General features: G+C 43.0%; 1 long non-coding RNA gene across 1 annotated transcript; it reads left to right on the forward strand.

The window, feature by feature from the left end:
* Positions 1 to 8,677: 8,677 nt before the first annotated feature.
* On the forward strand, positions 8,678 to 15,285 carry LOC142663620 (uncharacterized). Its single transcript, XR_012851118.1, has 2 exons — positions 8,678 to 8,914; positions 13,786 to 15,285. It is a non-coding gene; the product is annotated as an uncharacterized LOC142663620 (long non-coding RNA).
* Positions 15,286 to 72,089: the final 56,804 nt, after the last annotated feature.

Below are 72,089 nucleotides of genomic sequence, written 5' to 3' on the forward strand. Positions count from 1 at the left end.
CCAAACAAACGTTAACAAAGTGTCGGGATTGTGAATAGACATCACGTCCTGGCTGGAAGGAATTTCTAGTCACTGTCTAAAAACTTCAGTAACGTTAATGTGTCAGTATAAGACAGCACATAGTGAACAACGCAGTGTCACTATGCGCGGAGTAAATGAATGAAGAGAAGTGCATGACGCTGATTGGTCACTGATTGGTCAGCGTCATACACTCCTCTGTACAACGCCCACTTGGTCTAAAGTAAAAACACGCCCACTTGGGTATTAAGAAAGTAATTAGCATAAAGCTAAAATCGCTCCTAACGTGGTAAAAATAGATAGTTTTTCTAAATAAAAAGCACTGCTGTCATCTACATTACAGCGCCCATCTCCTTATGTAGGAGACGGGACACTTATAATGTGGTGACAGAGCCTCTTTAAAGGAAAACTAAACCTGCAGTTTGTCTGATCCCGATTGGCTGTGAAGTTAAATACAATCTGCTCTTCCCTGTTATCAGTCATTGCATGGTTGGGAGAATCTGACTGTAAAGTTCCTTGATTATATGACTGATAGAAGGTCCAGAAAAATCCCTGTCCCCTTGATCACTACTTGGTCTTCAATTTGTACAGACATAACCGGATCAGACGCTCTTCGTATAAGCTGCACTTTTTTAAGGCTGCCAAATTTAGTTTACTGTTCCTTTAAATATAGTCATTGTACAATACTCCTGTACTGTATCCCATCATTCACATTATTTTTAGATTCTACTATTATATCTTTATAATTCAGTATACCCCGATAGGAATCCGGTGCTGGTACTGGCATCTACTGTCAATCCTGTACGTGCAGAGAACACGACTATTGTGGACACACTGACATTTTTTAACTTGCAGGAAGTTTCCTTAGGAAACAATGGAATTTGGCGATTGGTTTCGGAAACAAATTTCAACATAGTTTCTAGATTCATTTCAATCTAGTTTTTTTTATAGGATGGAAGCAGGAACATTGGAGAACTTTTGGAAATGTTTGACCTTTTGTTTAAGTTTAAAGAGAATTTCTCCCTAAAATCAAAATACTTCCAAAAAATATCCTTGTCCTTGATTCATCGTCTTCTGTCAAGTTGTTCTGTTCAGTCATTTCTTAGTCATACTTCTTTCTGAGAAAGCTGGGCGACAACCAATATGGCCGACATTACAGATCCTAGTGACTGTCACTCAGCTTTCCTAGACCTCTAAACGTCAAATTTGCCAAATTATCCATTCATACTGGACCAGGGGACTAAAGCTGGCCATACACATTAAATAAATGTTGGCCGAACCCGTTGTTTTCGGAGGGATCGGCTGACAATCGAATGTATATGGGGGTTCCAAAACTACAGGCAGTATCCTGAAGTATCACTTTAAAGTGCACTTGTTTTTTTGTTCATTGCAAGAACTCTTTTTTCTAAGAAACTTTATAATGGATAGTATTAATAAATCCCAAAGCTAAAACTTTGTATATCTGTGTAGGAGAATATAATTCCATGTTCCAACTCGCACCAGCAGCCCTTTTTCTCTGTCTAAACGTTTACTGTGCACAAGACTTTAAAACAAGATTATGTGTTGTTTCCCTGTCTGTACTGACTCAGAGGGAACTAGAGAAGAAACCGGGCAGGAGAAGTACTGGTTCGCCAGAGTCTGTATCGTATTTGGGGGCCCCACATGGCATTTTAAATCTATATACATATACACAGTGATTTCGCAAAGTCTTCAGACCCTTTCACTTTTTTCACATTTTATTATGTTGAGGCCTTGTGCTAAAATAAAAAATAAAAACGTTTTCCCCATAATTCTGCACTCAATACTCAAAGGGGAGACATTTCCTCAACCTGTTGCAGGAAAATTTTATGGGCCAGTTTGTGGAAGACCCGACTAGAGATTAAGCTCTGTTGGATCTGGTCATTTCTAATAATGCAGATCTTGTTGGGAATGTCAATGTTCGTGAAAACCTCGGTAACAGTGATCATAATATAGTTACATTTTACCTATACTGTAAAAAACAAACGCAGGCTGGGAGGGCAAAAACATTTAATTTTAAGAAAGCCAATTTCCCCAGGATGAGGGCTGCAATTCAGGATATAGACTGGGAAGAACTAATGTCAAATAATGGAACAAATGATAAATGGGAGATTTTCAAATCTACTTTGAGTTATTATAGTGCAAAATTTATTCCTACAGGTAATAAGTATAAACGACTCAAATTAAACCCCACATGGCTTACACCTTCTGTGAAAGGGGCAATACATGACAAAAAAAGGGCATTTAAAAAATACAAATCTGAGGGTACATCTGCAGCCTTTGTAAAATATAAAGAGCTTAATAAAATCTGTAAAAATGTAATAAAATTAGCAAAAATACAAAATGAAAGGCAGGTGGCCAAGGATAGTAAAACAAATCCTAAAAAATTCTTCAAGCATATAAATGCAAAAAAGCCAAGGTCTGAACATGTAGGACCCCTAGATAATGGTAATGGGGAGTTGATCACAGGGGATCAAGAGAAGGCAGAGTTACTAAATGGGTTCTTTAGCTCTGTATATACAACTGAAGAAAGAGCAGCTGATGTAGCCGGTGCCAGTGCTGTTAATATATCAGTTGATATACTGAATTGGATGAATGTAGAGATGGTCCAAGCTAAATTAAATAAAATAAATGTGCACAAGGCTCCGGGACCAGATGGGTTACACCCTAGAATTCTTAAAGAGCTTAGTTCAGTTATTTCTGTCCCCCTTTTCATAATATTCAGAGAATCTCTAGCGACTGGTATAGTGCCAAGGGACTGGCGCAGCGCAAATGTGGTGCCTATTTTCAAAAAGGGCTCTAGGTCTTCCCCGGGTAATTATAGACCAGTAAGCTTAACATCCATCGTGGGGAAAATGTTTGAGGGGCTATTGAGGGACTATATACAGAATTATGTGACAATAAATAGTATTATAAGTGACAGCCAGCACGGTTTTACTAAGGACAGAAGTTGTCAAACTAACCTAATCTGTTTTTATGAAGAGGTGAGCAGAAGTCTAGACAGAGGGGCCGCTGTGGATTTAGTGTTTTTGGACTTTGCAAAGGCATTTGACACTGTCCCCCATAGACGCCTAATGGGTAAATTAAGGACTATAGGTTTAGAAAATATAGTTTGTAATTGGATTGAGAATTGGCTCAAGGACCGTATCCAGAGAGTTGTGGTCAATGATTCCTTCTCTGAATGGTCACCGGTTATAAGTGGTGTACCCCAGGGTTCAGTGCTGGGACCACTATTATTCAACTTATTTATTAATGATATAGAGGAAGGGATTAATAGCACTATTTCTATTTTTGCAGATGACACCAAGCTATGTAATATAGTTCAGACTATGGAAGATGTTCATGAATTACAGGCAGATTTAAACAAACTAAGTGTTTGGGCGTCCACTTGGCAAATGAAGTTTAATGTAGATAAATGTAAAGTTATGCATCTTGGTACCAACAACCTGCATGCATCATATGTCCTAGGGGGCGCTACACTGGCGGATTCACTTGTTGAGAAGGATCTGGGTGTACTTGTAAATCATAAACTCAATAACAGCATGCAGTGTCAATCAGCTGCTTCAAAGGCCAGCAAGATATTGTCGTGTATTAAAAGAGGCATGGACTCGCGGGACAGGGATGTAATAATGCCACTTTACAAAGCATTAGTGAGGCCTCATCTAGAATATGCAGTTCAGTTCTGGGCTCCAGTTCATAGAAAGGATGCCCTGGAGTTGGAAAAAATACAAAGAAGAGCAACGAAGCTAATAAGGGGCATGGAGAATTTAAGTTATGAGGAAAGATTGAAAGAATTAAACCTATTTAGCCTTGAAAAAAGAAGACTAAGGGGGGACATGATTAACTTATATAAATATATTAATGGCACATACAAAAAATATGGTGAAATCCTGTTCCTTGTAAAACCCCCTCAAAAAACAAGGGGGCACTCCCTCCGTCTGGAGAAAAAAAGGTTCAAGCTGCAGAGGCGACAAGGCTTCTTTACAGTGAGAACTGTGAATCTATGGAATAGTCACCGCAGGAGCCGTCACAGCAGGGACAGTAGATGGCTTTAAAAAAGGGTTAGATAATTTCCTAGAACAAAAAAATATTAGCTCCTATGTGTAGAAATGTTTCCTTCCCTTTTCCCTTCCCTTGGTTGAACTTGATGGACATGTGTCTTTTTTCAGCCGTACTAACTATGTAATACCCCATAATGACAAAGTGAAAACAGAATTTTAGAAATTTTTGCAAATTTATTAAAAATGAAAAACTCAAATTTCGCACGGACATAATTATTCAGACCCTTTGCTGTGACACTTGAAATTTAGCTCTGGGAGCCTCCCATTTCTCTAGATCATTTTTGAAATTTTTATGCACCTTGATTGGAGTAAACCTGTGGTTAATTCATTTCATTGGACATTATTTGGAAAGACACACCCCTGTCTATATAAGGTATCAGCTGACAATACATATCCGAGCAAAAATCAGCCTTGACGAGGAAAGAACTGCCTGTGGAGCTCAGAGACAGGATTGTGTGGAGGCACAGATCTGGAGAACGGTACAAAAAAAATTCTGCTGCACTGAAAGTTCCCAAGAGCACAGTGGCCTCCATAATTCTTAAATGGAAGGCGTTTGGAACAACAAGGACTCTTCCTAGAGCTGGCCGCCCCACCAAACTAAGTAATCGGGGAGAAGGGCCTTGTTAACAGAGGTGACCAAGAATCCAATGGACACTCTAGCTTAGCGCCAAAGATCCTGTGTGCAGAAGGGAGAAACTTCTAGAATGTCAACAATCACTGCAGCACTCCACCAATCTGGGCTTTATGGCTGAGGGGCCAGAAAGAAGCCTCTCCTCAGTAAAAGACACATGAAAGCCCATCTGGAGGGCTCCCAGACTGTGAGAAACAAGATTCTGTGGTCTGATGAAACCAAGATTTAACTTTTTGGCCTCAATTCTAAGAGTCATGTATGGAGGAAACCCGGAACTGCTCATCACCTGCCCAATACCATCCCTACAGTGAAGCATGGTGGTGGCAGCATCATGCTGTGGAGATGTTTTTCAGCAGCTGGGGACTGGTCGGGGTTGAGGGAAAGATGAATGGAGCAAAGTACAGAGATATTCTTAATGAAAACCTGATCCAGAGTTCTCTGGACCTCAGACTGGGCCGAAGGTTCACCTTCCAACAAGACAAATACCCTAAGCACACAGCCGAGACAACACTGTAGTGGCTTAGGGACGACTCTGTGAATGTCTTAGAGTGGCCCAGCCAAAGCTCTGACTTAAACTCAATTGAACTTATATGGAGAGACTTGAAAATGGCTGTCCACCGACTTCACCATCCCACCTGACAGAGCTTGAGAAAATCTGCAGAGAAAAATGGTAGGCAATCCCCAAATCCAGGTGTGCAAACCTTGTGGCATCATACCCAAGACGACTGGAGGCATTTTGTTTTTACTTTGTCCTTATGGGGTATTGAGTGCAAAATGATGGGGGAAAAACTTTAATTGCAGCAGTGTGGCTACTAAGGGGCAGGATTTGGGCCCAGAATTATATATTTAAAAGGAATGTTACAAGAGAAAGAGTTCTTTCTCCTTATTTATTAGGCAAGAAACCTTGAAAAATTTATGAGTTGCTGGAGTGGAAGAGAAAAGTAAAACTTCCACTCCATCTTTAGGACAGTCCAGGGTTTGGGCTGCCTTATGAGTCTCATTAGCGGCCAGCTGATAAGGCTTTTTTAAAGGGGTATTCCGGAACTAAAAAATTACATTTATTTAAATAAAACAATGAAAAAGATATAACTTTCCAATGTACTTACGTTTCATCAGATGGCTGTAGCGTCGTATATCCTCCTCCGTCGCCGTCCCCTTAGCAATGCAAAATCTGCACTTCCTGTGCAGACCCGTCCATTTGGTCTTCTGCCTTGCTTCCTGTTTCCGGCTTTCACACTGTACGGTTACGTCAAAAATGACGTAACCGTACCACGTGCTTCTTTATTGAATTAGAGCATGCGTGGTGAACACACTCCACCGCGCATGCTCTGTGAAATTATGTGGCTGCGTCTTCAGCGGCCGTGTATATTACACTGCGCATGCGCAAGGTTGAAGGTGTGTAGCGGTGTGTATACGAAGTTGCAGGAATAACGGCCGTTTCGGCCGTCTTCCCGACAGGTGCAGGAGCTGTGACAGCTGCTGTCTCGTACAGCAGCTGCCGCAGCTCCTACAGCGGGGACCGATCGCTGTGTCCCCGCTGTCTAACCCCTTAAAAGCCGCGTTCTATAGAGATCGCGGGTTTTTAGGGGTTAAGTTACCATCGCCGGCCTGCTATACGATAGCGGCCGGCGATGGTTACTATGGCAACCGGACACCAAACAAAGGCGTCCGGCTATGCCATCGACGGAAGCCTAGTGGGTCCTGACAAAGTCAGGACCCACTATGCTTGCTGTCAGTGAATAGCTGACAGTTCTAATACACTGCACTACGGATGTAGTGCAGTGTATTAGAATAGCGATCAGGGCCTCCTGCCCTCAAGTCCCCTAGTGGGACAAAGTAATAAAGTAAAAAAAAAAGTTAAAAAAGATGTGTAAAAATAAGAAATTAAAAGTTAAAAAAAATCCCCCTTTTTTTCCCTTATCAGTCCTTTTTTATTAATAAAAATATATAAATAAACGATACATAATTGGTATCGCCGCGTCCGTAACGGCCTGAACTACAAAATTATTTTGTTATTTATCCCGCGCGGTGAACGCCGTAAAAGAAAATAATAATATACCGTACCAAAATCACAATTGTTTGGTCACTTCACCTCCCAAAAAATGTATTAAAAATAGATCAAAAAGTTGCATTTACCGAAAAATGGTCCTGATCGAAACTACAGTTCGTTACGCAAAAAATAAGTCCTCGCACGGCTTTATTGATGGAAAAATTATAAAGTTCTGGCTCTTAGAATAAGGTAACAAAAAGTGAATGATTTTTTACAAAACGTATTTTATTGTGCAAACGCCATAAGACATAAAAAAACTATAAACATCTGGTGTCACCGTAAGGCCGAGTTTACACGAGCGTGTGCGTTTTGTGCAAGCAAAAAGCGCGGCGTTTTGCGTGCGCAAAAAGCACTTAACAGCTCCGTGTGTCAGCCCTTTATGATGCGCGGCTGCCTGGTTTTCGCGCAGCCGCCATCATTATGACACTCCGTTTGGATGTTTGTAAACAGAAAAGAACGTGGTGCTTTTCTGTTTTCATTCATCCTTTACAGTGCTGTTGCGTGAATCACGCGCGTCCCACGGAATTGCTTCCTTGCGACATGCGTGGTTTTCACACACCCATTGACTTCAATGGGTGCGTGATGCATGAACAGCGCACAAATATAGGATGTCGTGCGTTTCACGCAGCGGACATACGCTGCGTGAAAATCACGTACCTGTCTGCACGGCCCCATAGAGTAACATAGGTCCCTGCGACGCGCGTTGCAAAAACGTATAATACGCTCGTGTAAATGAGCCCTAATCGTATCGCCCCATAGAATAAAGTGAATATGTCATTTATAGCGCACGGTGAACGCTGTAACAAAAATAGAATTAAAAAACAATAGAATTGCTGTTTTTTAGTCACCGCGCCACTTAAAAATAGAATAAAAACTGATCAAAAAGCTGCATGCACCCCAAGAAAACTACAATGTATTCCTCAAGTGGTCTAGTTTCCAAAATGGGATCACCTTTTGGGGGTTTCCACTATTTTGGTACCACAAGACCTATTCAAACCGGACATGGTGCCTAATAAAAAGGCGGCCTCAAAATCCACTAGGTGCTCCTTTGCTTCTGAGGCCGGTGCTTCAGTCCATTACCGCCCGAGGGCCACATGTGGGATATTTCTACTGCAGAATCTGGACAATAAGTATTGAGTTGCGTTTCTCTGGTAAAACATTTTGTGCATAAACTTTCTAAATGCTGTTGTGAATACTTTGAGGGGTCTAGTTTCTAAAATGTCGTGTTTCATAGGGGTGTCTAATATATAGGCCCCTCAAAGCCACTTCAGAACTGAACTGGAAGCCCAAAAAAAATAATTAGGCAATACTTCGCTTCTATACGAACTAGTTAGCGATTCACAGTGTGATGAAGTAAGGGGAAGCAGCGCTTATACGAGCGGTGCACCCCCTTCAAACAGCCGATGACTTTTCAGTTCACAGGTAGCAGAGTTACATGATGGGGAATTTGTTTTCCTGTTGTGTAACTCTGCTACCTGTCAATGGAAAAATCAGCTGCCAGAGTGAAAAATGTTTCCACACAGAGGAGTACCGCAAAGAAACACCTGGGAATCAGACATGATGGACTAACATTTTTCCCTGTGGTGGATGACTTTTCAGTTGACAGGTAGCAGAGTTACATGAAGGGGAATTATTTTTCATCGATGGTTAGTTAGGAGCGCTGCTTCCCTTTAGTTTTTTCTTGCTCACTGTGAATCTCCGACACAGGATGCAGCGGCGATCCACAGGTATTGCTCCTTTTATCCCAATTCACATGTTAGAATTCAATTTTTTTTATTTTATATATATATATATATATATATAAAATACAGTATTTAAAACTAAGACTGTATAAACAGTTAATATACATTTAGAAAACTTATAATTATAAAGACCAAACTTTACGTATCATCATATAGGGTCAGTGTTGTTTAAAAACGCAGATATCCAGTGATTTCAGCTTGTGCTAGCAGTAATAGAATGAGAGCACCAAAATGAAGACTGAGATTGCAGAAGTTAGTAGAGCTGGGTGTAGTAGGCGGAGCAAGTGCACTGCTGCATGCACATTGCATGCTGGGACTAGAGCAGTGCATGCAGGGAGGAGAAACACAGGAAGAGAAGAGGAATGAACTTACTGAGCAAAACAAACCTCTCCAGGTAAACAATAGGGAGTAATGTTACTAAAACCATTTATTATCAAGAAAAAGCTAGACAGAGTGCACTAATATCTTAATAGAGGAACATTGCATTGATTTAAAAAAAAAAATAAAGTATTGGAAAACCCCTTTAAGGATGGTGTGATCTACTCACACAGGGCTCCCAGTCAGAGGAAGACAGGCATTGCCGGCCTGTGGGAGTCAGAAGTTTTGGTAAGAACACATGTTTGTTGTGAGGTGCTGGGCAGAAGGCCTTTCACTCTGATAGCTAGGGAAGCTGTATGTTTAGTTAGAGGCTGGATGGCCTCACAGCCCCCATGCTGTTTAAGCTTGGGGGCTGGTGACTATCGGATATGTTCCCTTAAAGAGGCTCTGTCACCAGATTTTGCAACCCTTATCTGCTATTGCAGCAGATCGGCGCTGCAATGTAGATTACAGTAACGTTTTTATTTTAAAAAAACGAGCATTTTTGGCCAAGTTATGACCATTTTTGTAGTTATGCAAATGAGGCTTGCAAAAGTCAAGTGGGTGTGTTTAAAAGTAAAAGTCCAACTGGGCGTGTATTATGTGCGTACATCGGGGCGTTTTTAATACTTTTACTAGCTGGGCGCTCTGATGAGAAGTATCATCCACTTCTCTTCAGAACGCCCAGCTTCTGGCAGTGCAGACACAGCGTGTTCTCCAGAGATCACGCTGTGACGTCACTCACAGGTCCTGCATCGTGTCAGACGAGCGAGGACACCGGCACCAGAGGCTACAGTTGATTCTGCAGCAGCATCAGCGTTTGCAGGTAAGTAGCTACATCGACTTACCTGCAAACGCCGATGCTGCTGCAGAATCAACTGTAGCCTCTGGTGCCGATGTGTCCTCGCTCGTCTGACACGATGCAGGACCTGTGAGTGACGTCACAGCGTGATCTCTCGAGAACACGCTGTGTCTGCACTGCCAGAAGCTGGGAGTTCTGAAGAGAAGTGGATGATACTTCTCATCAGAACGCCCAGCTAGTAAAAGTATTAAAAACGCCCCGATGTACGCACATAATACACGCCCACTTGGACTTTTACTTTTAAACACACCCACTTGGACTTTTGCAAGCCTCATTTGCATAACTACAAAAATGGTCATAACTTGGCCAAAAATGCTTGTTTTTTAAAAATAAAAACGTTACTGTAATCTACATTGCAGCGCCGATCTGCTGCAATAGCAGATAGGGGTTGCAAAATCTGGTGACAGAGCCTCTTTAAGGGATTTACCCAGCAGTCTGGTTTCCTAGGTAGGGTGGGTTTTAGCAGGGATGGGTGGCCCCTCCCTCCCATATAAAGTTTGTTACCCAGGGGAGTCACTTCCTCTTTGACTCCCCTCTGCCCCTTGGAAGGAACCCTTGAGATTTTGTCCTACATATTCTGGTAGAGTAATAATGGCTGACGCTGCTTTAATGGCTCTCCTGAAGGAGAAGATCGTGAGAGAAGGAGTCGGCTGGCTCTCTTCCCTGCTCGTTTCACCCCCTGAACAGCAGACTGATGTGGCTGGCCGGGCAGCGATTAGGCAGGCGCGGCCCGCACGGCGCTGCCGACCCCCTGAGTCCCTCTCCGGCTCTGCCTCGTCAGAGAAGCAGAGCGCCTTCTAGAAACCCCCGGACGCTGCCTAATACAGCTCCGGCGGCTGAGGGTGTCGTGACATGTGACTGCTCTGCATTAGCAGCAGAGCGGCGTGCAGGCCAGCAGGGGATCGCTAGGGCGATTTCCCCTGCTACTAGTCTGCACATTGCAGATAGTGGGGTGGCTCTGGAGGCTGCTGCAGAGCAGCCAGTCACCAAGCCCCCAGGTGGTTTGGCTCGGTGGTTTGGCCGTGGTGCGGCCATACCAGCACCTCCTCCCCAAACACCACATACTCCCACAGTGAACACAGCAACACTGCCCCCTAGTGTCGGTTCTGCTGGACAGCAAGCTCAACAGGGGAGGAATGCTAGTGATATAGCTCCCCAAGAGGAGCTTGGCTCTTAGGCCATTAACAGCTCGGATGAGCTTTTTTATTGCGTGCCAGGCACGCCTACGTATGGCGCTCAGGTTCCCATTGCTGGACAGCGTCACAAGGCCCGTATTTCATGCCAGAGAGATGGGTCCCACGGTGGGCGTAGCCTTTCCCCATCTGTGGCTGGGTCAATTGGACAATAGGCGTAGGAGGAGCAGTTGCTCTCCTGGGTGTTCTCGTAGCGGGGAACGCCGGAGTGGTTATAGATGCCGTTCAAGGAGCAGGCACAGTAGGAGACGTTCCCGCAGTTCCCGCAGGGGCTGGTCTGGTCACCATTCTTCGTCATCGTCTGTGAGCAGTAGGGACAGTCGTTTTACGAGGTGTTCACATAGGAGTCGGAGACATGGGCGGAGCAGGCGGTCCCACGACCGAGGGCAGGAGAGACATCCATCTGCGCCTGCTGCTGCGGTTACAGTTGTTCCTTTGCTGCCTACCGTGCCGAGTCCTGATGCACTACCCTCTACGCATATGACTGGTGAGTTGTCCTGCGTTCCAGCTTGGGGTAAGGCCGCCTTGAATGGCGGGGGTGAAATGTTGGATATTTTAAAATGTATGTTGGCTAAAATGGAGGGTCCTAGCCCCTCAGTGCATCCTCCAGGGGCGCCCATTGCACAGCCTGAGCCGGCCCCGGCAGGTTTACTATTTCGGGATTCTTATTTTTGTGGCGTCGCCCCCTTGGGGACGCATTTATCCTCGGAAACGAGGGAAAAAGTGGAAAAATGTGAATTTGTGGATATATGGTCATTATTATCCTCGGAAGAATTAACTGTGGATAAAGAGAGACGGTTTGAAAAAACGGAGGATAAAAAGCCTAAAGTGGCTAAAACATTTGGGAATTGCATGCAAGCTTTTGTTATTTTAGCGAGTGTGTTTGGTAAAAAGTACCCTGAAAAAGGTTTTGAGTTGTTTACGTATTTAGATACGATATATTCGACTTATAAATTGCATGGTGGTACGGCTTGGTGGAGATACGATGAGGAATTCAGACGTCGTCTGGCGCTGAGACGGAGGTCGGCTGGTCTTCTAAAGCTACGGATGTTTGGATTCAACTAATGTTGTCTCAAAAGCACGTTTCTCGAATGGGTGATTAGGTCGGAATCTGGTAATTCTGCGGTTTTGCATTATCTCGATGATTTTTTGTTCGTCAGTCCGGTTGATTCGCCGGTTTGTCGTTCTACGTTAGAATGTTTTCGTTATTTCATGTCCATGTTCGGGGTCCCGTTAGCGGAAGAAAAAACTAAAGGCCCCTCTACTCGTTTGTCATTCCTAGGTATCATGATTGATACTGAAAGAATGCTTCGTAGTTTACCACAGGAAAAATTATCCCGGCTGCAGGACTGCATAGGTTCGTGTATTAGGGTAAAGAAAGTGACATTGAGGGATTTACAATCCCTTTTGGGTCAATTGGCTTTTGCTTGTAGGATATTCCCCATGGGTAGAGTTTTTTTGCGTCGTCTATCACTGGCTACGGCGGGAGTTAAGCAACCTCATCACTTTATTCGGTTGCCGGCAGCCCTGAAGGATGATCTGCGTATGTGGTTAAAATTCCTGTCAGAATACGATGGGCTATCATGTTTTCCTGAGCGCGAGAGTTGCAATGCTGATTTTGAACTGTTCAAGGATGCAGCAGGGTCTTTGGGTTATGGAGCAATTTTTGGCAATAAATGGTCAGCCCACGAGTGGCGCCAGGATTGGTTTGCGGCAGGTCTCACCAAGAATTTGACACTGCTGGAGTTATTCTCGTTGCCTTAGAGATATGGGGAGGTGACATGCGCAATAAGAGGATATTGTTTTGGTCTGACAATGAGAGCACTGTAATAGCCATTAACAAACTTACTTCGAGTTCTCCACCAGTTCTGGCTCTGTTACGTCATTTTGTTTTCTTATGTTTGTCTTTCAATATGGTTGTCAAGGCAGGTCCCCTATTTCCTTTGGGATCTGCCGGTGAACATCTAATACCATTGGTGGAGTCCTTGGTTGCTCCCGCTACATGGAGCGGTCATGGTAAGGCGTGGCGAGAGTGGTTAGCCTGTGCGGAGGAGGAGGTGCTCCTCTCTCCACAGAATTGCCATGGCATTACAGTTGCTTACCTGTCTTGGTTGCGGGATAAAGGCGTTTCTGCCAGAGTAGCCTTTGCTTTGAAGTTGTTGGGTTTGCTGGACGCCACTAAGAGTCAGTTTTTTTCTTTGATTTTGCGGGGATGGAAAAATGACAAATCTACGGTTGATATGCGTAGGTCGGTTTCCTTTTCATTATTGCAGCGGCTAGTAGTTAGTGCGGCGGAAACCTGCACGCCCGTGTACGAGGGTTTGTTGTTTCAGTGTGCTTTTATGTTAGCATTCTTTTGGCACCCTGCATATAGGCGAATTGGTTTCCCCTTTGCGCATGCGGGTAGCGGGTCTCCTCAGCGAGAATGTAGTTTTGCTGCCTGATTCTGTCAGGGTCAGGGTTAGTCGTTCAAAAACTGACATATATGGGCAGGGCTCTTGGTTGTCCATTTTTAAGCTCCCTTCATCATTGTGCCCGGTGGACGTTATCACTAGATATGATGCAGTTCGTCCCTCCGGTCCTTGTTTCTTGGTCCATGGCGATAGCCCCCCCCCCCCTAACTAAATTTCAATTTATCAAGGTCTTTGAACGTTGTTTGAGTGTTTCTGGGGCTAATCCGTCTGAATACGGTACCCACTCGTTCCGCATTGGCGCCGTGACAGTAGCTGAGGCGGGGGGCATGTCTGATGCAGATGTAAAGAGATTGGGGCGTTGGAAGTCGGATGCGGTCCGCCGTTATGTTCGCCCTCATTTGTTGGTTTGATAATTATTTCTGTTTTTCTTTCGTTATAGGTTTCAAGAGGCTTTTGGTGTGGCTGCTGGGCCACTCCTACATTTATTGGCCTGCACAACGAGCTTCTTATCGGCTCGGGGGTACCAGTCTCGGCTTCAATCAAGTGGATGTAGCTTGGAAAGGTTTTAGGGGCCTTAAGTGGCTCCAGGTTCTCCTAAAGTGGTCATCTTGAGCAAAGTTACGTACAGCTCGGCAGTTGTGGTTGTGCATGCTGGAGGGAACGACCTATGTTCTGTTAGGGTGGCGGAACTTATTTCTGTCATGAGGGCTGATTTCGACCGTTTTGCCACATTTTTTCCGGAATTGGTCATAGTGTGGTCTGAGATAGTCCCCAGGGTGCTGTGGAATGGTGCTCGCAATCATTCAGCCATTGAAAGGGCGAGACATATGGTCAACATGCGGGTGTCTCGGCATGTTGGGTCCATGGGAGGGGTGGTCATACGTCATCGACAATTGGAAGGGGATAACAAGCGTTTGATGTTACAAGATGGTTTCCATCTGAATGACATAGGTCTGGACATCTTCCTGTCAGGTCTTCAGGATGCAATTGATAGGGCGCTTTTCCTTTTGGCTGGTGGGGGTAGGAGCTCGGAATAGGGGTACACCTCACTCCTGTGGCGGTGTGGAGGGGCCTTGTCCATTCAGGCTAGGGACTATGGGAGAACAGTCGCCTGACGTAGCAACTAAGATGTGCCCACCGCGGCAGCGGTCTCGGGCCACGCGAGTTGACGGTATATTCAACAAGATCAAGATCTTCCGGTGTTAGCTGCGGCCAAGGTTTTTTCCTCCATGCTTTAATAAAGCTGTGGCCTACCCCCACTTTTATACCCGTACTAAGTCTCTGGTGTCATACATTTGGGGAAGACAGACCATTCATTTATATCCGGTAGTCTCACAGCCCCCATGCTTTTTAAGCTTGGGGGCTGGTGACTATCGGGTATGTTCCCTTAAGGGATTTACCCAGCAGTCTGGTTTCCTAGGTAGGGTGGGTTTTAGCAGGGATGGGTGGCCCCGCCCTCCCATATAAAGTTTGTTACCCAGGGGAGTCACTTCCTCTTTGACTCCCCCCCGCCCCTTGGAAGGAACCCTCCCGCCCGCCCTAACATTTGGTTCTCCTCGTTTGTTTTTCTTTGAAAATTGATATTGCACTGTTCTTCTGCTTAAAGTCGGTTATGTTGTTTTATCTATCTGGACGTGCTGGCTGGTGTGCCATTGATTGTTATTTGTGTAAATTTTATATTGCTCATCCTTTCCCTTTATTTCCTTGTTCCTAGTCACAGCTGGCGGTGTGGAGGGGCCTTGTCCGTTCAGGCTGGGGACTATGGGAGAACAGTCACCTGTTGTACCAACTAAGACATGCCCACCGCGGCAGCGGTGGCGGGGCACACGAGGTGACGGAATATTCAACAAGATTAAGATCTTCCGGTGTTAGCTGCGGACAAGGTTTTTTCCTCCATGCTTTAATAAAGCTGTGGCCTACCCCCACTTTTATACCCATACTAAGTCTCCGGTGTCATTAATTTGGGGAAGACAGACCGTTCATTTATTTCCCGGTAGTCTAGGGTTTATTTTGAACTCTTTTGTATAACGGCTTTTCATGTATGAAGACAAAGCTGGTTGCGGCCAGTTTCATACCGAATCCACTGTGATGGAGTGAAAATTCCTAAGTGTGCCAACCATCTTACCCTGGAGATAGTGATCCTGTCAGCTAACATACCCCAAGTTGTCAAAAAAAAAAATAAATAAATAAAAAAAAAAAAAAATATATATATATATATATATATATATATATATATATACAGTGAAGGAAATAAGTATTTGATCCCTTGCTAATTTTGTGTTTGCCCACTGTCAAAGACATGAACAGTCTAGAATTTTTAGGCTAGGTTAATTTTACCAGAAAGATATGGATTATATAAAAAAAAAAAAACAGAAAATCACATTGTCAAAATGATATATATTTATTTGCATTGTGCACAGAGAAATAAGTATTTGATCCCCGACCAACCATTAAGAGTTCAGCCTCCTCCAGACCAGTTACACGCTCCAAATCAACTTGGTGCCTTCATTATAGACAGCTCTTACATGGTCACCTGTATAAAAGACTCCTGTCCACAGACTCAATTAATCAGTCTGACTCTAACCTCTACAACATGGGCAAGACCAAAGAGCTTTCTAAGGATGTCAGGGACAAGATCATAGACCTGCACAAGGCTGGAATGGGCTACAAAACCATAAGTAAGACGCTGGGTGAGAAGGAGACAACTGCTGGTGCAATAGTAAGAAAATGGAAGACATACAAAATGACTGTCAATCGACATCGATCTGGGGCTCCATGCAAAATCTCACCTCGTGGGGTACCCTTGATCCTGAGGAAGGTGAGAGCTCAACCGAAAACTACACGGGGGGGGAACTTGTTAATGATCTCAAGGCAGCTAGGACCACAGTCACCAAGAAAACCATTGGTAACACATTACGCCGTAATGGATTAAAATCCTGCAGTGCCCGCAAGGTCCCCCTGCTCAAGAAGGCACATGTACAGGCCCGTCTGAAGTTTGCAAATGAACATCTGGATGATTCTGAGAGTGATTGGGAGAAGGTGCTGTGGTCAGATGAGACTAAAATTGAGCTCTTTGGCATTAACTCAACTCGCCGTGTTTGGAGGAAGAGAAATGCTGCCTATGACCCAAAGAACACCGTCCCCACTGTCAAGCATGGAGGTGGAAACATTATGTTTTGGGGGTGTTTCTCTGCTAAGGACTACTTCACCGCATCAATGGGAGAATGGATGGAGCCATGTACCGTCAAATCCTGAGTGACAACCTCCTTCCCTCCACCAGGACATTAAAAATGGCTCGTGGCTGGGTCTTCCAGCACGGCAATGACCCGAAACATACAGCCAAGGCAACAAAGGAGTGGCTCAAAATGAAGCACATTAAGGTCATGGAGTGGCCTAGCCAGTCTCCAGACCTTAATCCCATCGAAAACTTATGGAGGGAGCTGAAGATCCGAGTTGCCAAGCGACAGCCTCGAAATCTTAATGATTTACAGATGATCTGCAAAGAGGAGTGGGCCAAAATTCCATCTAACATGTGTGCAAACCTCATCATCAACTACAAAAAACGTCTGACTGCTGTGCTTGCCAACAAGGGTTTTGCCACCAAGTATTAAGTCTTGTTTGCCAAAGGGATCAAATACTTATTTCTCTGTGCACAATGCAAATAAATATATATAATTTTGACTATGTGATTTTCTTTTTTTTAATATACAATCTATCTCTCACTGGTAAAATTAACCTAGCCTAAAAATTCTAGACTGTTCATGTCTTTGACAGTGGGCAAACTTACAAAATCAGCAAGGGATCAAATACTTATTTCCTTCACTGTACATACACACACACTGAATAATTAGAGTATTCACCCAGGGTAAAGAACGTGGACCTCCTTCTGTTTGTTACCCTATAATGTAGTAGATGTTACCTGCAGTCCTATGTAACACCACAGATAATACACAGTGATAACTGAGTACAGATAATGTAGTAGATGCACACACAGAAATATATACACATACAGATGCATATATAGGCACTTAGACACACAAATACACACACACATACTGGAACTTATACACACACAAACACAGAGACACACAGACAAATAGAGGCACAAACAACAGACAGACTGAGCACTCACATCTCCTTCCTCACAGGCTTCTTGCAGGTCGGGTTGTGGGCGGAGCTATCTGTGCCTCCGACAACACGTCCTTGCCAAATATATATATATATAGTGGATATAAAAAGTCTGCACACCCCTGTTAAAATGTCAGGTTTTTGTCAGGTTACAAAATCGGTCCAAGATGAATCATTTCAGAACTTTTTCCACCTTTAATGTCTTATGCAACCACATTAGTAGTTTTTGTTATTTTTATTTCTCCGCTCTAAATTATTTTTGTTTTCCAATGGTATTGTATGGACTATGGGTCACAAATGTGGAAAAAGTTCTGAATTGATTCATCTTGTACTGAATGTTTGACATGACAAAAACCTGCCATTTTAACAGGGGTGTGTAGACTTTTTATATCCACTGTGTGTGTGTATGTATGTATGCATGTATGTATGTATGTGTGTATATATATATATATATACACACACGTATCTCTATCACTCGCATCGTATCTTTCTATTTTCTGCTGTTTTACCCCCAGGTGGGACGGTGGTCAGTGCAGCAGTGGCATGGGTTATTGTTATGTGCCCATATGACCACTGTATATTATGTTGTTATTACTGCATGGACATGTAAATGGCTCTGGGTTAAGATGATGTAGTTATTCCCAGGATTTTGGATCCTGTGGACATTGCATCTGTGTCAAGGGGAGTGGGGACGGTCTGGCTAGAGGAGAGTGCATAGATATTGGAGAAATTCGAGCTTGGGACATCAGGGGAATGTAGAGACAATGTTTGTTAGGCTGGGTTCACACGAGCATGTTACGTCCGTAACGGACGGAACGTATTTCGGCCGCAAGTCCCGGACCGAACACACTGCAGGGAGCCGGGCTCCTAGCATCATACTTATGTACGACGCTAGGAGTCCCTGCCTCGCTGTAGGACAACTGTCCCGTACTGTAATCATGTTTTCAGTACGGGACAGTAGTTCCACGGAGAGGCAGGGACTCCTAGCGTCGTACATAACTATGATGCTAGGAGCCCGGCTCCCTGCACTGTGTGCGGTACGAGACTTGCGGCTGAAATACGTTCTGTCCTTTACGGACGTAACATGGTCGTGTGAACCCAGCCTAAATGTTATGTTATTAAACATTGTAAGGGGACTAGTGATTAGTCTGCTGGCTGTTTAAATTGTGGGTGCTGGGATATACGGCCCTGACCCCAATTTTTGTCACTCTTGCAGAGATTATTTTTCCTATAATGTCTGTTCCCCTTCATCAGTGTTACTCAGAGATTTCTTCTTCCTACAGGTGCATTCCTATCATTTTGTCTATATTGCTGATGCATGTTATTAGGGGATGGGGATTTGGGGTGCATGGGACTCGCCCCCCCCGCCACACAAGGAGGCACGGCGGGGGTTGAGACCACGGTTGCGCCTCCTCCTTTAGTCCTGTTTCTCCTTGCTCGCATGATAGTTCAGCAGAGATAGCTGTATTTTTTTTAGGTAACTGCCACTTCGATGACGCACTGGCATGGAGTCATGGAGTTGTGCTCTCGCCTGTATGACGAGGAATGCCGACTGCGCATTGTTTTCATGACGGGAATCCCGTCGTGATGTGCGAAGCTTCGAGCCCTCTGATTGGCTCCGCCAATGAGCACTGTCCCGGGCTAATTGTATTGTATGTGTGATCATGGTGCCGAGCGGGCTATTTAAAGAACACTGGCCGCCTTGTTTTTAGGTTAGAAGAAGCGCATCCCAGCGGGAAATAGACTGTAACCTGTATTGTCTGTCTTGTCTTCCCTTTTAAGCCTCCAAATAAAGGATCTCCTTGTACCTTCTGGGTGAGTGCCACATTTTTCAACTTCTACTATTGCTGTGCTTTGCTGACATGATGTTCTTTCGTGCTGAGCACCACCCTAAGATGTAAATAGAATCTCCTGATTTGAATCTCCTTGTGTAATTGATGGACTTCCAATACAGTAGTGCCAGCTCCTTCTCCCCTATATACTTGCAGTGTAACTACCCCGCGTCATCACGCTGGGAGTGGCACTTAATGCATAAAATGGTGGTGAGACCGCTAAACTGCATCCAGTGTTGGGAGGAAGGGGCAATGCCTCAGCTATGTACTTAGTTGGATAAGAGATTGAGAGCCGTGTAGAAGCTGCTGGAGACGACGGTGCTTATCGTTGGGCCTGTGTCAGAGATACTGAAGAGGAAGCGGTAGAATGAGGCGGGAGTCTCCCCGTTGTGTAGTGTCCGATCGTGCGAGCAGGAGTCGGCCCTTGAAAAGCACATGAGCAGTCAGCCATCTTGCCGCCTACTAGTCCTGATTGCCAGACCAACCCCTGCATCAGGGATCCAGTCACCTGAGCCGTGTCTAATTGTTGTGCTTCCCATATTTCATATTAGGAAGAACTGAATATACGTGTAGCCATGTGCACCTAAAAGTTTTGAGTTCACAACTACCTCCTGGCTCCCGTCTTCATATCATCTATTAAGCAACACAACCGACACCGGGTCCTGCAGCATCCTGGGTCCCACTTCTTACAGTACATAGTCTAATAATTAATTTGGGCTCTGTAATGACTGCCATTCTATTAGGCTCTGTTCACACCACATTTGGTATGTACATTCAGTGTATGCACCAAGAGATACTCCCAGTACATGTGCTTAAAGCCCCCACAGATTTTTTACGAGTGTCCCTTTGGCATCTGCTGTTCAGGTATGCTTCCCTATACCATTTTCTTTACTGTATAGGAAAGCGTAGTCTTCTGTGCTATCCTATAGAGTGGGTCACTGCAAAAAAACATGTGTACTTTTTTTTTTGCATAGGGGTCTATGGATGATGTAAGCCCTGGTACGGTATACAGTGGCATAAAGGATGGGGCTATATGTTCGGTGCTACTGGAGGAGATGGTGTATACGCTGAACTTAGCCATTAAACGCACTGCGAACAGAGCCTTATGGGAATCCCTACTTTTATGTTAAGGAGCATTCTAATATTTAAGCAGGGAAGTCTTGGGGAATTTTGCTTTCCTGCTGTTTCAATGCAACTTCTGAGAATTTCAATTTGACTTCCCTTTATTTTCCTTGCTGTGCTATCTTATCTATCCCACTCATTTGGAGTAACTACAATAATAGAAGTATATTAAAGGGGTCTTCCCATCTTAGACATTTATGGCATTTCCACAGGATAGGTGAAAAACCAACCTTTGGGTCCTATAGTTAGCAGGAGAATGGGAGTCCCCTTATTCCCATTCCTCCAGACAAGACGGCCAGCGAGACGGACATTGCTGTGTATGCATTTTCCTAATATACAGATTTAGGTTCACCTTTAGCTTCTAAAATGTGAACCTAAGCTTTACACGCAGCCTACTGACATTTATTTAATTGTGTGATACTTTTAGATACACAAACAAAGCGTCATGTTTGTCAGTAGCTACCAGTGACCACACATCACTTTATCATTTTAGAAGCTCTCAACCCACTATTGTCTCGAGGTTTTCTGCCAGCTTAAAGCCACATTAACATTATCCTCTGGGTGCCAAACACCTGTTTGGAAGAGAGAAGAATGAAACCCTCAGTGTTTGTTCCACAAACACTATGACTGTTACCTACTCTTACCTCTGTTAAGCTTCTCCAAATTGTAATTGTTTCCAATCTTTATAGCTTTTGCAAAATGAAAATTGAGCCAAGTTGCTTAGAGAGTAATACAATGCAGGAATCTCCCTGCGGGCGTTCTGTTCTACCCTGTCTGTTAGCAGGATGTATCCATCCCGTGGCTGTCATGCCAAAAACCTGAGCGCTGCATTCCTCTGTCACTCAATCATCGTGAATTATGCTGCACTTCCAAAGAGAATGATACACACAGTAACACACAACACTTCATCTCAATCAAGAGACCTACGACTGGTAACAAAATTACAAGCGTTTGTTTACACTGTGGAGATGGGATGGTCTCTTCTTACTAAAAATCAATGGCCGGGCTTGTAGCAAGTCTTTATGGAGAAGCCAAACCCTTTCCAGCAAATGAGAAGAACACTTGGAGGTGTAACCCCTTTCTGTCAGCACAGATTAAGGCGCAACTGAATATACATTTTACCCCTTTTTGGTTCATATAATGAATCTTGGTGGGAGAGAAGAAATTGTAGCTATTCAAGCCATTAGAACATACAATTTCCACTTCTAAAATGTCAATAGTGAAGTGAAGTTAACCCCAAAGTCTCATTACTTCTATGTTCCATCCTTAAAAGTCCCAGAGTGTAGAGTGGATATATCTGTCCTTGTGCTCACTCTGATATGGAGGAAAGATTGTGGTCACTGGTAAATTTCTATAATATGACAAGGATAGACGGAAATTAGACTCGGCACTCACCGATTTCAATGTTTCTTCACTTTATTTTCTTTCCATAAAAACACATGGGCTGCAGGAGCAAAACGCAGTACTCCAAACATCGGCACGACAACATCTTGGTGCCTGATGAAGCATCATGTGACGTGAAACGGCCGTCATGCCGATGTTTGGAGTACTGCATTTTGCATTAAATCGGTGAGTGCCGTGTCTATTGACTACAGGGATATAAATGGACGGTCTGTCTTCCCCAAATGACTGACACAGGAGACTTAGTGTGGGTATAAAAGTGGGGGTAGGCCACAGCTTTTGTTATAGCATGGAGGGAAAAAACCTTGTCCGCAGTTAACACCGGAAGATCTTGATCTTGTTGAAAATAACCGTCACCTCGCGTGCCCCGCTACTGCTTCCGCAGTGGGCACGTCTTAGTTGGTACGACAGGTGACTGTTCTCCCATCGTCCCTAGCCTGAACGGACAAGGCCCCTCCACACCGCCAGCTGTGACTAGGGACAAAGAAACAAAGGGACAAGATGAGTAATATACAAATTACAAGTATAACAATCAATGGCACACCAGCTAAAACGTCAAGATAACTACAACAACATAATTGGAGTTGAACAGAAGAAACTAAGGTATTACTTTACAACGATACAAGCCCTTAAAAACAACTTTTGGGGCGGGAGGGTTCCTTCCAAGGGCCGGAGGGGAGTCAAAGAGGAAGTGACTCCCCAATGTAACACCATTTATATGGGTGGGAGGGCCCACCCAAAACCCCTGCTAAAACCCCACCCTACCTAGGAAAACAGACTGCTGGGTAAATCCCTTAAGGGGACATACCCTATAGTCACCAGCTCCCAAGCTTAAACAGCATGGGGGCTGTGATTCCGTCTATCTTTGGTATATTATAAGATCTTCCAATTTTCATGTGTATGACACGGAGCACCATCGTATTGGTGTGTGTGGTGTATGTGCCAATTGAACTCTTGGTGTGTATACTGGTAGATTTATTTCCCTGGTTTGGTAGTAATGGGGTCCTTATTATGTAGAATGTCATCTAACCTAACATTAATTGGGGATAGTGGTTGCACTGGAAATGTAGAATTTTATCTAACCTAACACGAATTTTGGATAGTGGTTGCACTGGAAACTGTATGTTTCCATCCCCTATTCTGTAAAAATTATTTTACATAGTTTTTTGGAAGAACCACTTCGGGGGGGGGGGGGGAAGCTTTAACAGATCAGATACAACATGTACAGAAGAACCTGGGCAACAATGGGACGTATCTGCCATGTGGTGCTTTTGACTGTGCTTGATCATTGTTTGTGGTGTGATGATGCCCTTCAGACTGCCTGCATGGCACATTTACTCTATCGCTGTATAGTGGTAATATTCAGCCACTATTTAATGGTATTTGGTCACAGTATGGCAGTATTATTCTGACGTTGTATGGTGGTATTATTCATTCATAGTGTGGCGGCACTATTTGGTCACAGTATGGCAGTATTATTCTGATGTTGTGTGGTGGTATTATTCATTCATAGTATGGCGGCACTATTTGGTCCCAATATGGTGTTATCATGCGGTCACAATATGGTATCTGATAACTTGATGGCGGTAATATTAAGTCACTGTATAGTGGCTCGGTGGTTAGCGCTGTTGCCTTGCAGCACTTGAGTCCTGGGATCAGATCAAATCAAACCAAGCACAACATCTCCATGGAAATTGTATATTCTCCCCTTGTTTGTGGGTGGGTTCTATGGTTTTCTCACACACTCCAAAAATATACAGATAGGGTATTTAGATTGTGTACCCCATTGGGGACAGTGAGTGATAACCACTGTACAGCACTGCAGAAAATGTTGGTGCTATATAAGTAACACAAATTAATAAATCACTAATAGTCATTGTATGATGGTATGATTAAAGGAGTTTTCTTTTGTTTATATCTAAAAAAAAAATGCCCTCCATCCCAACAGTGCCCAATGCCCTGAGTGCCAATGCATGCATACTTTGTGGCACCACTCAAATCCATACAAGGACCCCTTCTCTCACTCTCTGCAATGTACGGGGCACCATGCTGTGGCTGTGTCACATACTGGCAGTATAACAGGCGCTGTAGGGACAGAGGGCATATTTTTTAAAACATATAATGGGAAATTGATCTTATTTTTCATGAAAAAAAAAAAATGGAAAACATATTAAGTCACTTTATGCCATTATTCAGCCAATGTATGTCAATATTATTCAGAGAATATATTGTTGTATTCTTTATCTCACAGGAGTGCTGCCATTTCACTTTTAATTTTAGACGGCCAAAATGCCAGAATTGGTTGTTGCAGCAGTGATCATACCTTGGTAAGTTATAGTATAATATTCAAGAAAATGACACAAAGGTAATTCCCAAAAAAATATCATTTTTGGGAAAGCAAACTTTAATCAACTGAGGGAAGCATTTATTTTTGATGACAGGAATTGTATTGTAGCAAATAAAGATACATTAACTAAATAGTGACTTTAAGGAAAAAATATTATAATTAAATCATATAATAAGTTCATATCCGCTGGTAATAAAAATGTCCAGAAAAACAAGGTAAGCAATATGGAAAGTCATGGATGTAATAAAACAAAATGAGAGGGCATTTAACATATTGAAGGGTGAGGGTAATGCAAGGATCAGGCTCTGTTTACATCTGCACCGTTGCTGAGATGAGGTGCCGGATTAGTCATATGATGGATCCAGACGAACCCCATTGGCTTATAATGGGGTCTGTTGGGGTTCCATTGTGGTTTCCATTCTTTTCACTGCTATTGTGGCCATTATTGTGAATGAATTTTCCACTAAACCTCCTATGCAAGTGTGACTATAGCCTTACAAAGGTATCAACAGGAAATGCAAAAATGAAATCAAGCTAACAAAATGAACAGGTCAGTAAAATGCTAATGGTATAAAATAAAACTTTAAAAAATCTAGAAGAGGAATAATCTGCTTGTTTTTCTTTTGTTTTTAATGTTGAAGTTATTTATTTTAACTTTTTTTATATATATATATTTGAGGCACACATTACCTTCCTGACCAGGGTGTGCTTTATGGCAGCTGCAGATATTGGACAGGAAAGTGTCATAAACTATTACAGCCTCTAGAAAAACACCCCAATCTTTGAAAAGCAATTTCTCCCGATTACGGCAGTACCCCATATGTGGTAATAAACTGCTGCTTGGACACATGGCAGAGTTCAGAAGGGAAGAAGAAGCACCATTTGGATTTTGGAGCTCATTTTTCAGAAATAGTTTGCCGCGCCATGTCACATTTGCAAAGCTCCTGTGGGACTAAATGAGTGGAAACCCCCAAAAGTGTCGCCATTTGGGAAACTACACCCCTGAAGGAATTTATCTAGGGGTATAGGGAGCATTTTGACCCCACAGGTTTTTTTGCTTAATTTAGTGGAATTAGGCCATAAAATTGAAAAGCTAATTTTTTTTCCAATAAAACGTGTACATTTTACATTTTTACAAGGACTAAAGGCGAGAAAGCACCCCAACATTGAAAAACCAATTTCTTCCGATTACGGCAATACACCCATAAATGGTCGTAAACTGCTGTTTGGACACACGGCAGGGCTCAAAATAGAAGGTGCACCATTTGGAGCTCAAATTTAGCTGGAATGGTTTTCAGGTGCCATGTCACATTTCAAAAGCCCCTGCGGGGCCAAAACAGTGGGAGACCCCCAAAAGTGACCCAGTTTTGGAAACTACACACGTTAAGGAAACTATCTAGTGGTATAGTGAGCATTTAGACCCCACAGGTCTTTTTCAGAGTTTATTGGAATTCGGCCGTAAAAATTTATATCAAATTTTTTCCACTAAAAAGTTACATTGTTTTAATTTTCACAAGGGATAAAGGAGAAAAAGCAACCCAACATTTGTAAAGCAATTTCTCCCGAGTACGGAAATACTCCACATTTGGTCATAACCTTCTATTTGGACACACAGCAAGGCTCTAACGGGAAGGAGAGCAATTTGTTTTTTGGAGTGGAGATTTTACAAAATTCGTTTTCGGACACCATGTTGCGTTGAAAAATTACCCCATTTTGGAAAATACATCCCTGAAGAAATTTATCTAGAGATATTGTGAGCATTTTGACCCCGCAAGTGTTTTGCAAAAATTAGTGCACAGTGGATGTTGCAGATTGAAAAATTGCCATTTTTCCACTGATATGCCATTTCAGTGACCAATATGTTGTGCCCAGCTTGTGCCACTGGAGACACACACCCCATAAATTGTTAAGTGGGTTCTACAGAGTATAGTCAGGGCCGCCATCAGGAATTTCAGGGCCCCCTACAGCTAAATTTTCTGGGCCCCCCTACCGTGGCACCGCCTGTTAACGGTACTCCGTCCAGAACTATATCATGGTACCCAGGGCCGCCATCAGGGGGGGTATTAGGGGTACTGATGTGAGAGGCCCGGCCAAACCTAATTGAAAGGGGGGCCCGGCAAACTGCCGCAACTTGCCTTTGGTAGAAAAAAAACAGGCCCCTGCAATGGGGCCCATTTTTTTCACCAAAAGAATGTCGTGAGCTGCGGGCCCCCCTTTCAATTAGGTTTGGCCGGGCCTCTCACATCAGTAACCCTAATACCCCCCCTGATGGCGGCCCTGGGTAGCATGGGGGCCGTCAAAGATCGCCGCCCGTGCGACCGATCGCGCGCACCCGCAAACTCCCGCGCATGCGCACTCGCGACCGCCTGGAACCGCGCACCGAATTTTGAGGCAGATTTTGACCTGCCCACACTATCTTGCCGCGTTTTTTGCCCACGGCGATTGAGGACAGCAGACAAAAAACGCAGCGAATAATGCATTTTCTGCCTCCCATTGATTTCGATGGGAGGTCAGAGGCAGAACCGCGGCAAGAAAGGACGTGCTGCTTTTCCTTTTTTCTGCGACTGGCTCCCATTGATTTCAGATTAAATCAATGGGAGGCGGTTTTGGAAGTTGTTTGGTGCTGATTCTGACGCAGTGTCCGAGTCAATATCAAGGCCCAAAAACTCTGTGAACTGGGCCTTATTGTTAGGGCTTATTCAGACGAACGTGTAATACATCCGTGCAACGCGCGTGATTTTCACGCGCCTCGCGCGGTCCTATGTTACTCTATGGGGTCGTGCAGACTGTCAGTGATTTTCAGGCAGCGTGTGTCCGTGTGTCCGCTGCGTAAAACTCACGACATGTCCGATATTTGTGCATTGTACGAGCATCACGCACCCATTGAAGTCAATGGGTGCGTGAAAATCACGCCCAGCACTTCCGCAGCCGTATAAACTATGAATGAAAACAGAAATGCACCACGTGCTACAAACATACAAACAGAGTGTCATAATGATGGCGGCTGCGCGGAAATCACGCAGCCGCGCATCATACGCTGCTGACACACGGAGCTGTTATGGACCTTTTGAATGCGCAAAACGCCACGTTTTTGCGCGCGCCAATAGCACACGCTCGTGTAAATCCGGCCTTAGGTTAGGAACACACTAGGCATGAACACTGCGGATTTTATGCAACACATTTTATTGTGGAAAATCCGCAGCGTATTACAGTCGCAGCAGAGTGGATGAGATGTGAACAAATCTCATTCACACGCTGCAAAAATAATGGACCTGCCGTGTGGCTTTTGGCTTTTTAAGCCGCAGCGTGTCAATGTATTCTGTGGAATCGCTGCTCCTCTGTTGCGGAAATGCTGCGGTTCTGCCGCAAAACTCACAAATGAGAAAAAATAAAAAGGCACTTTTTTAAATTTATAAAAAAGTTTAGACTTGCCCCGGCCGTAGTCCTGGTGACGCGATCCTCTATTCTTAGCGCAGCCCGGCCTCCTGTCATGACGTTTCATCCCATGTGACTGCTGCAGCGGTCACATGGTCTACAGCGTCATTCCAGGAGGCGGGGCTACGTTCAGAAGAGAGAGATGCGTCACCAGGACTACGGCCGGGGCAAGTCTAAACTTTTTTTTCCCTGCAGGATTCCCGCAGCGGACATGCCTCCCGAAACCTGAGCCACTATTTGGTGCGGTTTTGCTGGCAGAATTCCCTGCGGCTACCGGGGCGGATAAGCTGTGTAGTTTTACTCAGCATATCCGCCTAGTGTGTCCCTTATGATGTCGCTCCTGGAGCTGCTGCCGGTCTCTAAATAGGCAGTTGGTCCAGTAGAATTTGGAATTATTTTTTTTTGTGAACCAGCTTAAAAAAATACAAAACTTTTGTGTTAGGGCCTGTTCACATCACCGTTCGCTTCCGCTCCGGGGTTCCGTCTGAGGTTTCCGTCGGGTGAACCCCGCAACGGAAAGTGAAAGTGACAGCACAGCTTCCGTTTCCGTCACCATTAGCGCAGTCGACTACGCTATTGATTCCGTCCGAAAACCAGCCAGAATGGTGACGAACGGAAACCATTAGCGATGTTTCCGTCACCATTGAGATCAATGGTGACTGAAACGGAAGCTGTGCTGTCACTTTCACTTTCCGTTGCGGGGTTCACCCGACGGAAACCTCAGACGGAACCCCGGAGCGGAAGCGAACGGTGATGTGAACAGGCCCTAACACAAAAGTTTTGTATTTTTTTAAGCTGGTTCACAAAAAAAAATAATTCCAAATTCTACTGGACCAACTGCCTATTTAGAGACCGGCAGCAGCTCCAGGAGCGACATCATAAGGGACACACTAGGCGGATATGCTAAGTAAGACTCCACAGCTTATCCGCCCCGGTAGCCGCAGGGAATTCTGCCAGCAAAACCGCACCAAATAGTGGCGCAGGTTTGGTGAGGGGTGTCCGCTGCGGGAATCCTGCAGGGAAAAAAAAGTTTAGACTTGCCCTGGCCGTAGTCCTGGTGACGCATCTCTCTCTTCTGAACGTAGCCCCGCCTCCTGGGATGACGCTGTAGACCATGTGACCGCTGCAGCAGTCACATGGGATGAAACGTCATGACAGGAGGCCGGGCTGCGCTAAGAATAGAGGATCGCGTCACCAGGACTACGGCCGGGGCAAGTCTAAACTTTATCAATTTAAAAAAGTACCTTCTTTTTTTTTCTCATGTGTGATTTTTGCGGCAGAACCGCAGCATTTCCGCAACAGAGGAGCAGCGATCCCACAGAATACATTGACACGCTGCAGCTTAAAAAGCCAAAAGCCACACTGCAGGTCCATTATTTTTGCAGCGTGTGGATGAGATTTGTTCTAATCTCATCCCCTCTGCTGCGACTGTAATACGCTGCGGATTTTCCACAATAAAATGTGTTGCATAAAATCTGCAGCGTTCATGCCTAGTGTGTTCCTACCCTAAGGCCGGATTTACACAAGCGTGTGCTTTTTGCGCGCGCAAAAAACGTGGCGTTTTGCGCATGCAAAATTTCCATAACAGCTCCGTGTGGCAGCAGCGTATGATGCGCGGCTGCGTGATTTTCGCGCAGCCGCCATCATTATGACACTCTGTTTGTATGTTTGTAGCACGTGGTGCTTTTCTGTTTTCATTCATAGTTTATACGGCTGCGGAAGTGCTGGGCGGGATTTTCACGCACCCATTGACTTCAATGGGTGCGTGATGCGCGAACAATGCACAAATATCGGACATGTCGTGAGTTTTACGCAGCGGACACACGCTGCGTGAAAATCACTGACAGTCTGCACGACCCCATAGAGTAACATAGGACCGCGCGAGGCGCGTGAAAATCACGCGCGTTGCACGGCTGTATTACACGTTCGTCTGAATAAGCCCCAACAATAAGGCCCAGTTCACAGAGTTTTTGGGCCTTGATATTGACTCGGACACTGCGTCAGAATCAGCACCAAACAACTTCCAAAACCGCCTCCCATTGATTTAATCTGAAATCAATGGGAGCCAGTCGCGGAAAAAAGAAAAAGCAGCAGGTCCTTTCTTGCCGCGGTTCCGCCTCTGACCTCCCATCTAAATCAATGGGAGGTAGAAAATGCATTTTTTGCGGCGTTTTTTGCCTGCTGTCCTCAATGGCAGCGGGCAAAAAACGCAGCAAAAAAACGCGGCAAGATAGTGTGTGCAGATCAAAATCTGCCTCAAAATTCTTTAAGGAATTTTGAGGCAGATTTTTTTTCTGCCTGCAAAATACTTTGTGTGAACAGGGCCATACATAAACAGCACTTTGACACACTTTACTCACCGTGTCAGAATAGCTGCTCCCACTCCAGTCCTCTCTTTCAGGCGAGGTCTTTCAGGCGAGGTCTTCGGTCCAGACGTCCAGTCCTTCACCTCCAGCCAGGCTCCAGGTAAGTTGGGTCCATGTGTGTCCGCGGCCGATCGCGGGTGCGCGCGTGCTGTTGCTTCTGCAAGCGCCCGTGCTGTCGCGGTTGCGCGCTTTTGCCGGGTGCGTGCTCGGACGGTCGCGAGTTTGCGGGTGCGCGTGATCGGTCGGCGGTGTTTGACGGGGGGGCCCGCAGCTCACGACATTCATTTGGTGAAAAAAACGGTCGCAGCAGTGGCCGGGCCCCCCTTTCAATTAGGTTTGGCCGGGCCCCTCACACCACTACCCCTAATACCCCCCTGATGGCGGCCCTGAGTATAGTAACACCCAATATGTGGTCATAAACTGCTGTTTGGGCACACTGCCAGGCTCAGAAGGAACACCATTTGGCTTTTGGAGCGTAAGCTGTGCGGCGTACAGCAGGGTATATGTAAGCTGTGTGGAGAACATCAGGGTATATGTAAGCTGTGTGGAGTACAGCAGGGTATATGTAAGCTGTGTGGAGAACATCAGGGTATATGTAAGCTGTGCAGAGTGCATCAGGGTATATGTAAGCTGAGCTGAGTACATCAGGGTATATGTAAGCTGTACGGAGTACATCAGGGTATATGTAAGCTGTAAAAATAGGAAAGGGGGGAGGAATCCTCCAGCTCACCTGACACAATAGAGTGTGTCGCTGATAGCGCCCGGATCCTCGTGTCGGCACACGGTAGGAGACAAGGAAGAGAAGAGGTTAGGATCCAGCGCTGTGTGGAATATAAAACGGAAACGATTTCCAAGTTTAATAGTCCTTATTAAGAGAAATCCAGTAGAGTCCTGGTGTAATGAAAGCGGGTGGTGGTGTCCTCGGAGCCTACGCGTTTCGGACGGCTTCTGCGTCCTTAGACTTGGCTGAGATATGTTTTAAATTGAGCGCGCTGTCAGATTTATATACTGGATCCGGTGGTGCAGCTGATTTGTGATTGCGTTCCACGGTTGTCAAAACCTTTGGAACGCAAACCGGAAGTAGAGAGTTTGTGGACCAACAACGATACTTTGGTCTTGTTGTCGGGTATGTAGTAAGTACAGTGGGACATGGACATCCGAACTGTCTTATTGTAATTGGTATGTGTTAGTGATAGATATAAGGGTTTCTGTAGAGATGCTAAACTTATGGTTGTGTCCGTAACTGATGGGGAGTTTGCGTTTCAGGCCTCGTGACTATGTGGAACGCACATTGATAGTCGAAAAATCAGAGTCCCGTGTCTGGCATCTCCAGAAGGATCGTGCATAAATTCCCCAATATAGGTAAGTACAATAAGAAAATGAGAAGCTATCCTATATCACTAAGTAGATTCTAAATGTTAAATGTAAATACAGTAATATGTGTTTGTGCTTGGACATGACTCAGGGGGAGGTGTGCCCTGTTGACTTTGAAATAAATTGTAGAATCGAATGGGTGGTATGTATATATGATTAAACGCTGCTTGCAGGGGATATATGGCCAGTAAACCCTGGTATGAGGGTAAATGGCAAGGCGCTCAAAGTATTTGTGGCGAGGATAAGGGGTCAGGGGTGAGGAGAGTGTGGGTAGGATAACAACTGGAACCAATTACAATAAGACAGTTCGGATGTCCATGTCCCACTGTACTTACTACATACCCGACAACAAGACCAAAGTATCGTTGTTGGTCCACAAACTCTCTACTTCCGGTTTGCGTTCCAAAGGTTTTGACAACCGTGGAACGCAATCACAAATCAGCTGCACCACCGGATCCAGTATATAAATCTGACAGCGCGCTCAATTTAAAACATATTTCAGCCAAGTCTAAGGACGCAGAAGCCGTCCGAAACGCGTAGGCTCCGAGGACACCACCACCCGCTTTCATTACACCAGGACTCTACTGGATTTCTCTTAATAAGGACTATTAAACTTGGAAATCGTTTCCGTTTTATATTCCACACAGTGCTGGATCCTAACCTCTTCTCTTCCTTATATATAAGCTGTGCGGAGTACATCAGGGTATATGTAAGCTGTGTGGAGTACATCAGGGTATATGTAAGCTGTGTGGAGTACATCAGGGTATATGTAAGCTGTGAGGAGTACATCAGGGTATATATAAGCTGGGCGGAGTACATCAGGGTATATGTAATGTGGGCGGAGTACATCAGGGTATATGTAAGCTGTGCGGAGTACATCAGGGTATATGTAAGCTGTTTGGAATACATCAGGGTATATGTAATATGGCGGAGTACATCAGGGTATATGTAATATGTGAGGAGTACATCAGGGTATATATAAGCTGTGCGGAGTACATCAGGGTATATGTAAGCTGTGTGGATACATCAGGGTATATGTAAGCTGTGTGGAGTACATCAGGGTATATGTAAGCTGTGCGGAGTACATCAGGGTATATATAAGCTGTGCGGAGTACATCAGGGTATATGTAAGCTGTGTGGAGTACATCAGGGTATATGTAAGCTGTGTGGAGTACATCAGGGTATATGTAAGCTGTGCGGAGTACATCAGGGTATATGTAAGCTGTGCGGAGTACATCAGGGTATATGTAAGCTGTGAGGAGTACATCAGGGTATATGTAAGCTGTGCGGAGTACATCAGGGTATATGTAAGCTGTGCGGAGTACATCAGGGTATATGTAAGCTGTTTGGAATACATCAGGGTATATGTAATATGGGCGGAGTACATCAGGGTATATGTAATATGTGAGGAGTACATCAGGGTATATGTAAGCTGTGCGGAGTACATCAGGGTATATGTAAGCTGGGCGGAGTACATCAGGGTATATGTAAGCTGTGAGGAGTACATCAGGGTATATGTAAGCTGTGCGGAGTACATCAGGGTATATGTAATATGTGAGGAGTACATCAGGGTATATGTAAGCTGTGCGGAGTACATCAGGGTATATGTAAGCTGTTTGGAATACATCAGGGTATATGTAATATGGGCGGAGTACATCAGGGTATATGTAATATGTGAGGAGTACATCAGGGTATATGTAAGCTGTGCGGAGTACATCAGGGTATATGTAAGCTGGGCGGAGTACATCAGGGTATATGTAAGCTGTGAGGAGTACATCAGGGTATATGTAAGCTGTGCGGAGTACATCAGGGTATATGTAATATGTGAGGAGTACATCAGGGTATATGTAAGCTGTGTGGAGAACATCAGGGTATATGTAAGCTGTGTGGAGTACATATGGGTATATGTAAGCTGTGCAGAGTGCATCAGGGTATATGTAAGCTGTGCGGAGTACATCAGGGTATATGTAAGTTGTACGGAGTACATCAGGGTATATATAAGCTGTGCGGAGTACATCAGGGTATATGTAAGCTGTGTGGAGTACATCAGGGTATATGTAAGCTGTGCGGAGTACATCAGGGTATATGTAAGCTGTGAGGAGTACATCAGGGTATATGTAAGCTGTGAGGAGTACATCAGGGTATATGTAAGCTGTGCGGAGTACATCAGGGTATATGTAAGCTGTGCGGAGTACATCAGGGTATATGTAATGTGGGCGGAGTACATCAGGGTATATGTAATATGTGCGGAGTACATCAGCGTATATGTAATATGTGAGGAGTACATCAGGGTATATGTAAGCTGTGCGGAGTACATCAGGGTATATGTAAGCTGTTTTGAATACATCAGGGTGTATGTAATATGGGCGGAGTACATCAGGGTATATGTAAGCTGTGCGGAGTACATCAGGGTATATGTAAGCTGTTTTGAATACATCAGGGTGTATGTAATATGGGCGGAGTACATCAGGGTATATGTAATATGTGAGGAGTACATCAGGGTATATGTAAGCTGTGCGGAGTACATCAGGGTATATGTAAGCTGTTTGGAGTACATCAGGGTATATGTAATCTGTGAGGAGTACATCAGGGTATATGTAAGCTGTGCGGAGTACATCAGGGTATATGTAAGCTGTTTGGAGTACATCAGGGTATATGTAAGCTGTGTGGAGTACATCAGCGTATATGTAATCTGTGAGGAGTACATCAGGGTATATGTAATCTGTGAGGAGTACATCAGGGTATATGTAAGCTGTGAGGAGTACATCAGGGTATATGTAAGCTGTGCGGAGTACATCAGGGTATATGTAATATGTGAGGAGTACATCAGGGTATATGTAAGCTGTGCGGAGTACATCAGGGTATATGTAAGCTGGGTGGAGTACATCAGGGTATATGTAAGCTGGGCGGAGTACATCAGGGTATATGTAATATGTGAGGAGTACATCAGGGTATATGTAAGTTGTGCGGAGTACATCAGGGTATATGTAATCTGTGCGGAGTACATCAGGGTATATGTAATATGGGCGGAGTACATCAGGGTATATGTAATATGTGAGGAGTACATCAGGGTATATGTAATATGTGAGGAGTACATCAGGGTATGTGTAAACTGTGCGGAGTACATCAGGGTATATGTAAGCTGTTTGGAGTACATCAGGGTATATGTAATATGGGCGGAGTACATCAGGGTATATGTAATATGTGAGGAGTACATCAGGGTATATGTAATATGTGAGGAGTACATCAGGGTATATGTAAACTGTGTGGAGTACATCAGGGTATATGTAATCTGTACGGAGTACATCAGGGTATATGTAAGCTGGGCGGAGAACATCAGGGTATATGTAAACTGGGCGGAGAACATCAGGGTATATGTAATCTGTGAGGAGTACATCAGGGTATATGTAATATGTGCGGAGTACATCAGGGTATATGTAAGCTATGTGGAGTACATCAGGGTATATGTAAGCTGTGAGGAGTACATCAGGGTATATGTAAGCTGGGCGGAGTACATCAGGGTATATGTAAGCTGTGCAGAGTACATCAGGGTATATGTAATCTGTGCGGAGTACATCAGGGTATATGTAATCTGTGCGGAGTACATCAGGGTATATGTAATCTGTACGGAGTACATCAGGGTATATGTAAGCTGGGCGGAGAACATCAGGGTATATGTAAACTATGTGGAGTACATCAGGGTATATGTAAGCTGTGAGGAGTACATCAGGGTATATGTAATCTGTGCGGAGTACATCAGGGTATATGTAATCTGTGCGGAGTACATCAGGGTATATGTAAGCTATGTGGAGTACATCAGGGTATATGTAAACTGGGCGGAGTACATCAGGCCATAATAGGATGATGTATTAATGGAGTGAATGAATAATAAAATGAATAATCCATGGATTGGTGTGGTACGCTTTGAACCGTTCCTTTATGCACAGGCCGTGTTTTTTGGGTATTGTACAAAATATCTGCGCTCCAGTGTTGCCTAATCTTTGACTTCTTCACTAGCCCTATAAGCAGCACAAGGCCCTAAAGTTTCCTCATCTCCGCTGCATCTACGGGGTCCACCTGTGGGGTCTAGAAAATGAAGATGTGATGTTTTTAGTGAAAAACTACTGGAATTAAAAATTAGTCTGGGCCGTCATTTTGCATCATTGCGTTTTGAGAGTCAAAACGGGTTATTTTACCATTGACGGAGCTGTGTGAGGACTTGTTTTTTGTGGAACGAGTTGTAATTTTTATTGGTTCCATTTTGGGGTACATGCGATTTTATTTTTTTTATCACTATTCCATTTTTTGAGAGACGAGGAAACCAAAAAGCAGCAATTCCAGCACGGTTTTGTCTCTTATTTTTTACAGTGTTCACCGTGCAGTATAAACAACATGTTAACTTCATTCTGTGGGTCGATACGATTACAGCGACACCAAATTTATATCATTTTGTTGCGCATCGGCACCTGCGATCTTTTGTGGGTGAGGTCTGGGGGTACAGAGGGAGCCCCCTCCCTCTGTCAACCACTTCAATGCGGCAGATGCCGTTGACCGCCGCATTGAAGGGGTTAAACGGCGGCGATCGGCGGTAACTGCCATCGCCGCCGTTGCATTGTTATGTCAGCTATATATTACAGCTAACACCCACTTCATCTTCATGACGGGTCTGGTACGACGGATTGTGGTAAATTACTTGTTATGCTGACGTACCAGACCTGTAATTTTGCGGGAAGGGGTTAAAAGGGAATTCAGGAACCTCATCTGGAGGAACTGGCATGCAATGAACAGTACAGTGATTTAAATGGAAACTGTGTAATTCTTAATTTTCCCTGTGGTGGTGCTGCAGGAAAATTGAACACTTGTTGCCAAATTTAGAAGATTATTGCTGATCGCTGGGAGTCTCATCAGCAGGACATCCTGTGATCAGCTAATCGTTGGGGGGCCCTTCTTACAAAAAAGGCACTGTCCAAAGAGACAACCTCTTTAAGTTATGTTACATTGCATTAGGATAATGCAAATTTTATATCACTCATTCCGGTAAGATGATGTATCTTCACATTGTGGTGTCTTATTAATGCTTTATGTATTTAGTTTTTGCTCACGGAAATCCACTCAGCACTGAAGAGCTTACATTCTAACAGCTTTTATTACAAATAAAAGAATCTTTTCCAATATGTGCCTCCAAGCCCTCTGGCTTTGTACTGGGTAAGTTGAGTGGATAAATTGTTATAATTGTTTTTGAGGTTGGGCAGTACCACCACATACATCTAGGTAAACAATCCGCCAGGTTTCGGGGCTGGCATTATGTCATGGGTACGGAACGGAGGATTAATAGATCTATTCATGACATATTGAAACCCGTTGGTATCATGGAAGCTTATCATCCTTCTATACGCATCAGTAACAATATAGCAGTGCCCAAATCTTTGCTTTATGACTCCCTCGCAGCAGCATGCTTCATTTGATAAGAAAGCCCATGTGTTAAGAATAAGAAAGATGTTACACTCTCTATTATCAGAGACGAAAATACATTAAAAAAATCCAACATTTTATTGGGACACAAAACAATTACTATTCAATAAGTATATTTGCTAGGCAAACTGGCTATTGTAACATATGGAGTCTTTACCAGTCACACGCTTTGTTATAATGTAATTATATCCTTGTATTATGTAACTTTTATATTACTATATATATAAATTATTGCAGAAGGGTGTGATAACCAAAGGTGGACCTGACGCTGATAATCCGCTTTTGGAAGGAGAGGGCTTTATTCTCCTTCACCTGATATGAACCTCCAGAAGTCTCTACCCTCTCCATGGACCTGGCAATTTTGGTAAAAAAAAAAATGGAGAGCAGTAGTGGGCCAAGGATCATGCCACCACTACTTTGTGGCATGATCAAGGGATGGAAGGAAAGATAAACAAATACCAGGCCAGCCTGTGCCATTACACGGGGTGCAATGGTGACCGTAACCAACACCAGGAACGGCTATTAAGATTGCTTCCTGCCTTCTCTTCTCTATGTAAGTCCTTGGTATTATATATAGAAAAGCAGAACATGACTAAATCTTAAATATGTCTGCTTTTGCTAGGACATTTAAAGGCCATCTCCATATTCTGTATAAAGATATTGTGGCAAAGGGGTTTTCCAGGATTAGAAATAAAAATAAGTTTTCAGAAACAGCGCCACTTTTGTCAATGGGCTTTGTCTGGTATTGCAGCTCATCCCCATTCACCTGAATGCTGCAATCTATGAACAAGAGTGGCGCTTTTTCTGGAGATAATTTTTTTCCAATCTGGAACAACCCCTGTAATATCTAGGATTCTGCTTAAAGAGCAAACAGAAAATGTAAAAACTGAATAAATGGGGGCAACTAAAACAGGCAAGACCGCATATTATAATTATACTTACTCAAGCTGTGTGCAGGACATCCAATTGAAAAAGCAGAGATGAGAAAGAAAATTTAAGATTATCTTTAAAGAGTCTCTGTCACCACATTATAAGTGCCCTATATTGTACATGATGTGATCGGCGCTGTAATGTAGATTACAGCAGTGCTTTTTATATAGAAAAACGATCATTTCTGACGCAGTTATGACCTATATTAGCTTTATGCTAATGAGTTTCTCAATGGACAACTGGGCGTGTTTTACTATATGGTCAAGTGGGCGTTGTGGAGATGAGTTTATGACGCTGACCAATCAGTGACCAATCAGTGTCATGCACTTCTCTCCATTCATTTACACAGCATATAGTGATCTTATTACATCACTATGTGCAGCCATATAAACACAGTATAACATTACTGCAGTGTCCTAATAATGAATATACATTACCTCCAGCCAGGACGTGATGTCTATTCAGAATCCTGACACTTCTGTAGCGTCTGTGTGATTTACAGCACAGCACAGCGAGATCTCGCTGTGAATGACAGCTTACAGCGTAATCTCATGAGCCTTGCTGTAAATCACAGAAACGGTACAGAAGTGTCAGGATTGTGAATACACATCACGTCCTGGCTGGAGGTAATGTATATTCATTATCAGGACACTGCAGTAATGTTATAGTGTGTTCATGTGGCTGCACATAGTGATATAGCTATATCACCATGTGCTATATAAATGAATGGGGAGAAGTGTATGACGCTGATTGGTCACTGATTGGTCAACGTCATACACTTCTCTCCACAACGCCCAGTTGTCTATTGAGAAACTCATTAGCATAAAGATAAGATAGGTCATAACTCCGTCAAAAATAATCGTTTTTCGAAATAAAAAACACTGCTGTAATCTACATTACAGCGCCGATCACATCATGTACAATATAGGCCACTTATAATGTGGTGACAGAGCCTCTTTAAGGGCCAGTTCACACAGAGTTTTTTGACACGTTTTTTAATGTGGAAATCGCGTTAGAAAACTCACCAAAAAACAGCCAAAATGCCTCCCATTGATTTAATTGGGAGTTGGAGGCGTTTTTTCCCGCGAGCGTAAAAAACAGCTCACGGGAAAAAGCAGAGACATGCTCTATATTCGGGTGCTTACGTCTCTGATCTCCCATTGACATCAATGGGAGGCAGAGAAAGCGTATTTCGCTGCGTTTTTTGCCCATCGGCGCTCAATGGCCGCTGGCGAAAAACACCCTGCAAAAAAACGGCTTGCAGGCAGGGCAAAATCTGCCTCAAAATTCCAAACTGAATTTTGAGGCAGATTTTCTGCCTGCAAAAGACTCCATGTGAACCCAGCCTTAGATTGGTAGAAGAAACCATAACAACCTTATATATTACGATTACATTATACTTAAAGTTGGCAACAAAGAAAAAATAAAGATCCTTATAGGGAAAGGAAAAAAAATAGGTGTTGGCTAAGTTAAGGTTTAATTTAATAAGTATTGGTAAAGACATAGAAGAAGTCCAGCTATTGCTTGCTTGGATCAGCTATTGACGACAACCAAGGATTTAGCATATGATGTAGATTGGCACTTGGTAGAACGAAGACCTAGGAAAGATCTTCAAATGAAATGATGGGTCCAAAAAATGAAGATCAGAATTCTCCAGGCTACGGTATATGACATAAAGCTTTATGGATGTCAAAATAAAGTATTGCAGGAACAGCACTGGATGGCTATGAATATTGGTGTTGACAAAGACTATGAAGGATACTGATGGTGACAAGGAATCCAAACAAGTGGATCCTTGACCAAGTCAAGATCTACTCGAAGTATTCATGATCAGATTGAGGCTTTATCTTAATGAGGATGATATGATATGGATAATATGAGAAGAGGAAGTTATGCCCTGGAGACTTATATAGATTGTCCTACCATTACATTTTATATTCAATGTATAGATCATAAAAAATTAACAATGTTTGCTATTTTCATTCTCAAGAGTTATGACATTTACCTACATCAGGGGTAGGCCACCTTTTTTGCATGGTGTGCCGATAAGAAAAAAAAAATCAATGATGAAGTACTTAGTGTGCCATGCAAACATGAAAGTCATATAAGACAAACTGTTACCACGTATGTGTCATAAATCAATTAATCAGTTAATTGAACCTACATTTCAGTGTATTCTTTGTCCATGAATTTCTTTGCAAGATGATCCATCTGTGGTGTATAAGGGGCTACTGAACACCAGCTGGGGATAGGAGAGACCGCAGCTGCTGAGCACCAGCTAGGTGGAACTGCATACAGGAGAGAGCAACTGAAAAACAGCTTGGGGGCGCCCATAGGCGAGGCCGTGGCTAATAAACAACAGCTTGGGGAGGGCGCACATAGGAGAGAGAGATGCCAACCTTTGCTAACTTTTTCTTTTACAGAGCGGTTGCTGAACTCTGTCCTTGTGGTGCTGGTCACCCGGAGCAGAGCTGCGCTGCATTGTGTGCTGGCCAAGTGTTCACCATCGTCAAAGACAATGAAGCACTGCTCTCCCTCTTGGTGATCAGCACCGCTAAGCACACAACGACGCTCGACACCTTGAGAGGGAAGTGTGTCAGCTGTGGCACCAGTGCCATAGGTTGCTGACCCCTGACCTACATAGTATGGCGCCACCTGATGTTTAAATTGTATAACAATGTGCGCGTCTACCTAATGAACTGAGTGCTGGTGGACACACATCCTCAGTCACCCTACCCACTGCCAGGTCACAGCATAATAATCATCTGTTCAATGCAGAGCAGTCAATTGAAATAACTTTCTGCCCTGCTTGTCAGGGAAGGATCAGAGCCTCTGCAGTAGCATGGCAGTATATCTGAGTAGACTCCTTCTGCAGGGGTAGTGAAAAGGGACTATATTGTCAGCTGGGGGAGGGAGACTAATTCTACTCAGATTGTAGTAATAGGGATGGCAAAAGCACTTATTTCTGGTGTCTGTACTATGGGAAAATTAAAAGATTTGCTTTTTTGGAATGCAGATGTCATTGCTCCTTCTTCCTGTAATTCTGGTCAGAGTTCCCTCCCCAAGAGGTACAGATTAGCAGCAGCAGCACTAAGAGAGATACATGGAAGCAAGAAAATGCTGAAAAAGGTAATTTTTCAAAACTCTCGACCCACTGCAAATGACTCTAAAACAGCTATTAACATCATTTTAGGACTTTTTGTATGAAAATTATCCATAGAATAACCCGCTTAAAAGCAAACATGAAAGACCATTAACAAAACGGATAGAAATCCGGAACATGTCATTGAAATGCCTGAAGACCTAAATAGAAGACAGTACATTCTTGGGAAATTCTATCAATATGGTTGGTAGGAGTTGACATCAACATGATAACACTTATAGTAAAATACTTTGGTAATGGATTTGGTGGGCCCTCCACATCTCCATCTAGGGATGTGGACTGTGTGTTCTGGGGACTGTTCTGCTGGTATTGGACCGACACATGCTGGATGCAATCTTCAGAGCAGTCTTTCTTTGTGAATATTACAGGTATGATATAGACCTAGACATGTTTACTCAATATCAACAATAATGTAATCTTGTTTTTTGGGTGGAATTTATCTTCAAAACATGCAAAAATTCTTCTTTCATGTGTGTAGTGTCAGACGTCAGCGTTTCTTTTTCATACAGTATTTGACATTGTTGGTCACCTGGCAAGCTGATCTTTTCAGAATTGCTGCTTCAGCTCATAATTAGTGATGACATCACCAGTGTCTGCATCAGCAGAGAGGCCTGTAAATGCTGTCCTGGGGATATATATTACAGCTGGTGAGCCCTGTCTGACACTTACCCAGGGCTGAATTTCAATTCATTTTTTTGCAGACCCAAGCCCCATGGTTTATTTCATAACTATAATTACATCAAATTGATTGTTGCCATGTTACTAATAAACTATATTTGGAATAGTTAAAATATACATAAACAAAATGCAAATATTTAGATAAAAAAAATATATCAGAGGTGTTATCCACGTTGGACAATACCATTTTGTTACAAGGTCACCAGACGATAAGCTAATCACAGGGTATCCCGCTGCTGGGACTGCCAGTGATCAGCTGTAAACTGAGGGAGAATCTGACATCAAGTGTTTCATTTCCCTACAGCGCCACCACAGGAATAATGAAGAATTACACAATACTCATTGAAATTATCAGGTTTTCTGTTTAATGCACGGACAGATCCGGAACTCCATAGTGAGAGAAAATCTTTGTAGCAGCTCTCATCTCTGGTTAATAAATGAGGGTCTTGAATGGGGCATTCCACTCTATTAAAGGCCCTTTTATACGGGCAGAGAGAGCCACTGCAAAGAATGCCTCTCACTCTAGAGGACACAGTACATATGTGTATTACAGATAGAGGACTTATTTTTAACAATGTTTGTAAAGGATCTGCCAGACACAGCTTCTGTGTCAACGCCCATGGTTAATTAGTCTGCACCTGCTCCTAAGTCTGATAGAGTGACTCGATCATCTACCACTCGGGCTGGGAGGCTGAGAAGTGGGAGAGCCTATCATAGCCTGGCCAGACGGAGCTAGCTCCCGCCTTCTGTCTATTTATACCTTCATTTCCTGCTCCTCCTTTGCCTGTGATTCTGCCTGTTTCCTGGCTCTGCTGCTGCTGCTTGTACTATTGTCCTCTGCTTCATATTCAACCTGCTTTACTGACTACTCTCCTGCTCTGCGTTTGGTACCTCGTACTCGGTTTGTTCACTACTCTTGTTGCTCACGGTGTTGCCGTGGGCAACTGCCCCATTTCCCTTAGTTTCTGTGTACCCTTGTCTGTTTGTCTGTCGTGCACTTATTGAGCGTAGGGACCGTCGCCCAGTTGTACGCCGTCGCCTAGGACGGGCCGTGCAAGTAGGCAGGGACTGAGTGGCGGGTAGATTAGGACTCACCTGTCTGTCTCCCTACCCCGACATTACAATGTTGTTGTGCTAACCAATTAACCCCTTTTAATATACACATTTTGATCCACTGAATTCCTTTCAGCCACCCCTAGTAGGAGCTTAGTACATATGGATTTATACATCTCCCATTAAAGGGGTTATGTGGGGACCAAAAATTATTAGCAGTGTAGTCACTGCAGTATTTGATACACTCGCTAATATACATTCCGGTTTCCCCGTCGCGCTGATTCTGAGATTATAATTGATTTTTATAGCGCTGCCGGGGGACTGGAAGTCTAGTTGCACAGTCTTCTTTGATGACGATACGACTCTTCGTCATGTGACTGACCCTGCTGTACTTTGTGTAATTAATGTACTACTTCTACTGCTTGTACATAGAGTACAGCGGGGCCGGTCACATTATGAAGATTCGTATCGTCATCAAAGCAGTCTAGACTTCCGGTCCCCCGCCAGCGCTTTAAAAATCATGAAAATCTCAGAATCATTAGTATATTAGCGAGTGTACTCACATACGGCGGTGACTACACTGCTAATCATTTTTGGTCCCCACATAACCCCTTTAAACAAAAAAAAAGGAGCTCAAGAAATCCGTATGCGATGAGCTCCGTCTAGTGGTGGCTGCAAGTAGAGAGAATTTTATTGTTTACCTCTTCTAGAAGCAGGTGGTTCAGAGCTCCGTATAAAAATAACAGAACTTCAACACTTTATAAAGATCTATATGGTGCAGTTTCTAGGTAGAGGGTATTGCCCAATTGTCCGAATGGTCATTCCACCAGTCCGCCTTTTTGCTATTTTATTTGCTTTGTATACTGAGCATTATTCTGTGTACTTTCCTACTTTCCAAAGTCCTATATCCTGAACATGTTGCTCTCTCCCAGGCAGGCAGCAACCTCTCTTACAAAAATATCCAGAACAAGTAAAGCGCAGGGGATATTCCGACACATCCCCTTTAGTAAAATCTCTAGTCAGGTTACTTTATTTGTGCTTTATCTCTTTGTAAAATGAGATGTTATTTTTTATTTATTTTTTTCAACATTCATTTTTTATTGAGAGAAAAATAAGGTAACACATACAATTGCGAGATGTTATTTTTTATACAGGACTCATTGAAGCCCTGAATTCTGGTTTCTATCTGCAGGTTAAACATGGTGTAACCGTCACGTATTTTTAGAAACTGTGCAAATTCTGTGCATTGTTTTCACATTCCATGGCTGCAAATGTCCATAACGAAATGTCTCAGCTGCTGCAGGCTGCGCAGTCTTCAGGGATTCTTTCTTAGATTTTGCATTTCTATAAGAATAAAATCTCATAGTTCTTGAAGAGACCTAAATGATGGTCTTTCAGTTAGGGTTGGTGGGCTGACTATATACCTAAGTATGCAGGGAAGAAGTGACTGCGGCTCTTACCTTATACCCTGCTCATGATGGACATTATTGCACCACAGAACATTTTCGTGTCCTGCTTTTCTAGGTGCTTTTGGAGCCCCCTAATTATTTAAGCTAAAGAGCGAAAATGAAGTGGTGACCATAGCTGCTCATACAGTGAAGCCATATGCCCTCATATACAGCCATGTGCCTCACCATACAAAGGCCCACATATATTAAAGTTGGCATTTCATACGTCAGTCAAAAATGTTTAAGTGAATTGCACCAAATTTATTAAAAGGCGCACGCCTCTCAATAAATTTGGCACATTTTGCACTGTCCTAAAGTCAGAAAATGAAATCTACGCCCGCTATTAGCAGGCAAAGGTTTGCATCAAAATGTGCTTCATTTTGTGCCATTATTATTAAAAAGGCTGTCTAAGAGTTGTAAGTCATGCTCACTTCTACTAAACCAAGCCCAATTTTCTTGGCGCCTTTTAAAACTGGCAAGTGCTGAGAAAAGTCGCAAACTTTTGCATAAAATTGGCGTGCGTAGTCATTGGCAATTTTTGGGGGTTAAGCCTAAGCCAATCCTGACAAACTAATAAATGTGGGCCAAAGTGCCTGCGACATACCCCCCAAACATGGCAGCCATATGCCCCCCATATACAGTGTAGACACATGCCCTACCATATGAAGTGCAACAACAGTACTCTGTATATAGTGTTTGCCACATGCGCCCATAAATGCCAGCCACATGACCCCCATACAATGTGACTGTTTCATGCTCCCCATAAGCACAGTAGATCAGCACCCATGATGGAAATGTAATACTGTAGCAAAAAAAATAAAAAATCTCCTGGAAATACAAGTCCCTGATTTGTCTTCTTCTGTCAGGGTGTCAAACGTTGTCTGGATGGGTGATAACCAGATTGCCCACCATTACCAAGCATCCCAGACTCTTAGATGTCAGCTCTTCGTAGTCGTAGTCATACATCCCTTGCTCCGATATTCATGTATAACTAGGCACATTTGCTGTTCAGAACTCAAGTAAAGCTGGTGACAATCCCTGTGGCAGCTGTGGCTACAATAATTGTCCCGTCCCGACCCATGTCCCTCTTCATTCTGTTCTATGGGATTTATGGGATTAATCAAGCAAATCTGCTGAGCTGTTTCCGGTACTCCCATAGAAGTAAATTAAAAGATCCATGCACGCCCACCTCTCCATTTATTGTCCCCTGCTCTCGACATATCGACATATCCCATGGATCTACCATAAGTCCCGTAGATGAGAGTACTCCTTTGATAACAGAAGGGAACAATTTAAGGGTAACTAAACTTATAAAAAAAACTTTTGAGATGTCATAGTGACTTGTCAGAAGTTTTGATCTGTGGGGGTCTGACTTATATTTACTTGGGATTTCTTGATTCTTGAGGAATTGCTCTTTAAACTTCCTCTCTGTAGCAGAACCTCTTATTTTGTCTGTCTCTGGAGCACAGCAGCCTTCACATTTCTGGATAGAAGACAGATGTTACTGAACATAGATGATGGGGAAGAGAAGCTGCTCCCGCTCCTCGCTCGACCTGCATACTAAATGTTTTCATTCCAAACTCCGAGGTCAGGTCAGAGTTTGTCTAAATGACTTTTGTTGTTGTAATTATCAGATTAGCTGATCTCTAGGGGCATGTTATGGACCTGTCCTATTAGACCGTCCACTGCCCACACAGATAACTGGTTGAATGAATACAAAATATACAGTATGGTTAAAAAAAACAAAAAAACACATTGCAATAAATAAGTAATTTATCATATTGATAAGACGTCGTCTAAAAAAAAAGATTGTTGGGGGTCCTGATGCTAAGTGCCCCAACAGTCCCAAATATAATCCAAAGTACCCTCCATGGAGCCTTGATAGTAGGGGGTGCATAATTCTAATTTATTTTAATGAAGAGTGCCCATGCATCAGCCATACTATTTAAGAAAATAATTTTTTACTTATTTAGACCTTTATTATATTATATATAGGAGAGCAGTTTTGTTATTTTCTGTTCAGGCATTTTAAATCTGTCTTGATTTATCGCATATTGAGTTTCCAAAGGTGACAAGCGTTAATGCAGCCATTACTGAGGGTTGTCACCCACATTTTCACAAATCTGTAATAAAATATAAATCAAACTAGAGACTACTCCTCAGTCTTTAATAAAGTTAATGTCCATGAGTCCCTTTTAAGGTCCAAAATTAGTTGCTGATTAATTTTATAATATACTTGTATAGGGGAGCTAGGTATTCTGACTTGATATATTATATAAATTATATAATTATATAATTCTGACTGCCTGCAGCCACCACTAGGGGGAGCTAAGTACATATAGATTCATACAGCTCATATTAAACTCAATGGCAGCTGTGTAAATCTTTATGCAGTGTGCTCCCCCTAGTGGCCACTGCAGGTAGTCGCTATGATAATGTCACAGCTAGTAGGGGAAGCAGTTTAGATACAGGTCCCCTCCCACCACCAGTGTTGGCTTCTTTTTATTAACGCTCCACTAGGACACAGCTATGATCAGTGGCTGCAGCTTAAATGCATTGTTTGCAGGGAAACTTTGCTGACCTGAAATTCACTTCTTGTCCCACCAGCTGCTCGGTCCCTCTGCTATGCTTTACACTGCAGCTCTGACAGTTCAGATTCACAGCTGTGTGCAATAACTAGCCCATCACACACTTAACAGGAAGTTAGTACGTGGAGAAATTATTATTTTGAAGTAAGGACGCAATGATCATGAACTACGAGCACCAAGGTGAAATAGATTATCAAGAGATATATAGATTAGATAGACAGATAGATAGATAGATAGATAGATAGATAGATAGATAGATAGATAGATAGATAGATAGATAGATAGATAGATAGATAGATAGATAGATAGATAGATAGATAGATAGATAGATAGATATGGATATGAGATACATGAGAGAGAGATAGACAGACAGATGGTTCAGTTGTGTGCATGACGCCTAAATCTAGAATCACCATATGGTCCAAAAATATCTAGAAAATCTGCTACTCCGAACTAACGCATATCCTGCAGATGGCAGACTAATGAAATGTTCTTGTATATAGAATCACAATTTATTGTATATACAGTGGTGGACTATACGAGGGAACAGTCAGGGCTATGTCATCATCAGGCTTCCTCGACCATTGATGACTGTTGGTGGGAAAATAGTGGCTTATATTGTAAGGATTTTGACCCTTTCCTTGCTGGGGCCATACTGTATCACTAGTATGGAAGCAGTTAACACGCCTCAAAGACATGACCCATACAAGAGTCTGTCAGATGTCAGCAGTGTAAATTAATTCTTCCTATTGTGTCATGCTCCAAACAGGGGAAAGGAGCTGGGAGGTTTGCACTTCTGTCTGCCCCTGGAGTGATTTGTTCCTGTGTGTGCTGATAAGGCTGGTGGTGGAGTTTGACTCAGGAAACCTTACAAGATTCCCCATGATAAACTCTGACTACTACAAGTAAACAGCGGAGTGTGTGTCTGCGGCCGTGCTGGATTCTCAGCATCCTCCCCATGTAATATCCAGCACACATGTAATATTTACCGTATACACCAGGGCCCTCCGCACTTCCACCATGGTTATGTCTACGCCGGTTTCTATGTAACATAATACCCTATAGTGGGATTTTTTTAAAGCTTGTTCCACTGGGAGACCTTTAGTCTTTCCATTGTTGTAACATTGCAATAATAACTGAGCCGGAACAAGGCACAGGCAGAAAGCAGCTGCCATGGGCTCAGCAATGTCAAAAGTGCAAGTCTCAACACATCATTTTTCCTACTTGCATGGAGCACTATGAGAGCCGTGGCTTCTGTATCAGGTCGGCCATCTACACAGGACATTGCCTGCTTTCTGTAGTTTGATAGATATGGTCAGACAGGATAATATTCAGACATCATATATAAGATAAGGCCAATACTAGACAGACAGAGCCATAGATGTAGTGCGTTAAAAGAGTACGTATACTTTTTAACCAAAAACTTTGTAGATAGTCTTTATTCTACCGTTTTGTGTATACAGCTTTAATGCAGGCCTATGGGTTTTTTTTCAAAATGACAGCTACAAATATACCCTGTGTGTAGTCTGGTCCTGCAGTAATGTCTTACTTTCATCCATCTGCCCTCTCTTCTACCATCTGTAGGTTAGCAATAAAAAACGAATTGTTGCAAAGTTGTCCCTTTAATTTTACATAACGAAGAGCTTCATGAAAAAGTATTCTTTTATTACTTCATTTAAATGTATGTAATATAAATGCCTGCCTGATGCGGTCAGCATTTTGTCCAGTATTGTCAATGGTATGTGTGTGGTATTGCCACTCTGATCAGCTGAAATACCAGATACAGCGAATGGACAAGTCTGGCGCTGTTATAGGCAAAAAAAAAAAAAATCTCATACAAACACTTTAAAAATCCATTGAAAAAATAATAAAAAATACCTAAGCAATGAACTGCTACCACTGCTTCCCTTCATACCATCATTGAATGAAATGATACATTATTTATATGGGAATGATAGATAGATAGATAGATAGATAGATAGATAGATAGATAGATAGATAGATAGATAGATAGATAGATAGATAGATAGATAGATAGATAGATAGATAGATAGATAGATAGATAGATAGATAGATAGATAGATAGATAGATAGACAGACAGATAGATTAGATAGATAGATAGATAGATAGATAGATAGATAGATAGATAGATAGATAGATAGATAGATAGATAGATAGATAGATAGATAGATAGATAGATAGATAGATAGAGAGAGAGATGGGATGAAGAGAATTAGAATAAATAGATAAATATTTTAAAAGACACAAATGTCATTTATGGCAGAATGTTATAGATATATAATGAACTAAGGATGAAGAGGTTGAATGTGAATGATGAAAGTGTATTGCCAGGATTTACAGATGTGAAGTTAATAAATATTTCAAACAATTCTGTTCTCTGTTTTTTGTATCTGTCATCTATTCTCCAAAGACTTCATTTTACAACTGAAAGAAAATGAAATCGCTATATTTAAATGTAGAGATTCTATATGTCATGTCTATTCAGTAGTGCAACAAGCACTGACAGGATAGATATATAGAACAGTCAATGTAACACCCGTCCCATAAACAGACTTGAGCTGTGTAAAATATATATATATATATATAGAGCTTCTTTGCTGATCTGAAGCCCTAAAATGCAAAGTGCAACACGAGTACAACTCCTGCATTGTTGTCATATGATTATTCCCCTCTTAGCAATATTTAAATAGTATTAAAAGTGAAGGTCCACCTTTGATGAACGTTCGCTATATATGTTACTCACTTTTTTACATGGAAATAATGAACTTGCTGCTGTTGACTGATCTTGTATTCTTATCATATGTTTCAACATAATATTGTGATTAGGTATTGACTAAAATACATTTTGTTTTGCTTTTGTTTGTTGTTTACACTCTTATTTAACTTTGGCCGTCTAGAATGTCTCTTCCATTGTAAACTCCCACAAATGTTAACATGCAGGTAGTCTACTCCCCAGTCCATGTGACTTCTTTAAATATTAGACAAGATGACAACTGCCAGGAGGCCTGAGGGAAAAACAACTCCTGAAAAAGTGGAGCTTCACCTTATGATGAACGTTGGCATAATATTTTACTCAATGCAATGTCAGACAAATCTTACATTTCTACATGGAAACAGTCAACAAGCTGCTATATTTATTATGTGTTTGTACATAGCACTATGATTGTATTATGTTATATAATCTAGAATGTCTCTTTTCTTCCAACTGTTAACATGCAGGTAGACCAGTCCCGATCCTTGTAACTTGTACGACTACGAGACCAGATGACAACACCTTAGAAAGTGATAAGGAACGCTAAGTATTCCTGGACAGTGATGAAAACTCTGCCCAAACCAGAATTCTGGGTGGTGCGCCTCTTTATGAAAATGTTCAGGTAAATGTAGTTTACAACCAGCACCTTCTGTTGCTTCTGCCTCTGAACTTCTTGGACAGAGTAAAGATTATGGCCACGTTCAGACTTGGCAGAATTTTTCCACTGCAAATGTTGGTGCAGATTCGGGTCAATTACGCAACAAATCTGCACCAACATTTGCATATTTGACAGGTAATTCAGACGTTGCAGATATCACAGCGGACTTGCCACAGATTTCAGTTTTTGCATTGCAAAGGCTGAAATCCGCAGTGAAATTCCGCTGCTTATCCGCAATATAATGTGCATGCTGCGGAGGGAAAATTCCGCACCGCAGCCTGATTTCCGCACAGTTATTTTCCGCAACGTCTGAACTAATTTTTCTAAAAATGTATAGAAACAAATGTAAAAAACGGCCGCTGTAGAATTCCACTACGGACTGTCCACAGCGGAATTCAACAGCAATTCTGCCACGTCTGAACGTGGCCTAACTCTTTCTCCCTGTTCATACAGAAAGTTTCTGAAGAGCAACTATAGATCAGCCATGTGCATGTTTTGACCACAAATATGGACATAGAAGAATGGCCACTAAATGGATCAACACGCTCCCTGTGAAAGACATTCTTGTAAGATAAATTCCAAAATTGAAAATATTCAATATAGTTTTCACACTGGTCACTAGAGCAGTTAAAGTAGCCTGACGTTTCCCACTTTCTGCAGCTCACTTGCCAGCTTTGCTGTATAGATGGGGATAGAGTAAGCAGAGTCATAATATTAGATGGGCCAGTTAATAAAAGATCTATTGTACTGCTGGAGGTGTAGATAAGGCAGGATAATAACACTATACACAGATAAGGTTCTGTATCCATCTCCCCTGTCACTCTATCTAGGGGCAGCAGTAGTTCAGTGGTTAGCACTGTTGCCTTGCAGCACTGGAGTCCTGCGTTCAAATGCAACATATGCATGGAGTTTGCATTCTCTTCTCTGGTTTGCGTGGACTTCCTCCGGGTACTCTGGTTTTCTCCCCCACTCTAAAAATATATTGTTGGCAGTAGCAAAATAAATGGCTACAAGAAAATAAGAACAAACACAATATTTCTCTTGTACAGACTTACATCTAATGAATGAATGAATGAATGAATGAATGAATGAATGAAACTAAAATTAAATACATTAGAAATTCCCTTTAAAGCCAAAGTGGCACAGTGCACAAAAAGGATGCAATTTTTTTAAATGACAGAAGTTTGATAAAACTGGAAGATCCCTTTAAAGCGTACCTCCAGTTTCACTGCCATTATACAGCAGAACGATTATAGGGCAGGAGTGTGCACAATAATGGTTTCTCGAAATAACTTGTATTAGCGATTCTGCTTCTAACTACAGCCCGGACTGTGCCGGTGGCTCATAGCTCTGAATTAGTAGCGAGAGCGTTCAGCTCGTCTCTTGTATCCATAACGGTCGCCAGCGCTGTAGACTGTCACGTGATCCTACAGTGTGAGCGGCCCTTCTGGAGACGGGAGCCTAGAAGACCGCAGGACTCTCTGTCTCCTAATGTAGAGTCGGGGGACACAATCGCTAACACAAATTATTTAGAAAAACTACTATTGTGCCCTATAATTGTTTTTCTATATAATGTCCGTGAAACTGGAGGTACGTGTTCATATTTTAAAAAAATTATATTAAAACGTTTCTGTGTTAGTCACAGTAATCGCCTCCAGCTGTCGCTTTGTAGATACTTCTGTATTATATTAGAAAACTGCTATTAAGGGTTGACGGGTCCTGAAAATGTATATTTATAGAACTTGTTGTAGTCAGCAAGGATTTCCAGTATCAAATATAAGCACAAGGCTGCAACCCAAGGCCATAGAACTTTCCTATTTTTCACTAATGGATTACATTATTCATTATAATGCGCACATTTCAAACACAACCAGATAATTATAGAATGTGATCCTCATATCCAGGTGTCTCTTACCTCCGCTGACAGTAATGTATGTTGTATGTATATCTAGTTAGGTCTAATATATACAGTGGTATATACTGGTAGCCTTTAAAGGGTAACTAAACGTTCAACAAACTTCTGACATGTCATGGTGACATGTCAGAAGTTTTGATTGGTGGGGGTCCGAGCACTGAGACCCCCACCAATCACCAAAACTAAGCTGTAGAAGCTCTCGTGTGAGCGCTCAGCCGCTTCAATTCTGTTTGGCTTTTTCCGTAAAGCCGATGTATCGGAGTATGGGGTCTCGTAGACTTTCTATGAGCCCGTACTCCGCTACATTGATTTCCGGAAAAAGCCGAACAGAAATGAAGTGGCTGAGCGCTCACACGAGAACTTCTGCAGCTTCGTTTTAGAGATTGGTGGGGGTCCCAGTGCTCGGACCCCCACCAATCAAAACTTATGACATGTCACTATGACATTTCAGAAGTTTGTTGAAGTGTTTAGTTACGCTATAAATATTTTTAATGTTGTGCACAATACACCAAAATATTTTTTCTAAGAAAAACGTTTGCGATCATGAAATGACCTTCGACAAATAACCCCCATTGGAGACCAATGATAATTAGCCTTGAATGTTGCTGTCATGGCTGTGTTCATCGACCTTCTGTGTAAGGAAAGAAAAATTAAGGAGAAGGAGTCTGACACATTTGCGTGGGGAAAAAAGTGTTATAGAGATAAGTCATTTATTGCTACAATCTTGAAACCATACTGTAACAGTGGGAGCCCAAAGTCCTTACAATGCACAGGTAAGGAAAACACACAGTATAAACACGTTGTGATCGCTGAGTTTTAGAGTTATATTTTCTTAAAGGGCTTCTATACTTAAATAAGACTAAAATATATATATATACACTACCGTTCAAAAGTTTAGGGTCACTTAGAAATTTCCTTATTTTTGAAAGAAAAGCACAGTTTTTTTCAATGAAGATAACATTAAATTAATCAGAAATACACTCTATACATTGTTAATGTGCTAAATGACTATTCTAGCTGCAAACGTCTGGTTTTTAATGCAATATCTACATAGGTGTAGAGAGGCCCATTTCCAGCAACCATCACTCCAGTGTTCTAATGGTACATTGTGTTTGCTAACTGTGTTAGAAGGCTAATGGATGATTAGAAAACACTTGAAAACCCTTGTGCAATTATGTTAGCACCGCTGTAAACAGTTTTGCTGTTTAGAGGAGCTATAAAACTGACCTTCCTGTGAGCTAGTTGAGAATCTGGAGCATTACATTTGTGGGTTCGATTAAACTCTCCAAATGGCTAGAAAAAGAGAGCTTTCATGTGAAACTCGACAGTCTATTCTTGTTCTTAGAAATGAAGGCTATTCCATGCGAGAAATTGCCAAGAAACTGAAGATTTCCTACAACGGTGTGTACTACTCCCTTCAGTGGACAGCACACACAGGCTCTAACCAGAGTAGAAAGAGAAGTGGGAGGCCCCGCTGCACAACTGAGCAACAAGACAAGTACATTAGAGTCTCTAGTTTGAGAAATAGACGCCTCACAGGTCCTCAACTGGCAGCTTCATTAAATAGTGCCCGCAAAACGCCAGTGTCAACGTCTACAGTGAAGAGGCGACTCCGGGATGCTGGCCTTCAGGGCAGAGTGGCAAAGAAAAAGCCATATCTGAAACTGGCTAATAAAAGGAAAAAATTAATATGGGCAAAAGCACACAGACATTGGACAGAGGAAGATTGGAAAAAAGTGTTATGGACAGACGAATCGAAGTTTGAGGTGTTTGGATCACACAGAAGATCATTTGTGAGACGCAGAACAACTGAAAAGATGCTGGAAGAGTGCCTGACGCCATCTGTCAAGCATGGTGGAGGTAATGTAATGGTCTGGAGTTGCTTTGGTGCTGGTAAAGTGGGAGATTTGTACAAGGTAAAAGGGATTTTGAATAAGGAAGGCTATCACTCCATTTTGCAACGCCATGCCATACCCTGTGGACAGCGCTTGATTGGAGCCAATTTCATCCTACAACAGGACAATGACCCAAAGCACACCTCCAAATTATGCAAGAACTATTTAGGGAAGAAGCAGGCAGCTGGTATTCTATCTGTAATGGAGTGGCCAGCGCAGTCACCAGATCTCAACCCCATAGAGCTGTTGTGGGAGCAGCTTGACCGTATGGTACGCAAGAAGTGCCCATCAAGCCAATCCAACTTGTGGGAGGGGCTTCTGGAAGCATGGGGTGAAATTTCTCCCGATTACCTCAGCAAATTAACAGCTAGAATACCAAAGGTCTGCAATGCTGTAATTGCTGCAAATGGAGAATTCTTTGACGAAAGCAAAGTTTGAAGGAGAAAATTATTATTTCAAATAAAAATCATTATTTCTAACCTTGTCAATGTCTTGACTATATTTTCTAGTCATTTTGCAACTCATTTGATAAATATAAGTGTGAGTTTTCATGGAAAACACAAAATTGTCTGGGTGACCCCAAACTTTTGAACGGTAGTGTATATATATATATATATATATATATATATATATATATATATATATATATATATATAGTGGTTTAATTTACTAACATACATTGCATTAAAATATGAGCCTTAAATTAAAGTGCCTGTGCTCCAATGCAAAATCTGTAAGAGAGCCTTCCACCTACCATTTGCCATTTATAATACTGGTGTTTTATTATGAGACAGAGGGGCCTTTAGGCCCCCCAGGCTCCAAGACCTAGGTGCCACGGATACCTTTGCACCCCCTATATCTAGGTCCCTGGTTCCCAATCGTGGATCTTGGAGACCATGGCTGTAGACGTAGCATGCCTCCCCTACAGCAGATTGCAATAAACTTTATTGACTAAATGATACAACATTAAAAAAAATCATAGTAACTTTCTACACAACATCACACCTAGAATTTAGAAAAAATTATCATAATAAGGGGTCTCCTGTTCAGGATCCTCATCTCTTAGCCAGAGTGGAGTGCGGTTACAATGAGCGTCTCTCGCTCTGGAGGACCTGTCCTGATTTACACAGACAACACATTGATATGAATGGGCAATGTGTAATGCTTTGTTTCCCCTGTGGTGGTGCTGCAGGGAAATGGAACACTTACTGTTAGATTTATCCACAGATCACAGCTGATCGCTGGGAGTCCTAGCAGGAGGAAACTTTGTGATCAGCTTATTGTCAAGGGACAAGTAGGCATTGTCCAAAGCCGAGAACTACTTTAACAAACTCAGTGGGATTTAATGCCACATGCCATTGACTGAAGGAATATTGAAATCTTTGTTGCATAAAAAACTGCAGTGAATTAAAAATAAAAAATGGAAAAATGGAAAAGTATTACATAGTTGCCAAAGTTTCTACAGCCAGCGTGCCCAGTTTTAAACTACAAGTGTGATATATTAATATACACCATTTACAATCCAATACTCCATATTTAGGATGCTTTACATTATTGGACACAAAGGTAAAAAAAAAAGTTAAAAAGAAAACAAAAAGCAAAATAGACCTTAAAAAATAAGCCTAAAATATGCCTGGTAATCTTGCTGAGAGCCCTTTAAAGGTGTTGCCCAGGATTAGAAAAAAGGGTCTGCTTTTTGCCCTGAAATAGCGCTACTCTTGCTCATGGGCTTTATCAGGTATTGCAGCTCAGCCTTATTCACTTGAATGATGCAATAACAAGATACAGCCTGTGGGTTAGAGTGGCGCTATTTCTAGGGGGAGAAAAACAGAATTATTTTTTTCTAATCCCAAACAACACCTTTAAAGGGATTAAAAGAAGCCTTGAGGTTATGGTTACTTGTTTCGCTTTTTATTATCCCCTTAGGAAGTACAACATAAAGAAATGTGTTTTCTATATTTCCCCCCTTGTTGTTTTCTATCGTTTTTATTATGTTTTAACGCATATTATCAGGTCAATAAAAACCATAAGGTCGTAATATGGCACGTATGGGGAGCCCTACTGTACGTCTGTTTGCCCCCAATGTCATAAGAGGTTTTTCTGTACGATTTCTACAAAAAAATATAATTGTACCATACTCGATCAGTGGCAGCATTGCAGAGCCATAAGAGAGAATATCTCTGTAATACAGTGCCTTACATCAACATATGGGGGGCACTATACTCCATAGCACAGAGCCGCAGGGACTCCACGTGCCTCCGTACAGCCGTCTGTCATGTATTTTCAGATCCCTCAACCTCACCCTCCCCCACTTTAAGGAATGTTTGTTACTCACAGATTACTATTACGGGAAATTATGTTTTCCGTATATTTGGACGGATCTACATCAGTAATAAATATGTGGTTTACCACTTCACTGGAATGGAAATTGTATCACTTGTCGTCTGCTTGTGCCTAGGGGTACATTACGAGTAAAGTCAGCGCTGCATCGCTCGCTCTGTCTATTCTCTAGATACATAGAAGAGCTTTGATGTAAAGGGAACTGGAATGCGGCCAAATCGCGGCAAAACCCGAGCCATTAACTCAATAACCACAACTAGTTGTCCATGTTAGATCTGTTACCATGTACTGTAGATTAGACTGCGCCCAGCGTGTCCTTCCCTGACTCACGGCGAAGCACAAACATACAGGAAAATAATTGGTTGCTTACTCCATTACTTCTCCCAAATTGACATTGAGATGTTAACAAACCCCTGTGTGAGGCCGCCAAAAGAAAGATTGTTGTCTACATAATCTGTGATAACTGGATGTTTGTGTGGTGTATAAACCTCCGTCCTAAACAGATGAAGCCATGTTATGATTCGAGGGCAGGATTAAAAAATGTTATTTGTGTGACCACAAATGTCGAAAAACGACAACGCCAACCCTGATGGGAACCCAAAAGATGAAAGGTCTCAGAATGGAAGCAAATACCGGCCCCATTATTGTAAATGCATTTACGTTATTAGAACCCATTCATAACATCACACAGAAGGATTTTTTTATGTGAAAGCCATGTACATAGGGGTGAGAGGGCACTATAGAAATGTGGCACTATCACTACCCCATTTGTTGCTTCTTTGTCCCCCTTTATTTCCAAGATCATTGGCTTATATCCCCGCAGCCTTGTTAGTAGGACCTGTAGAGAGGGGATCCCTGCACAGGTTTTCACCATCAATTAAAATAAGGAATGCAGCCAACCTGGGTTGGACCCCCTCTCCCAGGGGCCCCATAGCAGCTACCTATGTGCGGGAGTTGGGTCCCAAGCCAGTATTCAATATATATGAAAGTAAACGCTTTAACTCAGCAGCAATTTACTTTCTCACCATGCGTTATAACGCTACCTACGCCTTAGTGTGACAATCCGGCGATCAGACTGTCTGATGAAGGTCAAGGCTGGCCAAAAACGTTTTATTTTTATCTATATATATACAGTATATTCCACGATGAATAAAAATGTTGCATGAGAAAGCGTTTGGAAAGTGCAGAGTGGTGAAGAGCGATGTTGATTATTTACATATAGCGTACACTTTTGTGGCTAATTATTGAGTGCAAATGGACTGACTGGTTCACCTATAGTAGGACATCTTATAGGCGGCATCATGTAAAGACATCTGTCATATTGACCTTAGTGTCGGTTCACTTATATATTACATTTTGCTGATTTTCTAGGCAACTATGGAACACAAAAGAATTCGGAGGGCTACTGTTGACTATTTTTGGATTCTTTTTGGTGATCATCCAGAGTAGGGTGTGATTTCTATGCTTTGTATGAATGATCAGATGCCTTATACCTTAAAGTAAATTTTTTTATGCCCATCTATTCCTATGTTATTGACTGCTTGGTCTATAATAGGTCCTGAGATTTCCGGCAGAGCTCTAGTCACATCACATGCCGTGATTTTATCACCTACGATACCCATGGAAATATTTGCACATTCCTCCATCCTGCGACCCGGGATTGTTTTGGTAATTGTACCACCATTCTTTCAAACATCAGTAGATAATGATCTGAAGAGCACGTTACGAGTTGTTCCCCAGCAGGGGAGGAATGTTACATCCAGCTCCTTCAAGTAAAGTGCGATGCTGTTCCTTTAAATAGTTTTTATTTTATTTAAGTGAAAAAAAATTCAAAATGATTGATGATCACATTAATGGATACACTGAATCTTAGACAAAACTCATTTAGTAAAACTGGGCCTTCTGCTGATAGTCGAGACCCCTGCTGAACCTTGAGCAGCTGTCAGGCCGGGAGGAAGAAATCTTAGAAACTGTCACGCAAAGTGCTAATAAAGAAAAAGTCGTGACAACGGTACCTTGACCCAAGCTCTGGCTCCTGGATGCAGCTCCTGGTACCCACACCCATGGCTGATTCCTCCGCTGATGTATTTCCCTGCCGTTTTTAGACCTGCATAATGTAACTTGCAGGAAACAGTCCCTTCCTCTTTATAAACATTAGACTAGGTCACTGGCCAGCAGCATCGCCAGTGAACGACCACTTTTTTTTTTGGCCCATTTGTCAAAAATTTTTGTCACTTGTGCTCTGTCCCTGCTGGAATGGTCAGACTTTTGTCAGGGGAGAAGGAAGTGACTTGCACTGATCTCATTCATTAATTGATGCTGACATATTCCAGTGAATAGTTCCATAAAGAAATGGGGGCCACCACTAAAAATAGGTATATAGGGGGGCAAGACTAGCATCAAGTAAACCGTAATTACATTCAACAAACGACAACACAAAAGAATAGTGTGCACACCCATATTAGTCAATGGTCAAAAAGGAAAATACTTTATTTTAATATAAGCAATATATCTGATAGACAATCTAAAAAGATCATTTATACACAAGAGTCAAAGACAACCTTAGTGAATGGAGTATAATGATAGATAGATAGATAGATAGATAGATAGATAGATAGATAGATAGATAGATAGATAGATAGATAGATAGATAGATAGATAGATAGATAGATAGATAGTGGATTTATAGAGAGCAGGGGCGTAGCTAGGGGTCCAGTGGGGCATGTGCCCCGAGCACAACTAGAATGGAATGTAAGGGGGGGCTCTGTGCGCCTCCTGGAGTGGAATACCCGGCCCGGAGCATTGCCGATGCTCTGGCCGAGTATTCCGCTCCTAGAGGGAGCCCCTGACATTCCTGTCCATATATGGACAGTGACTTTAGGGGCTCCTCATAGAGCAGAATCCCCGGCCAAAGTGTTGCCCACGCTCTGGCCGGCGAGTCCGCTTCAGGAGAGTCTCTGATGTCACTGACCATATATGTCATATATGTCACTGACTCCTCCAGGGAGTCCCAATGGCGCTATGTACAGGGATGGGGTTGTAGCGCAATCTATAGGGGGATGTGTGTGGCACTATCAACAGGGGGGGTGTGGCACTACCTACAACGGGGGGCTGTGTGGCTTTATCTACAAGGGGGTGGCACTATCTAAAGTGGGGGCGTTTGGCACAATCTACAAAGGGGTGTGTGTGGCACTATCTATTAGGGGGGTGGCAATATCCACAGGGTGGGGCTGTGTGGAACAATCTACAAGGGGGGCTGTGTGGCAGTATCTACAAGGGGGGGTGTTTGGCATTATCTAGTGGGGTGTTTGGGAACTATCTACAAGAGGGTTGTGGCACTATCTCCTAGGGGGGTTGTTTGGCACTATCTACAGGGGAGTTGGCACTATCTACAAGGGGGTTGTGGCACTATCTACAAGAGGAAGCTGTTCATTATTTTACCATATAGTCTCATTAGCCTCAGTTCTACAATCTGTTTTAGTCAGGCCCACTGACCTCTTTAATGTATTTTCTTTTAAATTATTCTTATGTTAATTACCTTAACTACATTGCTTGTAAAATGTACAAATGGTTTAATTTATGCTCGAGTTGCATAAAAATGTGGGAAAAAAATACACCTCATTGATTGGTAGAGAAATTAAACATGGCAATGGGGAAGGAAATGTCAGGAAAGAAGTTGGGGGGGGGGGGCGCCAAACTGAATCTTTGCCCCAGGTGCTGGAGAACATAGAGAACATAGAATAGATAGATAGATAGATAGATAGATAGATAGATAGATAGATAGATAGATAGATAGATAGATAGATAGATAGATAGATAGATAGATAGATAGATAGATAGATAGATAGATAGATAGATAGATATGAGATAGATAGATAGATAGATAGATAGATATGAGATAGATAGATAGATAGATAGATAGATAGATAGATAGATAGATAGATAGATAGATAGATAGATAGATAGATAGATCATTTCTCCTGAAGAGACCATTAAAGTCAAAGCGTAAAACAAGTGAAAGTGAAAAAAAAGACCCTTTAAAGCTGAAGAAATGTTCAAAGGCAGAGGTATGAATGGCAACGACTTCCACATTAGACGTTCTCTCTCATCACTGTTCAGTCGGCTACATTCATATTTGATTTCAACACAATGTAAATCCTGTATAAAGACCTGAGGGAATATTGTGTATAATGGTGACGTATCCCACCAGCTGTGTCACTGAAAGAAGTGGGGCAGGGGTATTATTATTTTACCCTCATCTATATATATTGTGGCCATTATTGTGTCATATTTCATTGTCACGGCTTTGCAGATACTTTGCAGCTCATTCTTTACATGTTTGGTCTGACTTAAATGTGCATGTCTGCAAGTTAAAACCTCAAGGCTACATGTTTTGATGAATCTGTTAGATATTACCTATAAATGTTATGTGCAACCTTTGTTGTTGACTCCAATGCATCTAAAATAAAATAAAAAAGCAACTTTGCAAATAGTCGATTAAAAATCTCTTATCGTTTTGTGTCTACAGCTCCTATTTAGATCAATGTGTCTCCATGGTAACAGACTGCAAACAAAACCCTGTGCAGTCTGATCCTGCAGTTATATTGCCATCCAGTCATCTTTTTTTTTTTCTTTTATCTACCTAAATTTATGTCCATAAAAAGTAGGGGACAGATAGAGGGGAGTGTGACTGTTTTCTATCACTGAGCGAGTTACTTACCCACTTACACACATTTACCTACAGTCCCAGCATTCTCATTTACCAACTTTTTATGCGACACAGTTTTAAATGTTTTGGAAAAATCAAGACATATGACATCCAATAATTCAGCCCGGTCCAGTCTAGCGCTTACCTCCTTTTAGAAGCAGAGACAGTGGGTTGCTGTTGTTGCTGTTGTTATCTATAGTGGAAAGTTTTGTCAGTTCCAAGCAGCACCACTCTAGGCCATGGACTGTGTCTGTTATTGCAACTCAGCTCCATTTCAGTAAATACGCTGTAATACCAGACACAGCCTAGCAGCTGAGAGTGGCGCTGTTCACAGAAAAAAAAAACAACAGATCCTTTTTGCTAAACCCATACAACCCCTTTAAAGGGAAACATACAACATGTACAGCTCCACTAATGGAGATAGATCTTCCTGTACAGTGATGTGCACGTAAGTAAATTACAATATTCACTTAAGGATGAGGCCGCTCAGGAAACGTCGACATAAATCTGTATATCTGATATGATGTAAGGCGCTTTTATACAGTTAGACAATTTCCACTGATCTCTGTAGGGACTGCTTGCTCTTGATGGATCCATTGTGATAATATAATCCAGCTGCCAACACTTATAAAGATCGCTTTTTGTTACATGAATATTCTGCTCCTCCTACCACTATAGTTATGCTATACACTGTATACAGTATATCCTGCACTGTACAGAGAATATATCTCTCACATCTGTCCCTGCCCCCAGAGGAGCTCACAATCTAATTTCATTATATAACACATGCACTAGAGTCAATTTCACAGAAGCCATGGCACCACTTGCTTGGCATGGTGGCTCAGTGGTTGGTACTGTTTCCTTGCAGTGTAGAGGTCCTGGATTTTAGTCTGACCAAGGCCAATGTCTTCATCTCCCTGTGTTTGCATAGGACTTATGTGAAAAAATATGCTATGAAGTTTTTCTACTCTTTTCTTTTATATGACAACGGCTCCTGAATTGAAGTAGTGTTTATTGTGGCTACCAAAAGGCACTCATGTTATAGAACATAACTATGCAATTATGTATGATTTAATGTCATCAACCCCAGCGCTATCAGTCACCTATAGGTGGCACTAGAGAACAGTTATCGTCTGCAGTAGAGCTAATTTGCATACTTTCCCAGGGAGCATTGCCCTTACCAAATGGATCTCCGCAAGGAGAATTAGTACCTTTCAAGAGCCTGCATCAAAGGCATCTGACCCAGCCAACCAGAACTCTACTCTGTACTCAAGAGGAGCAGCTACTCCGAAATGTTGGGGTCACTATTCTTCTATTTACCTGAGTCGTGTTTTAAAGCTCTGTAAAATGTTGGATATTGAATTACACGCTAGTCATTTATAGGCTGCACTAGAAAGACAGTTTACTTCCTTCTAGAGAAGAGCTATTTTGCATACTTTTACCCAGGGAGCATTGCTGTTAAGACGCCCTATATCCGCTGAATCTCCACAAGGACCACCATACATTCCCAAAGAGTTAACTTGTTCTATCATGTTTGTTTGATTTTTGCTATAACGTTATAGCCAGTGGCGCAACAGGTAGTCACAGTGGCTCCCATAGCGAAATTTGGAATGACCCCCCCCCCCCCTGCTGTGGAGCAGTGTCCAAGTTCATGAGTGAACCTACATAGGGCCTATAGGTAGAACCTACACAGCTGCATATCTCTACCACTGACTCCCATAAAATTGGTAAACAAATCGTTTTTACGGATCCCTTTGTATAAAAAAGTTTACCCTAATTTGCTTTTCAATACAATGACGCATACTGCCTGAGCATATGCCAAACGGACAGTTTTTGGGTATATAACGGGTCCATAGAAGTCTATGGATATGTTCGTCGTTTATGCCACAGTGTCAATATAGACTAAATAATTGAGTTCAGCAATACAAGCAAATGTATGTATTAATTGAATAATCACCCAAAAAAATGGCCCCTTTATAGTGCATATAATATATTCCTTATGTACACCATAAGTATGTTCTTGTATTACACTATAATCTTTCTTTGGGCATGACGCAACCAATAAATAGGATTTGTAGTTGGATAAAAAATGTCTGGCACTCATTCAACATCCGTTGTAAGCATATAACCTGCAATACCACATCTTGTGAGTAGATGGCGCTGTAGAGTTCTTACCTATGTAAAGATGGTCCTCCTAAGCCTTTCCAACTTTTAATGGGCCACAGGTCCCAACTTGCCCTATCTGCCAAGAGCCGACCAGGCATGTTATGACTTCTGATCAACACAACAGTCCTCTTACTCATCCACAACATTAACTAACATGTTGTTGAGTTGCAGTTTGCAGCATGACATGATAAAATCAGCCGATGAGCGAGCATTTGCCCGTTCATCGGCTGATCGTTGCCCTGAACGCTCATTTGCCCAATAATTGGCCCATGTAAAAGGGCCTTTAGGCTTTAGGTCTGTAACTTCAATCGCCCATATCTCAATTACTATAACCACTCCACACTGCGTTGTCGAGGGCATAAAAGGGGATTTGGACAGGGGTTGTCTCTTCTAGGTTATTTTGGTAAAATCAGCAATAATTTGTACAAATAGATGTTTACATTTCCCCACAAGGGAAATATATGACCTAGGTAATAATGACTACAAAGTTGTGGTACATGTCGCATTGTGGTGCATGTCGTATTGCAGTAAATGTTGCATTGCAGTGCATGTCGCATTGTGGTGTATGTCGCATTGGGGTACCTGTTGCATTGGGGTGCATGTCACACTGCAGTAAATGTTGCCTTGTGGTGCATGTCGCATTGTGGTGTTTGTCGCATTGTGATACATGTCGCATTGTGGTACATGTCGCATTGTGGTACATGTCGCATTGTGGTACATGTCGCATTGCAGCAAATGTCGCATTGTGTTGCATGTCGTATTGTGTTGTGTGTTGCCTTGTGGTACATGTCACATTGTGGTACATATTGTATTGTGGTACATGTCGCTTTGCCATAAATGTCGCATTCTGGTGCATTTCGCAATGTGGTACATGTCGCATTGGGGTACATGACGCATTGGGGTACATGACGCATTGGGGTACATGTTGCATTGTGGTGCATGTAGCATTGTGATACATGTCGCATTGTGGTACATATTGCATTGCAGCAAATGTCGCATTGTGGTACATGTCGTATTGTGTTGCGTGTCGCCTTGTGGTACATGTCACATTGTGGTACATATTGAATTGTGGTACATGTTGCATTGCAGTAAATGTCCCATTGTGGTGCATTTCGCATTGGGGTACATATTGCAATGTGCTACATGTCGCATTGGGGTACATGTCGCATTGGGGTACATGTCGCATTGGGGTAAATGTCGCATTGGGGTACATCCTAAAAAGCACAAATGCGCAGGGGACATAACACCCCAATAGAGTATAAGGATAAATCACTGCCATATATTGTAAAAAATAGACATCTTTATTGATACATAACAATACATGGTATCACAGTAATAAATATAGTAAAGATAAAACAGATCATACGTAGAGAGAAGTAGCGATCAGGTATAGATGACCACATACCATAAGGGAAACAAGAGACAACCAATCTCAAAAACGTCCCAGTTCTAGCATGCCATAAATGAAGGTGTAACAAGATGCCGAAAAGGCAAGAAATGCAGAATAGCTATATGTGTCAAATAGATGCTGCCTCATGCAATGCATGCATAGCAGACAACCGCTGAGAATTAAGGGTATGTTCACACGGCGGGGGTCCGTAACGGCTGAAATTACGGGGATGTTTCAGCCTGAAAACATCCCCGTAAGTTCAGCCGTACCGGCATGTGCAGGCGCTTGAACGCCGCGTCAATTACGGCCGTAATTAGCGCTGCTATTCATTGGAGTCAATGAATAGCGGCTCCAATTACGGCCAAAGAAGTGACAGGTCACTTCTTCTACGCGGGCGTCTATTTACGCGCAGTCATTTGACAGCGGCGCGTAAATATACGCCTCGTGTGAACAGACAAACGTCTGCCCATTGCTTTCAATGGGCAGATGTTTGTCAGCGCTATTGAGGCGCTATTTTCAGACGTAATTCGGGGCAAAAACGCCCGAATTACGTCCGTAAATAGGCCGTGTGAACATACCCTAACAGCGCATATACAAAGAACACTAGTGCATGCCCCATATAATATATAGAAGGGACAACATACCTGTAGACATGATAGAGGCAGGGGACGTAAAGAGATGGCACAAAAATTTGGGGTACATGTCATGAGGATACCATCTTACTGAAGTATGCATGTTTGATTACAGATGGAGATGAGACATCTTATGGAGCAGAGGTTCAGCGGCTGGAGAGGTGATCTGTGGAGAACAATCCGGCCTTGAACGTAGAAAAGACAAGGAAATGATTATTGATATCAGGAAACATTAGTATGGGCAGGAATCAGGTTGTTACAATGAGGGAAATTAAGCTTCTGGGGTTCACTATCTCACATGTTTCAAGATGTTCTGCAATAATTAATGGTGTAATACAGGATTATCATGGCTGCTTTCTTCCAATAACAGTGCCACCTCTGACCACAGGTTGTGTGTGGCATTGCAGTTCAGTCATATTCACTTTAAGGGTATGTTCACACGGGTCGGATATGCTGCAGCAGTCACATGGGACGCAGCGTCATCACAAGAGGCCGACCGCACAGAGAAGGGGACGAGGAGCCATCGCTATGGCATCGCCAGTAGAGGTAAATATGGACTTTTTCTATTTTAAATAGGATCTACATTTATTCCACAGCAAAAATCGCAACATTTAAAACTTGGTGCAGATTTTTACTTCCCATTAAATCAATGGGGAAAATCTGCAACGATTCCACAGCATAAATTGACATGCTACGGATAAAAAAACAATCTGCACCGCAGGTCAATTTATGGACGTTTGCGGATATTTTTCAGCAGCGCGTAGATGAGAATTCTACTTTGCTGCTGCTGTTTGCTACTACACTGGATTTTCTGTCTGTAAATCCATACGGAAAAAATCTGCCGCAAATCTGCTACGTGTGAACATACCTTAATGGTGCTGAGCTGCAATATCGCACACAAATTATGCACAAGTGTGGCGCTGTTTCTAGAAGAAAGCAGCCATGTTTTTCAATCCAGGACAGCCCCTTTAATGCTATAATCAAGAAGGTTGAACAACGCATTTACTTATTAGGGTATGTTCACACGCAGTGACCAAAAACTTCTGAAAATACGGAGCTGTTTTCAGACGATTTCAGAAGTTTTTGTAGCAACTCGCGTATTTTACGGACGTTATTGGAGCTGTTTTTCAATGGAGTCAATGCAAAACGGCTCCAAAAACGTCCCAAGAATGAAATTCACTTCTTTTTCGCGGGTGTCTTTTTACGAGTCGTATTTTGACAGCGACGCGTAAAATTACACCTCGTGGGAACAGAACACCGTAAAACCCATTGCAAGCAATGGCCAGATGTTTGTAGGCGTAATGGAGCCGTTTTTTCAGGCGTAATTCAAGGCGTAAAACACCCGAATTACGTCTGAAAACACTGCGTGTGAACATACCCTTACGAGTATTAGAGAAGTGTAGTTTTAGTGTTGAAAATTTGCAATGGTTTTAGCGGGCAACTATTTTGAGTATTTTAATGATAGGCATCACAGTCTGGTTTGGTAGGGCGATTATGAAGGAAAAACATTTGTTATTTAGGGTGTCTGGAACTGCTGGATCTATTATAGGGTGTGATGTTTTGGAACTATGATGCATCTTTGAGGGTCGGTGCAAGTGGCGGATTATCGTTAGGGCGGTTCGGGCGGCCGCCCGGGGCCCAAGGCTCCAGGGAGGCCCATGGCCGGCCGAACCGCACATGATCGCACGGGCCACCTCATGCCCGGTGGCGTCGCAAGCACCGGAGGGGGCCCCGGTGCTAGCGGCAGCCAGATTCATTTGTATCTGAGTCCTCAGGACTTAGATACAAATGAATACTATAGGCTGCAGCCGGTCATGTTCGGCTTGCAGCCTATTAGGCGCTAGGAAGACTCCCTGCGCAGGCCGGCGTGATGAGGTACTGCATCACGCCTGTCTGCGCATCCGTCTAGTCCGGAGGATTTACACGCGTCCAGCTGGAGCGGCCACCACGGGGTAAGGTAAGTAAACTGTATATTTTTTTTTCAAGGTGGGGACTGTTGCTGTGTATATATTCAAGGAGAGGGGGATTGCTCCGTTACACTATATACAAGGGGGAGGGTAGCGCTGTGTGGGCCTGTATACAAAGGGGGGGTGCTCTGTGTCACTATATACAAGGGAGGGGGTGCTATGTGGCCCTATATGCAAGGGGGAGCGCTGTGTGGCCCTATATACAAAGGGGGAGCGCTGTGTGACTCTATATACAAAGGGTGGAGCGTTGTGTGACACTATACAATGGGGGAGTGTTGTGTGACACTATATACAAGGGGGAGGGCTGTGTAGCACTATGTACAAGGGGGGGCTGTGTAGCGCTATCCACAGTGGTATGTGTGTGGCGCTCTTTATAGGGGGGCTTTTTGGCGGTATTTACAAGAGGGGGAGGGCTGTGTGGCGCTCTCTACAGGGGGCTGTATGGCACTATCTATAAGGGGCTGTGTGTAACGCTCTCTACGGGCCGATGTGTGATATCTAAAGGGGGCTGCGTGTGGCGCTATCTATGGGGGTGTGTAATATCTACAGGGGCTGTGTGTGGCACTATGTACAGGGGGCTGTGTGTGGCACTATGTACAGGGTGCTGTGTGTATGTGGTGTTTTACAGTGTGTGTTATTATTATAATCAGGCGTGCAGTGTTTGGTGCTATTATATTAAGGGGCACAGTGTGTGGCACCATGATAACTTTATTTTCATTTATAGGTGTGGAAATGTTGGAAAAATGAGGAGCCGAAGCCATCTGAGTGGAAAATTCTGCAGAAATGAGTCATGGCCGGGAGAAGTCGTCATGAGCTCTGGACCGGATGGAGAAGAAAAGAGGAAAAAAACTACTAGAATCTGAGACATCGTCACCTGTGAGTCACTAGATTTATATAGAATCTGTTACCTCTCCTGACATGTTTATTATAGGAAATCCTTGTATTTCACAAAAAGTCTTTCTGCAGTCCAGGACCGATAGACAATTCCCCTTGTCAGGAGGATGTGTCCCTGCACAGTGTGATCCTGTCAGCGATGGTTGGAGACTGTCAGTATGTAGGGACACAGCCTTGCGACAAGGAGAATTGTAACACCCATTTGTTAATGCTTGCCCAAAAAGGTAGTGTTAAAAATAGTTACAGAATTTCAGGGCGGCGGTGCGGAAGGGGGGCCCAAGTTTGGGTAACAGCCCAGGGCCCATGGTCTAATTAATCCACCACTGGTCGGTGCGCGTTAGTTCAGCCTTTTTGAATTCTTACCATCAGTGAAACGGTATGGGGTGATGAAGACACGAACACATCGATTCAGAAAGAGTTTTTATCCTACTGTAGTACGGTATTTAAATAAGCATAAATCATGTTATAATGGGCTTTTCTTGAACGCGGTAACCCAATGTCTTTTTTACAATTTTCAATATCTAGTTTGCAGTATTTATCTGTGATTGTCCTATTTGGCAATAAAGTTTTCTGTTTGAGTCTAAAACTTTTTAGAGCATGTCCAATAAATTTTCAACAAATTTCAATTAGTAGGAACCGATTCTTATCATTGAACCAATAACTATAATTACAAGGGTAAATTACTGGTCTTGTTGACCTAATTTACGGGACTATTTATGGGACTAAAAAAAGGGGATCTTTTTTTTCTTTTTTAAAAAAAACAGCGCCACCCTCTTGCATGGGTTGTGTCTAATATTGCAGCTCAACCCCGAATGCAATACCAGGCACAGCCCATGGTGAAGTGTGGCGCTGTTTCTGAAAAAAACAAACAGAGCAGACTATTTAACTGTGAGCCGTCTTCATGCTAGGACCGTGTGGACCTTGAGTAAAGCCGGGAGGTCAGAGGTGACAGAAAGTCAGTACTCAGCAGTTCCTCCATGTACACTATTAGAATATTTAAAGCCGCTCTTGTGTAAATGCTTTTGTTTAATGGTTTATCTAGAACCAACTTCTGTTTCTCGTTCCTTGTCAAGAGGTGCCCCAGCCGGGGATGAATAATGTTCCTTATACAGGGAACACAGACTCTCTGATTTATGTGGGAACTCGGCAGAGAGGAGCAGATGGAGCGAGGCAGGCGGACCCTTCCCATCTCCCCTGGACAAGCAGCACTCAGGATGACCCACCCAACAGACACACATTTTCATAGTAAAATACTTTACTGGAAAGCTGAAACCCTGCACCTCTCACAGACTGCTTTATAGCTGTAAAATAAACACCATTATTTGTCAGAACTGCTGCGTACTCCATTAACAATGTGAAGATTTCCGGATTTATAAATGGAAGAGGAAAAAAACCAAACAAATTTCCTTGTAAAATGTGCACACGACGGTGAGATAATAAATAGTCTTTTTTTCCCTCCGGAATTTTCTATGTTATACATCCACCCTTCCCCCAACCCCAAATATGTGACATTACACTATGATCCTACATAGGATAGAAAGCCTGGCACTGAAGAAAGTATAGTGCTGCCCCATGACTGAAGAGGAACCTCTACAGGACATGGATGGACTTTAAAGCCGGTTTCCCACGTAGCGTGAACGCTGTGGAATTCCCGCAATGGAATTCCGTGCGGAAATTCCGCAGCATTTACAGTAACAGTGAATGAGATTTAGAAAATCCTGTGCCCACGCTGCGGACAAAAAACTGCAGCGTAAACGTTAATAGCTTGACCTGCGGTGCAGAATTAAACTCCGCAGCATGTCAATTTATGCTGCGTTTTTGTTGATTTTTTCGTTCTGGGTTCTTCCCATTGAGTTCAATGGAGATGCAAAACCCGCAACAGAAAGCCAAGCAATGCGACTTTTGTGGCGTAATTGCAGCGTTTACGCCGGAAGAAAAAAAAATCGTACTTACCCAGAACGCCCTCCTTCTACCTGCAGTCCGGCCTCCTGAGAGGACGTTGCATCGCATGTGAACACAGCAGCCAATCACAGGCTGCAGCGTCACATGGCCTGCAACGTCATCCAGGGAGGGCGGAGCGGACGTCAGAGCGGGGAGGATGTAAGTATGAACGGCTTTCTTCCGCAGAAGAATTTCCGTCCGATTTGTTCCACTTCGGAAACGCTGCATGATTTTTACACAGCATATCCGTCCCGTGGGAACCCGGCCTTACCAGCGTTTTTCTAGAGTTTTGCTGCAGATTTTTTGTTGTAGAAAATCTGCAGCATATCCAGTTTGTGAGAATGTTCCCACACACAGGATACACTGCAGATTTTCTGCAACAGAATCTCTAGAAAAACGCTGGTAAATCTGCCACAGAAATCCGCACCAAATAGTGCGTTTTTTCTGCTCGTATTGCTGCAGAAACGCTGCATTTATTCCGCAGAGGTTTTACCTGCAGATTTAGGGTATGTTCACACGGCCTATTTACGGACGTAATTCGGGCGTTTTTGCCCCGAATTACGTCTGAAAATAGCGCCTCAATAGCGCTGACAAACATCTGCCCATTGAAAGCAATGGGCAGACGTTTGTCTGTTCACACGAGGCGTATATTTACGCGCCGCTGTCAAATGACGGCGCGTAAATAGACGCCCGCGTAGAAGAAGTGACCTGTCACTTCTTTGGCCGTAATTGGAGCCGTTATTCATTGACTCCAATGAATAGCAGCGCTAATTACGGCCGTAATTGACGCGGCGTTCAAGCGCCTGCACATGCCGGTACGGCTGAAATTACGGGGATGTTTTCAGGCTGAAACATCCCCGTAATTTCAGCCGTAACGGACGCCCTCGTGTGAACATACCCTTAGTGTTAAACATTGGCTATAGGAAAGTACATCGTTCTAGTAAGAACACGATGCTGCTGTGTAAATGAATGGAGAGGAGTGCATGAAGATGATTGGTCACTGATTGGTCAGCATCATACACTTCTATTCACAACGCCCAGTTAGTAAAACAAGTAAACACGCCCAGTTAAAAACACAATACACGCCCAGTTGGACATACGAAAAAAAAAACACGCCCAGTTGTCCATTTCAAAGCTCATTTGCATATATATAAAATAGCTCATAACTTGGCCAAAAATGAACGTTTTTAAAATAAAAAAAACTTTACTGTTCTCTACATTGTAGCGCCGATCACATGCAATAGGAGATAGGGGTTTGAGAATCTGGTGACAGAGCCTCTTTAAGGAGTATTTATTAAGGTAACGCGTTTCAACGCCGGACTGGCGTCTTCATCAGACCTAATGCCCAGGGCGCCACTTCACTTGTAGAAAGGCGCTGAATGGCCGTGCACGGAACGTGCCTCTAATTGTACCTGTGTCCTATAGACGCAGGTACAATTAGGCTGGATTCACATGAGCACATTACGTCCGTAATGGACGGAACGTATTTCGGCCGCAAGTCCCGGACCGAACACAGTGCAGGGAGCCGGGCTCCTAGCATCATAGTTATGTACGACGCTAGGAGTCCCTGCCTCGCTGCAGGACAACTGTCCCGTACTGTAATCATGTTTTCAGTACGGGACAGTAGTTCCACGGAGAGGCAGGGACTCCTAGCATCGTACATAACTATGATGCTAGGAGCCCGGCTGCCTGCACTGAGTTCGGTCCGGTACTTGTGGCAGAAATACGTTCCGTCCATTACGGACGTAACATGGTCGTGTGAACCCAGCCTAATAGTGCAGGAGGGGGTGGCGGCGGCTGGTTTCAGTGGCGCCGCCGACCCTCAGAGAGGCAGCAGGCCGCCGTCATGGACAGTGCAGCCCTGGCGCCCCCCTCTAATTTGCGCCCCCCTGCCCCCCCTAGCTACGCCCCTGCATAAACCACAGCAAGACTAACAAATGTGAATACTTGTCTGAACAGTTATTTCATTAACCCCTTAATGACCAGGCCATTTTGCGTGTTAATAACCAAGGATTATTTTTTGTTTTTTCACGATCGCATTCCAAGAGTCGTAGCTTTTTTTTTATTCCGTCGACATAGCCGTATTAGGGCTTATTCAGACGAACGCAATATACGGACCTATATTA

This window comes from Rhinoderma darwinii, chromosome 11 (assembly GCF_050947455.1).
Source record: "Rhinoderma darwinii isolate aRhiDar2 chromosome 11, aRhiDar2.hap1, whole genome shotgun sequence".
Classification (NCBI taxonomy): Eukaryota; Metazoa; Chordata; class Amphibia; order Anura; family Rhinodermatidae; genus Rhinoderma; species Rhinoderma darwinii.